Here is a 72,089-nt window from a genome sequence, read left to right on the forward strand (position 1 = left end):
GGGGTTAAGAGCTGGAGACTGGCTAGGCCACTCTAGGAGCTCAAAATGCTTCTTATGAAGCCACTCCTTCGTTGCCCGGGCGATGTGTTTGGGATCATTGTCATGCTAAAAGACCCAGCCATGTTTGATCTTCAATGCTCTTGCTGATAGAAGGAGGTTTTTCACTCAAAATCTCACGATACATGGCCCTATTCATTCTTTCCTTTGTACGGATCAGTCGTCCTGGTCTCTTTGCAGAAAAACAGCCCCAAAGCATTATCTTTCCACCCCCATGCTTCACAGTAGGTATAGTGTTCTTTGGATGCAACTCAGCATTCTTTCATTCAGTGGGAGAACTTGCACAATTGGTGGCTGACTAAATTTTTTTTTTTCCACACTGTACATCATTTAAAATTTATACAAATTAAAAAAAAGAATAGCTAAATTATAAACAAACTATATAAATCTCCAACTGGGTGTATATTACCATGTAATAAATTGCAGCCTTTTGCTATTAAATAAATTGTGTAGCACTAATTAAAGGATAGAAACTTATTGTTCCAACTCTAAACCTAATAATCATTTTTAGCATCCACCGGAACTGATGGAATAATATTTTAAAGGGGAATTTATTTAAGAATACATTTTATTTTATTTAAAGTTGGACCAGTCAGTCATACTTCTTATACAGTGAGGCAAAAAAGTATTTAGTCAGCCACCAATTGTGCAAGTTCACCCACTTTAAAAGATGAGAAAGGCCTGTAATTTTCATCATACGGTAGGTATACCTCAACTATGAGAGACAAAATAGGAAAAAAAAATAATCCAGAAGAACACATTGTAGGATTTTTAATTAATTAATTGGTAAATTCCTCTGTAAAATGAGTATTTGGTCAGTAACAAAATTTAATCTTAATACTTTTTTATAAACCCTTTGTTGGCAATGACATGGCTTAAACATTTTCTGTAAGTCTTAACAAGGTTTTCACACACTGTTGCTGGTATTTGGGCTGATTCCTCCATGCAGATCTCCTCTAGAGCAGTGATGTTTTGGGGCTGTCGCTGGGCAACACAGACTTTCAACTCCCTCCAAAGATTTTCTATGGGGTTGAGATCTGCAGACTGGCTAGGCCACTCCAGGACCTTAAAATGCTTCTTATGAAGCCACTCCATCGTTGCCCGGGCGGTGTGTTTGGGTCCATTGTCATGCTGAAAGACTCAGCCACGTTTCATCTTCAATGCCCTTGCTGATGGAATAAGTTTTTTACTCAAAATCTTACAATACATGGGCCCATTCATTATTTCCTTTACACGGATCAGTCCCAAAGCATGATCTTTCTACCCCCACTTAAAAAGATGTGAGAGGCCTGTAATTTTCAAGTATACCTCAACTATGAGAGACAAAAAAAAAAAAAAAAAATCCAGAAAATCACATTGTAGGATTTTAAATGAATTAATTGATAAATTCTTCTGTAAAATAAGTATTTGGTCACCTACAAACAAGCAAGATTTCTGGCTCATACAGACATGTAACTACTTCTTTAAGAGGCTCCTCTGTCCTCCACTCATTACCTGTATTAATGGCATCTTTTTGAACTCGTTATCAGTATAAAAGACACCTGTCCACAACCCCAAGCAGTCACACTCCAAACTCCACTATGGCCAAGACCAAGAGCTGTTAAAGGAAACCAGAAATAAAATTGTAGACCTGCACCAGGCTGGGATGACTGAATCTGCAATATGTGCAGCTTGGTGTGAAGAAATCAACTGTGGGAGCAATTATTAGAAAATGGAAGACATACAAGACCACTGAAAATCTCCCTCGATCTGGGCCTACTCGCAAAATCTCACCCGTGGAGTCAAAATGATCACAAGAACTGTGAGCAAAAATCCCAGAAACACATGGGGGGACCTAGTGAATGACCTTCAGAGAGCTGAGATCAAAGTAACAAAGGCTACCATCAGTAACACAGTGCGCCGCCAGGGACTCAAATCCTGCAGTGCCAGACGTGTCCTCCTGCTTAAGCCAGTACATGTCCAGGCCTGTCTGAAGTTTGCTAGAGAGCATTTGGATGATCCAAAAGAGGATTGGGAGAATGTCATATGGTCAGAAGAAATCAAAATAGAACATTTTGGTAAAAAACTCAACTTGCTGTGCTTGGAGGAGAAAGAATGCTGAGTTGCATCCAAAGAACATCATACCTACTGTGAAGCATGGAGTTGGAAAGATAATGCTTTGGGGCTGTTTTTCTGCAAAGGGACCAAGACGACTGATCTGTGTAAAGGAAGGAATGAATAGGCCCATGATCCGAAACACATCACCCGGGCAATGATGGAGTGGCTTCATAAGAAGCATTTCGAGGTCCTGGAGTGGCCTTGTCAGTTTTCAGATCTCAACCCCATAGAAAATCTTTGGAGGGAGTTAAAAGTCTGTGTTTCCCAGGATTTTTTTTCTCATTTTGTCTCTCATAGTTGAGGTATACCTATGATGCAAATTACAGGCATACGTTATACGTTGCATAATTGGTGGCTGACTAAATACTTTTTTTGCTCCACTGTATGTGTGCATGTGTGCATGTGTGTGTGTGTGTGTGTGTGTGTGTGTGCGTGTGAGTGAGAGAGAGAGAGAGAGAGAGAGAGAGAGCCCTCTAATGAAGCAGAAAGCGGTATAGAATCTGAATGAATCAGTGAGTGAGATCCTGCAGAGCAGCTCAGGTGCGCTTTCATGCAGTCATCTCTCGATATTCCACGTCCCAAAGGTGTTCCTCCAATCACTGGGATGGCCACTGACCCTATAGTTTTGTCCATAAAACCAAGTTGAGATTAATGCAAACTCTCATGCATTGGGTGTGAGCCTCTTGCATTCACCATTCACACATCTTAACTTGCTCTCACGCCATACCTATCAATTTCTCACAGTGTTATATATAAAAAATTATCTAAATTCTGCCTATCCTGCCTCTTTCTGACGAGTCAGCTATAAACGGGTTCCATCCCTACGTCACTCCTCACATGCACTTCCTCACAGAGGTTTGATGCTACACCACTTTCTTTTACCACAAGTCTAGTTGAAAGAAACACACATTTAGAAGATATAACAATCAGAACATTAATAAAAGTGCTGAACAGATCAACAACAATATTACACATTGAAGAGTGTGTGAGGGTAAAGAAAATGTGCATATCAAAAAATGTATCATTGTGATTTTTTTATTTAAAAAGTGAAACTCATTATATATTTATATTATTCATAATATTATCATATATATCACATATAGCAATGAATTCAGTATATAAAATTATTATAATTATATTAAACTACTTGTCATATGTACTTTCAGCACAGTGAAATTATTTTTCGTAATTCCCAATTAGGAGACTGGGGTCAGAGCGCAGGGTCAGCCAGTTTATAGCGTGACAGGGTTAAATGTGAGCTCACAGACATATGCATGTAAAGAACATTGGTTATTTAAAATATAAAAATATTCTATGTTTACCCAGTGCTACATGTGATATTTAACTGCAAGTGTGCTCCAAGGATGAAAAAAGGACACTTACATTTTTAATTAGCTACAGACCTCGCTATTTTTATAATAGTAAATAATTTTTATAAAGTAAAGACAGAAAGAGACCAAAAGAGTATGAAAAAATAAGAACATAAGGACAGCCAGAGCAATTTATACTTTTTTAAAGTGGTCCTATCTGCTTAAATATGATCTTTCATGCAGTGTGTCATGTAGCTGTATGTAAACATGAACTATCTGCGTTGCTAGCAGTTCATGATAAATGGAGTTTTTGTCTATTAAAAAAAAGAGTCGGCTACTGTGTTACAGATCCACGTCACTCCGTAACATATTTACATAATGCCTGCCCACGTTCTATGTCATGAACAACTTGCCCGCCATCTTACAATTAACGTTACCACACTTTTGTTAATGTGACCGAGAATTCATGCCGGGTTCGCTTAAACGCTTTGTAATATAAAAAACACAATAAAAACAAGAGCAGACGAAATCATTTTTTTTACTGTTTATTCTCCACCAATTACCAAAACTGAACTTATCACTCACGTAGTGTGCATGCCTGTTGCCCTTCTACGGCAAGCCCCGAGGGGAAAAATGCATCACACACACATATACAGACTCCAGCTCGAATTGATACGGTTGTAGCGCAGCCACATAAAGGTTTTTTTTATATATACACTAAGGGCATTAATACACATGCTGAATAATGAAAAACAGCGGTGCCTTTATAAAAAGGGCACTGTTCGGTTACCTGTCCCTAGGACTGTGTTTTGGTGCCTCACTTCCCCACCCCTCGTAGAACTACACTTCCTGGTCGCAGAAGGTCAGAGGTCGCAAAAGGTCACCTGACCTGCATTCAAAGGAACAGCCGGGAAAGAGCGGGGGGAGAAGTAGTAATTGTGGACCAGCGCTGCCGTTATTTGTTTGGACGAGAGAAGGAGAGATTGCTGTGGATCATTTTCTTTCGAAGATTTTTCAACCGGATTATCTTTGACTGGATACATTCCGGACTTCTCACCCTCCGTCATCGGCCTCTCTGACTTCATTAACCCCGGTGAGACCGAACCATACTCTCTAACACACATACAATAATCACGGACTTCGTACATTTTCCACTCACTTGCATTCAAATACACATACCGTTTATTATATGTAGTTTGTAAATATTGTTTATATCTTGGTTTGGTTGAAGTGCACCTTTATTTTATTTAGTTTTGTATAATACACATTTGCTTTATCTACTTGTTTGTGTTTGTTCTTTTTGCTCACCGGCCTTGTAACGCAACACTGACACAAAGATAAAAGACCTCTTGATTTTTGTAGCCACAGTTAATATTAAATTAGCTGGTCGTTACACGGTCAAACTGACGCCACATTTTCTATGTATTGATGGGTCTCCAGAACCGTCTTTCAGTTATGGTCATGGCCGTTTCGTTTTTTCGACACACGCTGTAGCGGTTGACCAATCATAAATCACTGTGCCATCTGACCAATCACAACAGTGAAGGCTCACAGAAAGGAGGGGTTTAGACAGACTGAATCTTCAAACTGCTTCACACGAGTTGTTTACGAATCGTTTAGAAATGGGATAAAATTAAATCTATTTTTGGAGATAGCTAAAGTGTTTTTTGACCTTGCATACACGTAAACCTGTTTTAACTCATTAAGCAATATTAGCAACCTTTAAAATGGCATAATAGGACCTCTTTAAATCCCTAATTTGATAAAACTAATTTGAGGACAAACGTAACTTACGAACATCAGTCCTCCTACTTGACTGTCTCCAATTTGTAGTTTGGATTATTCAGTAGACGAGAGAGCAGCATTTCTCCCTCATCTCCTGGATTATTGTAGCTCAGATCAAGATCAGCTAGGACTGATGAGGAGTTGGAAGTCAGAGCAGATGCCAGTGAAGAAAACCCATCTTGTGTCACTAAACAACCAGACAACCTGAAAACAACAAATATATGAAAGCAATGTTCTTACATTTTACATTTACAGCATTTTTCCTTATTTTGAGCAACTTATGTTTTTTTTATTTAATTATTCATCTAAACTGTGGAGGGTTAAGGGCCTTGTTTAAGCATCCAACAGGGGAACATATGGTGGTTGTAGTGTTTTAATCTGGGACCTTCCAAACTTCCAAACCATACTCCATTGGCTTAACCACTGAGCTACCCCTAGTCCTTCAGAAATTAGCTTCACTCCTGAATTCGTCAGATCATTGTTACTCACGTTCAACCCTCTTAAACTCATAAGAATGGAGGAGAGAAATAAGCAATTCAATTTAATTTTATTTGTATAGCACTTTTAACATTGCCGCAAAGCAGCTTTACACAATCAAAATAATTATTTAAGTTTGTATGAGATGTGAATTTGTATGATTCAAAATGATAAGACTGACCCTGATAAGCAAGCCAATGACGACAGCGCAAGTGGCAAGAAAAACCCCCTGAAATGGGAATGGGAAGAAACCTTGGGAGGAACTAGACTCAGGGAACCCATCTTCATCTGGGTAAAATGCAGGGATTGATCTACAGTCATACTGTGTGAGACTGAAGTTCAGTAGTCATACTGTGTGAGACAGAAGTCCAGTTCATTATTGGAGGCTCGGGTAGACTGTAGGAAACTCCAGTCCTGAACTATTGAGTGACTAAAGTCACAAGTCCTCAGAGAACAGCTGTCTGCATTAGTCGAGGACAGGACCGTCTTCATAGTAAAGTGGATACATCCCCAGTCACCACACGCATTACAGGCAGACCACACGGGGCATCCATGCGACAAGACCTTCAACCAGAAGCAGGGCACCAAGACAAGTCAGACAGGTCCAGAGGGCAGAGGGAGTCTGAATCACTGGCAGCTCAGGAGTGACATGTATAACTCGACAAAGAGACAGGTAGAGGGAAAAAGAGAAAGGGAGAGAGAGGAGAAGAGAGAGTAGAGAAGAAAGCAGAAGAGAAGGAGAGATAACAGTTAGGTATGGTCACAGTCAAACAATGTACAGTATAATGTTAATGTATATTTAGTGCAGTTGGTTGTCATAATGCAGGTCAAAAAAGAGTTCATCATTTAACATAAACTGTATGATTGCCTATTAGATGTGTATCTAACAATATATATTTTTTGCATTTATTAACACTTGCCTCAGGATTTGCAGTTTACAGTTTAAATTTTCCTGTCCAGCAAACAGTAGCTCCAGTCCAGTAGTGTCCTGCAGGTCGTTGTTGCTCAGGTCCAGTTCACTTAACGAAGACAAAACTAACGTGAGGGCTGAAGCAAGTTCAGCACAGCTGCTTTGGCCACTTATTTCTCATTAAATTATGTTCCTACAATACAGATGTGAAAGCAGCATGGCTGAATAAGGCCTTCAGGCAGAGAAAGGTGGGTGAAGCTGGCAAGTAACACATAATGCTTTCCACCTGTAACTCATAATGTAGTTGAGACTTGTGGCTGAACGTGCCAGTAGTGAAAGATAAGTCCACCAGTCTACCATCGTCATCAAAAACCTCTTCAGCATCCACCAAACTCAACAACAAAAGTTCCTACAGCTCATGAGGAATAATGCTTCCAGACGCTTCTCTGAGCCTAGGTGGAGAGGCAGCCAGGAGTGCTCCTGGGACACCCTGACTGTCAACATTGACCATATTGAAAATGACCATATTGAAAAAGGGACGTTTCTTTTTTTGCTAAGTATATATATATATACTGCCTTATGCGAGCTGCATGAGGCACTCACACAGCACCAGACACAACTCCGGGATGCTGCGCTTATTGTAGGGGGACTTTAATAGTGCCAACCTCAAACGCACAGGACCGAACTTTCATCAACATATCACCTGCCCCACCAGGGGCAAAAGGACACTGGACCACTGTTACACTACAGTCAAGGACGGCTACAAGGCACAATCTCGTCCTCCGTTTGGAAAATCCTGCATTACAGAACGCACTTGATGAAGCAGACTGGGCCATGTTCCAAAACAGCTCCGATGATGACGTCAGCGTGTTTACAGAAGAGGTTGTGGGATTCATTGGGATACCATGGAGAAAAAGACTATCAGAACATTTCCTAACCAGAAGCCGTGGGTGGATAAAACCATCCGCGACGCTCTGAGATCTCGCACCACTGCCTACAACACAGGACTTGTGTCGGGGGACATGGAAGCATACAAGGCTGCATCATATAACGTCCGGAAGGCGGTGAAAGAGGCTAAGCAGCGCTACGGGAGAAAAACTAGAGTCACAGCTCCAACAGAGTGACTCTAGGAGCCTGTGGCAGGGATTAAGGACAATTACGGACTATAAAACACCAACAACCGGTATGACGGACGTGGACGCGACTCTGGCAGACGAGCTGAACCTTCTATGCTCGCTTCAAGGCTGCAGCTAAAGACGCTAGCAATGCTAATGCTAGCGGCGCTAACGGCTACAGACAGAAAGACACTGCCAGCACCGGAAACGCGTTCATCATCACCGAGCATGACGTAAGGAGAGCCTTCAAGAGAGTGAACACCAGGAAAGCAGTAGGACCAGACGGCATCTCAGGTCGTATTCTTAAAGCCTGCACAGACCAGCTATCACCTTTGTTCACTGAGATATTCAACATCTCTTTATCTCAGTCGGTGATCCCCACATGCTTCAAAGAGTCCATTATTGTCCCTGTCCTGAAGAAACCTCATCCTGCTTCTCTCAATGACTATCGCCCTGTAGCCCTCACCTCAGTAGTGATGGAGTGCTTTGAACGCCTGTTTAGAGACTTCATAATTTCTTCACTACCGGACACACTCGACCCACTACAGTTTGCATACCTCCAGAACCGTTCCACAGACGATGCAATCTCACATCTCCTCCACACATAACTTACTCACCTGGACACTAGGTAGGGGAATTATGTTAAAATGCTCTTCATCAACTACAGCTCTGCATTTAATACCATAATTCCCTCCACACTCACCACCAAGCTGGAGCACCTGGGACTCAGCTCATTAATGTGTCAGTGGATCTCTAATTTTCTGACTGGCAGACCACAGGCAGTAAGGATGGGCGGACATGTCTCAGCCTCACTCACTCTTAGCACTGGAGCCCCCCAGGGTTGTGTTCTGAGCCCCCTGCTGTACTCTTTGTACACCCACGACTGCGTGGCCACTACCAACTCCACCACCATCATCAAGTTTGCTGATGACACTGTCGTGGTGGGCCTGATCACCAACAATGATGAGTCGGCCTACCTAGATGAGATTGTAAATCTGGAGAACTGGTGCCAGAGGAACAATCTCCTCCTAAACGTCAGCAAGACAAAGGAGCTGATAGTGGACTTTAGTACAAAGCAGGAGAGGAACTACCAGACCCTCATCATCAACAGGAGCCCAGTGGAGAGAGTGGACAGCTTCTGATACCTCGGTGTTCACATCACGCAGGACCTGTCATGGTCCTGTCACAACAACACCGTGGTGAAAAAGGCCCAGCAGCATATCTACCACCTCAGACACTTGAGAGACTTTAGACTGCCTTCTAAGTTGCTCAGGAATTTCTACTCCTGTACCATAGAGGGCATCCTGACGAGAAACATCACGACCTGGTTTGGAAACAGCACCATGCAGGACAGACGAGCTCTACAGAGGGTGGTGCGATCAGCTGAGCGCATCATCCGCACTGAGCTCCCTGATCTGCACTCGATCTACAGCAAGCGGTGCTGGACCAAGGCCAGGAAGATCGTGAAGGACCTCAGCCATCCCAACAATGGACTGTTCTCTCTGTTGAGGTCAGGAAAGCGGTTCCACTCCCTGAACGCCAACACAGAGAGACTGAGGAGGAGCTTCTTCCCGCAGGCGATAGGGTCTCTCAATCACACCACCACACAGGAGTAATATCTTTTAAACATTGACATTGACTGGACAATCGTGGACACACTCATGCAATACACATTTATATATCTGAAACCATTGCACATGACACTTTCATAAGTCACTTTTCATGCATATTTGCACAGCCATTGCCACTTAAAATTTTTTATATATACTGTACTTTTTTCCCCTTCCCTTCCCCCCCCCTATATTCCTATATTTCTATATTTTATAATATTTTTATTATGCCCTTATTTGTACAGTTATTTTACTAATTAAATTTATTTTAAACATATTTCTTTTTATTAATATTTATTCCTTATGTATAGTTTTTCTTTTCTTTTTAAGGTCACTGGCGGCCATACAAGCATTTCACTGTGTATGACACGCATATCGTACTGTGTATGACTGTGTATGTGACAAATAAAATTTGAATTTGAATATATATATATAAATATATATATATATATATATATATATATATATATATATAGAGAGAGAGAGAGAGAGAGAGAGAGCACTTTGTTAGGAATACGTTTTCCAAACAAATACATAAATATAAATGTATTTATTTACAGGATTAAATTTGCATTTAACTTGAGAAAAATGATATAATCATCTTCTACAGCAACACATTTTTACATCTTTGTCATTTTTGGTTCAATATTTGACAAGATCTTTAATAGGAATTATGAAAAAAAAAACAGCTCAGCAGAATGGCAGCACATGAACAGCACAAAACTGTACATGGTCTTTTTCTAGGCTTTATAGGTTACGATTTTCTCTCTTTCTTTTACATATGAAGGTATGACCAAAATTGTTTTTAAATGATTGAGAACACTTACATATATATAAAAATAAATGTCTGTATTATGTGCTCTATAATCATATTTTAACAGTTGAAAAAGACATGTAAGTAAAGTAAAATATGAAATAAATAGAGATTAAACCTCAAATTGAAAACCAAACTGAAAGTGGCTCCCTTTTCTTTTTGCTACCGTCCTTGATAACATTCTTGGTATCCATGGTGCTATGTCTTCACTAAATCTTGTTTAAAATGCAAAAACAGAAACATAAAAAATATATAATCTTTTTTGCTTGGCTTGACACTGATGCAAATAAGTTTTAAATGGTTTTAAAAATATATATATATATGGTTTATCCATGCTTCTATGCTTCACTCTTTAATTTGGTCCTTTAATCCAGCTGGCACAAAGTCAGAGAGCCCACTGGCGCATAGAACCCTGGGTACACCGGCTTTTTGAACACTGTGCAGAATGTGAATATGTGTGTGAGTGTGTGTGTATCTTGTGAGACGGAGTAGAAGGACAGTATTCCAGCAGGCCAGTCCAGATACACACCTATCCTGTTTGATTTTGGCATCTTTATGTCTACATCCTCTGAATTGTGCCTGACACTGTAACCGTTGTAGTAAGGGCAGAGCGACCATGAGACTTCGTTTTCCCCAAGCTTTATTTGAGCATCCAACATTGCCAGGTCTTCTTCTTTCCTCTGAATATCAGGATAGGTGATGCCAATTTCTGATGACCAGTCTTCCAACCAAACTTCCCAATAACAACGCTGGCTCAGACTCTCATTACACAGAACTTGTTGATACAGCTGAAATCTGTCCGAGTTATCTGGGTACTGCTGTTTTGGAAACGTGGCAGAGACCTTCCTGTTCGACTCGGACAGACACAGATTTGAGTGGGCCGTGTCTGGGTTAAATGTGAGCTCACAGGCATCTGCATGAAAAGAAAAGTGGTTATTGATCTCATATAAATACTGTATGTTAACATGTATGGCCCTAAATTAGCATTAATCCATCTACTGTACATAAAACCCTTAAATTACAAACAAGATTTATTTTCTTGATGAGCAATGTATAATAGTGAGAGAAAGTAATTATGATATTGATAATAGTGTTGAATATTTGCTTATAACAGGATCTCTAACAGTAGTATAATAAATGCGCTAATTCTAGATGCTGCGTTTAGTCATTGATGGAGTTTTCAGTTTTTTTCAACATTTATGGAAGGATTCTTTAGTTTCAGTGCTTTGTACAAGTCAGAGTTGAAGCTTTTTAACATTTTTAAAACAGTTGCTTGGCAGTAAAATGCTGCTCTTTTGGAAAACTCGACAGAGTACGTTATGGAAGGTGTCCTGGCACTCCGGTGGCACTCCGGAGTAGCACCTCTTTGGGCGGTTATGTCAGGGTTGACCCCTAGAGGGTGCCCTATGCCCAAAGATTTTTGTACTTGTGGACTTCATGTTCCAGGATGCACCTCGTTCAGGTGATGGGAGCACTCAACTCGACCAAGATGACTAATTAGGCTGGCTATAAATAGCCACATTTTGAGTTTTTTTTTTGTCATGCATCTCTCTGGTTAGTGTTCGGTCTATTGGAAGGCTCTTTTGTTAATCTGTTCCTGTTTTCTCCTGATTCATGTTTTTGTTTTGTCATAGTCTCTGGTTTAGTTTGTTTATGTTTTAGTTGCCTGTTTGTTTTTTTCTTTATTAAAATCTGTCACATCTTTAAAATCTGTCAAGTATTATGCCCTGTCTACAACAATGACAATACAGACGTGACATTATCTTATCAGGAGGTGATTGCTGATTTCTATTCCTAGTGATTAATATGGTTAGCAAGGTATTTCCCTAATGCACTGAGTAGATTCTTATTTTTTAGACAACCATGTCAGAGGACATATGCTGTGGTCATGGCCAATTTCATTTCAATGAAATGTTAGTTACTTTTATAGTAAAAAACAATATTTCAAATGTATCTGGCACTGCTGGTATAATCAATCATCAGCTGGTGATAAGCAGGGGGTGTGTTTAATTGTCAGAAATGCTTGGTCATATTTTTAAAATGATTAATTAATTAATTTCAACTGTCATTACAGTATAATGCACACTCTGCCAGTGATATTCATCTGCAAGTATGCTCCAAGGATGAAAACAGGATACAGTTTTTATTAGCTACAAACCTTGATAATTTTATAACAGAAAAGGAAAGTCAGAAAGAGGAGGAATAAAAGGAAAAAGACCGTCAGAGCGACTTACACTTTCTTATCCCTGCTTTGATGAATTGTTCACTTTTTGGTTCAATCCTACAGAAAGAAAGCAACATTTTCAAGTTACATCATGATTATGTCTAAGACTGTATGGACAAACGTAAGTGGCCCATAACTTACGAACATCAGTTCTCTTACTTGACTGTCTCCAACTTGTAGTTTGGATTATTCAGTAGACCAAAGAGCAGCATTTCTCCCTCATCTCCTGGATTATTGTAGCTCAAATCAAGATCAGCTAGGACTGATGAGGAGTTGGAAGTCAGAGCAGATGCCAGTGAAGAAAACCCATCTTGTCTCACTAAACAACCAGACAACCTGAAAACAACAAATATATGAAAGCAATGTTCTTACATTTTACATTTACAGCATTTTCCCTTATTTTGAGCAACTTGTGGTTTTTATTTACAGTAATTATTCATCTGAGCAGTGAAGGGTTAAGGGCCTTGCTCAAGCATCCAACAGGGGGACATATGGTGGTTGTGGTGTTTTAATCTGGGACCTTCCAAACCATACTTTAAAGCCTGAGCTATCCCTGGCCCATGTTCTAGACAACAGTTTCACTTTAAGTACTGTTTGAAACCTAACCTCAGTATCCGCAGTTTGCACTGATCATTGCTGAGTCCTTCAGAAATAAGCTTCACTCCTGAATCTTGCAGGTCATTGTTACTCACATCCAACTCTCTTAAGCTCATGAGAATGGAGGAGAGAAATGAGCAGCTCTTCTCTGTGAGATTACACCAGCTCAGCCTGGATATACAACGCCGTCAAAATTAAATCATAATTTGCATTAGGATACAAAACTCTAATTGTGGTTGTCATAATGCAGGTCAATAATCTTTAGTCAAGTTCATCATTTAACATAAACTGTATGATTTCTAATTAGATGTAACTAATAACTAAATTAGTTTTGCAGTTATTAACACTTACCTCAGAATCTGCAGGTTACAATATAAATGTTCCCCTCCAGACATCAGAAGCTCCAGTCCTGTGTCCTGCAGGTCATTGTAGCTCAGGTCCAGTTCACTCAAAGTACATGAAACTGACGTGAGAGCTGAAGCGAGTTCAGCGCAGCTGCTCTGGGAGAAATGGCATCTTGCTAACCTAAAGGCAGTGATTGAAGTTAGCGTAAATGTACAGTCAAGTACATCCAGAAGAATTCATCCATTTCACTCTATGACAAAAATTTCAAAGCACTTTTGTAAGTAGCTTTGGATAAGAGCGTCTGCCAAATACTTTAATGAAAATGTACTAGTATTATGTGTTACAGTCTAAGTTAAATATATGGTGTCATAACAGTTAAAATAGCATTACATATGATCTATAATTTCAGTTACAATTTTTTTATAACATTTTTCATGTTGACCCGACTGTAGTAATGGTGTAAATATGTTGTATTCCTAAAAACACACTACTGACCTAAGTTGCTCCAGTTTACAGTGTGAACTCTTCAGTCCATCAGAAAGCAACTTGGCTCCCTTCTCCACTCCAAAATTATCACTCAGGTCCAACTCTGTCAAAGGTGAGTTTTCAGCCTCCAGAGCTGAAGCCACTGTCTCCCAGCACGTTTCCTGGAGCCCACAACCAGCAAGCCTGAAAACACAGCATATATACAATCAAAGTCTAACATATGAATGGAATTACAATATAAAGAACTTGATAAATAACTGAATGATGGAATGTTAGTGATGCAATTTTTTTTGGCTGATACTGTGTTTTGTTTTTGTCTGACTTGCCATGATTATTTTTTATAAATGATTTATTTGACACTGACCAGCCAATTGTCAGTCATCAATCACAATCATTTACTCATCTTTACTAGAAATACCAAGGACTTAAAGAGGAATGTTCAAGAATTTGACAAAATTTCAACTCACAGAGCTTTTCTGCAGCATCTCACAGCTGGAATGAGTCTCCTGTATGCAGATTTTTTCTCATTAAATTTTTTTGGATTGAGTTCCTCCAAGACATCCCCAGACATTAGAAGCAAGTAGGCCAGTGCTGAACAATTAGATGAGGATAATTCTCTATCTGGAAATTTGTCTGTACACAGATATTTCTTGATTTGGTTGTTCAGGGAGTCATCGTTCAGTTCCATCAGACAGAAGAAGTGATTAATAGATGTTTCAGGGGACAAATTAGGAGCTTTGTTCTGCATTTGCTTAATGTATTGTATCACTTTGCCTATGCTCTTTTTGGTTACCTCTGTGTGTGGAAGTACACCTTGTAGAAGTTTCTGATTCTTCTCAAGGGAAATGCCTAACAAGAATCGAAGAAAGAGATCTAAATGTCCATTCTCACTCTCCTTGACTTTATCAACAGCATTCTTTAATAAAACATCCAGCTTAGTTTCCACAGGAAGGACATCCCTAAAGAAAAACTGTAACTCATTCATCTTTTTGTTCAGGTAAGAGTTGAAAACATGGAGTGCAGCAAGAAACTCCTGAATGCTTAAATGTATGAAACAGTAAACCTGCTTCTCGTGAAGCACAGATTCCGTCTTGAAGATCTCTGCACACATTCCAGTGTACTCTGAATCTACACTGACCTCAATACCACACTCTCTCAGGTCATCTTCATAAAACATGATGTTCCCCTTTATCAGCTGGTTAAATGCCAGCTTGGCCAGCTTCAGGATCATTTCTCTGTTCATTTCAAGCAGCTTCTTCATATCTCGCTCCTCTTTCTCATCATACTTTTGGTTTTTGATTTTCATCTGTATAAGTAGGAAGTGGATGTACATTTCAGTCAGTGTAATGGGAATTTCTTCTCCATCATTTTGCACCACCATTTCCTGAAGCACAGTAGCAGTGATCCAGCAGAAGATGGGGATGTGGCACATGATATAAAGACTTCGAGATTTCTTTACCTGTGAGATGATTTTAAAAACAGCATTCTCATCTAATATTCTCTTTCTAAAATACTCCTCCTTGTGTTTATCAGTGAATCCTCGCACTTCTGTAAACAAGCTCACATGCTCCGGAGGGATCTGATTGGCTGTTGCAGGTCGAGAGGTGATCCAGATCAGAGCAGAAGGAAGCAGGTTTCCTTCAATCAGGTTTGTGATGAGAGCATTTAGAGATGCTTTCTTTTGTGCACTCCTCACCTTACGGACACTGAAGTCCAATGGAAGACGGCTCTCATCCAGCCCATCGAAGACAAATGCAAGCTTGAGCTTTTCATACAAATCTGCTTCGGTGAGTTTTTCCAGTTCAGGGTAGAATTCCTGCAGTAACTCATGAAGACTAAATTCTTCATCTTTAATCAAATTAATCTCTCGGAATGGAAGGAGGAAAATGCAGTCTATGGCTTGGTTGGCTTCTCCTTCAGCCCAATCGAGAATAAACTTCTGCACAGATACTGTTTTTCCAATTCCTGCAATTCCCTTGGTGAGCACAACTTTATTTTCTTCATTTTCCTCTGAAACACTAAAAATCTCATTGCAGTTAATTTGTTTTTCTTGAGATTTTTTCACATTAAAAGCTTTGTCAATTTTTAGAATTTCATGCTCCTTGTTAACTTCTTTGAATTCTCCTTCAGTGATGTACAGCTGCGTGTAGACCTTTTTTAGATGTACTTTAGTTTTTGCATCCTTTTTGCCCTCAAAAATGCACTCAAATTTTTTCTTCATTTTGGTCTTGTGACTCACTAAAAACTTCTGTAGAACGTCTGTAGACAAGTCTGTGGTGGAAGAGAGAAAGTGTTTTTAGATCTTTGTGTCAGATGTTACTATGGAATACTGAAGTATACTTACAAGCATTTTATACGTGTCAAAGGCTTTTATTGACAATTACACTAAATGTACTGTATGTTGTCTCATCGCTTAAATTCAAAAGTGTGGTACTTTTTGTGTTTCTTTTTGGCAAATAAAATGTTGACTCTAGCTAGAGCTGAGCTCACCTTCTGAGCAACGTACCTTCTGAGAAACAGTTTAAATCTCACAATTAACAGCTTAATCTGAAGAGTGGGCTTGTTTAAAATAAAATGCAAATAAAACAGATAAAAATGTTTTTTGTAATGACACATACAATACAGCCAAAAAAATAATACATTTTCACAAAGTCTGCTACTTTAGTGTTTTACATTTACATTTAGGCATTTGGCAGACGCTCTTATCCAGAGCGACTTACATTTTTATCTCATTATACATCTGAGCAGTTGAGGGTTAAGGGCCGTGCTCAAGGGCCCAACAGTGGCAACTTGGTGGTTGTGGGGTTTGAACCTGTGATCTTGAACCTGATTTTTAAATCTTTTTGTCAGATGTTACTCTGGTATATTAAAGTATAATTACAAGCTTGTGAGTGTCAAAGTCGTTTATTGAAAATTAGACTAGGTTTATGTAAAGAGTCAGTATTTGCAGTGTTGACCCTTCTTTTTCAAAACCTTTGCAGTCCACCTGACATGCTGTCAAATAAATTCCGGGCCACATCCAGCTTGGAGTTTGTCAGAATTTGTGGGTTTTTGTTTGTCCACTCATCTCCTGAGGATTGCCCAAAGAGAATAAAAGTCTGGGGAGTTTCCTGGCCATAGACACAAAGTTTTAATGTTTTGTTCCCTGATCCACTTAGTTGTCACTTTTGCCTCATGGCAAGGTGATCTATTATGCTGGGAAAGGCATTGTTCATTACCAAACTCTACTTGGATGGTTGGGAAATGTTGCTCTCAGAAGATGTTTTTGTACGATTCTTTACTTATGGCTTTATTTTGAGTGAGCCCACTTGATTTTGGCAATGGCTGTATTTTATGTGTCTTAAAAAACAGTTTTATATTTTTTTATTCACATTTTTTTAAACATTCCCACTCTTCAGATTTAGCTGAGTGGGACATTTAATGTAACATTAACTCTTCCTCAGAAGGTACAGTAAGTTGCTCAGAAGGTAAGCTCAGCTCTACCTAGAGTTGCCATTTTATTTGCTCCCCCCCCAACCCCCCCCCCCCCCAAAAAAAAAAAAAAAAAAAACAAAAATGACCCCAGTTTTGTATTTGAGCAATGAGACAGTTGAAGCAATGTGTGTGTTAAACAGGGTTAAAAAGTTTTTATTTGTGCATAAAAGCACAAATACTAAAAATGGAAATACAATTTTTTTTAATACTACTTTAAAGTAATTTTGTTTTGTTTGGTAAGCTGGAAGGCTACTGTTGCTAAGCGTGAATAAAGCTTGTATTGCATGCTGAAACAGGATAAATCATTGGTAAACCATTATAATATGGTGATAATGTTCCAGAGAAAAGACGTGAAAATAATTAAGGTACTTTTATGAGCTGTTAGTAGTAACAGAGCCATACGAGTTTTTGCAATAAAATCCTCTATTTAACCTTTTTAGTTATATCAATTTTAAATCTGTTTCTTAAGAGCTAAATTTTAGTGTTTACCTAATAACAGCTAACCCTAGCCTTCTTCATCTTTAAATTACATGTTACTTTAATAATGAGAAAAACACTGAGATTGTCATTATGGCTAAAAATTTTAAACGGATCTACGGTAAGTCAGTTTTTAGTGAAAAAATCCTTTTCAGCTTGTTTTGAAAAAGAAAAAAAATCAAAATGGGTGAGGAATACTTTATAATGTTCAGAACATGAGTGGGTTAAAAAGAGGTATTTCACCAACAGTTTTTTTTTTTATTATTATTATTCCCGATTTTCTTCCTTAATTTAGTCGTGTCCAATTCCTCCCCGTCATTGGGGGCTTCCATATTTGCGTGAGCTCACAGACGCCCCTGATTGAATGTGGAGCCATCAATGTGGGTGCCCGAAGTAGCTCTCATCCCTCCCCAGTGAGAGAGCTCGGCCAATCAGCTCTCTTTAGGCCTCCGGCTGCGAGAGTTTACAGCATCACCTGCGGATCGAACTCGCGATCTCCGGATGATAGGGCGAGCACTTTCCCACTGCACCTCTCGGAGACCCCACCATCTGTTTCTGCTAGAAAAATACACTGCCACAAAGGGGCATGCACTGGAAGTTCATTTGAAGCTACACATTAAAGTATTGCGTTTAAAATAAGGGAAAGAAACCAGAATGCAGTACCTAAGTTATATTTAAGCTGGAACATTTGTAGACCTCTAAATCTTAGGTTAGTTTTTTAAAAATGAGTAAAAGGTGTGAGCCTTAAAAACATTTTACATATCTCCATCTATTATACAGTACATACAGTATCTGCAATCACTGGGTGATAAATTTCATCCCTACAGTATATCTTAATTTCAATATAATATTAAAGAATCCATGCTTTACCTACATATTAATAGTGGACAAAAGTAGCTTAAGTTGCATAATTACCCATTTTCTTCTTTTTAGTCTCTGTTTGCCAATCTTCTCTCAAACAACCGACAAACAGAAACATAAAGATAGAGGGACAAAATCACAAATCAAAGTTTTTCTTAACTTGAACATTAATTAACAAACAGCCACTATCAAAAAATTTGTTTGCTATTTATCTTACTGTATTAGACAGCTACACTATATTTTATTTATGAATGTATTAATATTCACATACGAGTGCCAGGAGTGTTGGTGCTCATGTTTAGAGTAGTATGATCTGAGATTGTGCTGTTAACGATCAGTGGAAGAATAACATTACTGCCGTTTTCAGCCTTCACAACAACGGAGAGTCCATCAGAAGGACAAGCAGGAGACTGGGCTTGTGCTGTGTCAACACATAACATTTAAAAAGTTATTATATTACAGTCACTTTATAATAACACATAAAACAGCCTTAATTGAGTCAGTAGTTATTACAGAACGGTCACAATACAACCCAGGAAGGTCAACCCGAAGGTCCATTAATATTTTTATCTCCTAAAACGCTTAAGAGACTTTCTTTCTAATTTATTATATATAATATAATAAAAAATATATAATTACCATTATTTAAATGACAATAATAAATGTAATTTTAAACTTATTTCAAAGCAGCTCAAACACAGTATTGGTGCTGATTTAATTACTTTTTTATGTTATACATATAATATAGAAAAGCAGTTTGTCAAGGAAGCTACTTCTGAAGTGACCAATCTTGCTTGCCTAAAATTTTTTAATTGCTAACTTCAGCCGTTTTGGAGGAATGATTTTTTATATGTGCCCCAAAATGGCCATTTTAAGTACAATTATTCAGTGTGAAAAAAATCCCATAGTAAGAATTTTTCTTTTAACATACTCTAAATCATGGTGGCCACAGTTACTGACACCCCTGATGTTAATACGTGTTACAACTCCAAGACAGCACAATCTTCTTCTATAACATTTCACAAGATTGGAGACTACAGATAGAGGGAGTCCTCTCTCATGCACTCGGTGCTTCAGCTCACCCCACAGCTTTTCAATTGGCCATGAAAGGAGCTTGATTTTGTGTCTGCTGAACCATTTTTGTGTAGATTTCACCAGATGTTTTGGGTCATTATCCTGCTGAAAGACCCAGTGATGACCCATCTTCAGCTTTCTGTCAGATAGCCATCAGGTTTTGATTTAAAATGTCCTGGAATTTCAGAGAGTTTATGATGCCATGCACCCTAACAAGGTTCCCAGGGCCTTTGGAAGAGAAATAGGGCCACAGCATCACAGATCCTTCACCATCCAGCATGGCGTGCTTTTCTGCATATTCATCTTTAGTTTTACTCCAGACCCAGACAGTGTTTGTTGCCAAAAGTTCCATCTTAGTCTCATTTGACCACAGCAGACAGTCCCAGTTGAAGTCCCAGCAAACTAAAGACATTTATGTTTGCGATAGTAGGTGAGAAAAGGCTTTTTCCTTGCATGCCTTCCAAACAGCTTGTTGGGATGTACAGTAGATAGCGTCTGATGGTTGTTATGGAGACTTTAGCCCAATCCCAATTCTACCCCTTACCCCTACACTTAGCCCTACCCCTCCGTTTGGCGCGTTCACGTGAAGGGGTAGGGGTGTCTCATTTCTCTTTAGGTTTGAGGGGTAGGGGGAAGGGGAAGGGCCAGATAGCCCTCCAAACGAAGATTTTTCGGGACCTCACTTCAAACGAAGGGCTAAGCGAAATTTTCAAGATGGCTGCTCACTCGAGCAAGCAGACCCATAAATCTAAGTAATTTTTGCCATTAATAAGGATTTTTATGACAAGTTTTCATTATATGTATATTACCTTTAGTCTTGTGTTTGTGTTTATGGTGTTGTTCTGTAAAGAAACATTTGCCAAAAAAAATGCTAACGTTTGCTAGCGGATAGCATAGATTGCGCGATATTACAAAAATATATTTTTATGTCATATACACTTTACTGCATGCTACAAACAAATATAAAAGTTCAGTAGCACGGCAGTTTGCCGAGCATTTGATAACGCATTGTTTGTTTTGCTTACGGCCATACTGTATGTGTACATGTGAATGAAGGGATACGTATGATGACGTATAACAGTGTTGTAGTGGTGTCCCATTTCTTAAGGGGAAATATTTTAACCCTTCCCCTTTCCACTTTGTTTCAAGGGACAAGGGGAAGGGGCGAGGGGTAGGGGAAGGGGTAGAAAATAGAAATGGGATTGGGCTTTTGTGACCCCAAGATGCCACTTTTTGATGCAGTTCTCTAACAGTGAGCTTTGGAGATTGGGACCTCGTCCAGCCTTGTCCTCACCAGTTGTTTTAAACTTATTAATGATTCCTCTGACTGTAGATATAGGTAAGTTTAGGCCAGCAGCTATTTTGTTGTGGCCATTGCCTGACTTATGAAGGTCGACAAACATCTGTCTTACTTGAATGGGGCGTTCTTTTGTCTTTTTCATGTTGAAGAGTGGATAAGAGAAATAGGCCTCATGACTCATATCATATTTATACCACAGGCATACAGGAAGTAATGAATTATTAATTAAAAGTTTCTAGATACTCTGATCAACTTTATAAACTACAGTAAAATGACAAAAATAGTCAAATTACATTTATTTACTGGAATTGTTAGGTCATCTTTTTTTCATTTAAGTTAAGGGTTAGCTTTTTCTACAATTTTCAGTGAGAGATTATGCTTCTGCAATAAAAAAAATAATAATTTGTTAGAAGCCTAAGACACATCTTAACCAGGGATGCCAATAATTATGACCAGTACTGTATGACCTGTAAACTTGTTGCTTAAATTGGTTTTTGGTAAAAGCTTAAAAAGCAAAAAATATGTAGTGTACGTAACCGTGTCAAATTCATCCAATTTTGCATTTTAGAATAAACTTTTTTAAGTTTATGTCTTTTCATGTGAAATCTAAACTGGTGTTAAAGTTTCACCTGAATTTATATTAGCCGTGGCACTACTGTACATAAAAGGCCATGACATTGTATTTGGCAAAAGTGTTTCTTTTAATCAGATAAAAATATAAACGTTTATGTAGCCTATATTTACAAAAACCGAAGCATAAATTGGGATTATTAAGTATTATGAAAAATGTTGTAATACACTTTTTCTCACCTAGCTAAGACACTTTTTAGCACCAATACCATGTTTAGGCCAAAGTTACTGTATATTACAAAAGTATATATTACTGTCTGTCTTAAAACACATTGACAATGTTGCAATAAATGAAGGTTAAGCACTTTTTGCATATTTGATATCTTTTAGAACAACCCAAAACACGTTTTGATGGTTAAGTATTTAAGATGTGAGCGTGTGTGTGATGTCAAATATGTGAATTCCTTATTACAAAAGATCCGATTTTCTGTGAGTCTAATCCCTTCCAGTGAACCACCGACTCATACGACAGGATAACGAGACGACTGGAATGTCAAATATTTTACACAAATATGTGGTGTGTGTCGCGTAGAGCGTAGACTGTTTCTGTTCCAGAGGCTACAGTTAGGGGGTTGTGTATCTGGGGTGGTGCATGTTTTACACCAGACGCAAACCGTGCTGTCATTAAAGCAATAAAGGGGGAAGTATTTATTTTTTTAATTAAAGTTAAATAAAAAAAAAAAGTTGTTTATTATACAGAAATTAAGAAGTGTGTATATGTGTATTGTTACAAATAAATGTTATTACTACTAGCAAAACATTATACTTATTAAATAAAGTTGGAAAATAATTTGTTATGGAACACATTAGGTTCAATTGAAAAAAAAGAGAAAGAATTTGTATACCGCTGTTGTCACAAACAAGTTGTATTACACAACATTCACTTGCAACTATATAAGCCATAAACATGTTACATAATGCTCTCCTGAGCTCTTACAGGTCTACAGTAACATTGTCATAAACTGTGTGTTTCTGCAGCTTTTCTCTTCTACTCACCCTGAGGAAACATCTCGCCTTTTCAGATGCACAAATATATATTCACAAAAAGACTCCTGGAGCTGTATAGAAGTATAAAAGTGCACAGCACAGCAGTTTCTGTTTCACCTCAATGCCACATTCATGAACTTCCTCTAAAAGACTACCAGTTTACCGAAAAGTTGCTTTCAAGTGGGGGATATGAAGTGGAAGGCCAATGGGGACAGGATATCTAGAAATGCTGAGATGATATGGAAAGCCATTGGGGAAAATGTTGAATCTTTTCTCTTTTTCTTTTTTCAGAGTAGATCAGGGCAACATGGTAGATAAGCTCTAGGTCCTGGAAACTGACACCAGACAGAATAAGACAATGGAAAATGGACACTTTTGGAGATAAAGATTAGTATTTTTCAACTAGTTTACTTCTTCTGCTTCTCCTTCTTGTTTTTTTTTTGTTAGTTTTTTTTCATGGTGGAAGTAACCTCATCTTCCTTTTAGTTTAAAACCTTTTTTTTTTTTAAATACTTTATACCTTGTCTTAATTTATAAGATTCACAATGTACTCAGGTTTACCTTTTAAGACCCACATTTTTCACTGGACATCAAGTCACTATCCAAAAACAGGAAATTAAACATATAACTTCCATATTGTACTGGTGTTAGGGTTGCACCTTATAACTTCATGATATGATAAAAAAATGCATATATCAGTGTTTGATAAAAATATCATATATAATAGGTTAATGTCAAGTTATGAAATGTAATGTATATGCTTGATCAGGTGCCAAATTGTTTTAAATGTAAAACATAATCATACGGAAGTGCAATTTAAGTAATCTTACAAACAAAACATAAATGTTGAATGTTTATTTATTTATTTATTTTTTTTTTAAATTAAATTAATTATTATTAATTATGTTCCTGTGGTTCTGACAGATGCAGATGCAGTAAATAATTTATTTTAAAATAAAAATAGAAAAAACTATGTAAAGGATAAAGACATAAACAAGGACAGGCAATACGATGGTCAGTCAGTCAATCAGCTAACAGCAACCTAAAAATCAACAGAAGGTAAGGCAAGTTAAGATAAAAATAGAAAGAGAAATAGAAAGTCTAAACACACCAAAGCTTAATAAGTTCACATACGGCACACTGAATGTTACTGTACTTTGGAACTGAGCCAGTGTCCAAAGTTTGTTTATAAAGGGTGTGTGAGTGTGTGTGTGTGTGTGTGTGTGTGAGAGAGAGAGAGAGAGAGAGAGGAAACAGATGCTAATGATTAGTGCTTGTATGAATGTAAGCATGTCAGAAGAATGATGTCCAGAGATTGTACTGTGTCCTATGGTGTTTCCTGGGAAATGGAGTTTGGTCAGAGGGTATTCATATTTGATCATATTTTACACAAGAAACCAGGCTTATATTTGGGGATTGACTGTTTTGTCTCTAAATACCTTGAGAATGCTGATGATCTCATGATTTCTGTGACTATTTATTCACTACAAAACATGTTTCTCCTCCATGGTCTTAGTTTTATTTACCATGCATAGTTTTTGTTTGTCCTGAGATACTCTCTAAAAAAAAATCGGATGTAATGACACAAAGGGAGTTGAGTCAGAATGCAAGTGCAGCTTGTTCTTTAATACAGTGAAGTTTTAACATTAATAAACACAATAGTGAAATACAAATGATTGGCTGGGCTTGAAACAATAGGTTAATGCTAATGCTGACAATTAAGCCAGGACTAAGGCAAGCACTCAAAAATGTAACCTGCAGAACAAACGTCAAAATAAAAGACCTACTGAATGCACAGGTGAAAAGAAACACAAAACCAGACTGTAATACTGGAAAACTCATGACATATACATAAAATATAACCTTTTATTTTTATTATTTACGTCTTTATTATCAAGTATTATAATACTTTATTTGGTCATTTATTCCAGCTGGCACAAAGTCAGAGAGCCATTGTCTACACTGAACCCTGGATACACCGACTCCCTAAATGTTGTGCGGAATGTGTGTATGTGTGTAAGTCTGTGTGTATCAGATGAAACATTGTAAAAGGACAGTATTCCAGCAGGCCAGTCCAAATACACGGCTATTCTGTTCGACTTTGGCATCTCTATAACTGTGTCCTCTGAATTGTGCCTGACAGTGTAACCTTTGTAACTGAAGCAGAGCGCCCACGAGACTGGGTTTAACCCAAGCTTTATTTGACCATCCCACACTGCCAGGTCTTCCTGTTTCCTCTGAAAATTGGGATATGTGATGCCAATTTCTGGTAACGAGTCCTCCAAGCAAACTTCCCAGTAACACCGCTGGCTCAGACTCTCGTTACACAGAACCTGGCTTAAGAGCTGAAATCTATCCGGGTGATCTGGGTACTGCATTGCTTGGGCTGTGTATGACACCTTCCTGTTCAACTCAGACAGGCACAGTTCTCTGTGGGCTGAGTTTGGGTTAAATGTAAGATTACAGGCATCTGCAGGAAGAAAAAAAAATCTAAGAAAATATGTTTCAGGTATATAGGTACAGCACAAAACCATTCCTTTAGTATTTCTTTAAACCTCTTAATTGCAACTGTGTTTTATTTATTTATTTCTTTTTAAGGTCAGTGGTAAAACGAAAGTTAAAAAACAATCAAATTGGTTATGTATCACAATTCTTTTGTTTGGAAATTCATGTAAATGAATCTAAAAAAGAAAAAGTTGTCAGCCTGAAAAGTGACCAGTTAACAGCACCTCAGATTCAAGGCGTTAAAAAGTCTTTACAGAGCAGAAGCAGCAGAAACATCTCAATATCAACTGTTCAAAGGAAATTAATGCATTTTTTAGATGCCTTCAGCATTCCTTTACAATGTAGAAAGAAATAAACATCAGGAACCATCATGGAGTTAGAAAGTGATATATATATATATATATATACTTTTGGGTAATGTTGAAGTTCCTCTATAATCCTAATATTAAATACCAAATTATTTATACATTGACAGGCAGCATAACATCCTGTTTTACGGAAGCAAATAATTTGGTAATTTGGTTTTGATTTGTAAGAAAAATCTGGGAAAAATATATCCACGATATTTACAGATTCACAATACAAATCAAATTGGCACATACACATAAAAAAATATATATTGTATAGGGTGATATCTGGGTCAAATTTACAGACCTTGCTAATGTCATACAAGTGAAGTTGTGCCAGAAAGAGACCAAAAGAGAATGAAAGAGAAAAAGAAACATAAAAAAAAACAGGCAGCAGAACTTACACTTTCTGATTCCTGCTTTGATAAACCGTTCACTTTTTGGTTCAATTCTACAGAAAGAAAGGAGAATTTTACTGACATAACAATCAAAGAAGCGCATTATTGATGTGCAGTAGTTTGAAAAAACACACCCATATGTGATTCTCCCACAAACTGTTACCATCATGTGGGAAGCTGACTGTTAGGCCTTGTTCACACGGGCGTTAAAATCCAGCATTTTTCTGGCGTTCGTAGCGTCCGGTGAGCGCGCATCAAGCGCAGAGTGTTTTCTACACATAGGAGTCAATGAGAGTGTTCACACGGGCTTTGGTGACGTGCGTTTGTCCGGCTGCGCGTTTATACGGCATTAAAAAAACGTTGCATGCAGCTTTTTCTTAGCGTTCAAAACCCAACAAACGCAAGGAAACTGCTTCTAGTACGTTTTCTTCACGTTCATTTTACGCTTCGGAGGACCGGATATATCCCATGAATCCTACATGCTATACATAGGGAAATGCGGAAAAGGGCAAAATAAAAAAAATTAACTGTTGAAAAACTTACGAGGAAATTTTCGCATTTCTTTATATACCACAAAAAAAACTTCCTTTAATCCGACTTTGTGCAGTCAGAGAGTGAACCCAGTAGCGGCGGGCTTTCATATCCAGATCCCGACACACTGCCCCCACAGGTTAACACACTAACTACAATTTGGGCTGCAGGCTGACGTTAGACAGAGAAAAACCAACGCCGGTGTAGAAGTCAATTAAGCGCCACCACAAAATGCAACATAAACGTCTAGAACGTTCAGAGCACGTTCATTTATCCAAAAACTTAACGCCCGTGTGAACAAGGCCTTATATAGTATAGCTGAATGCTATAGTATTGCAATTTCCCTTCACCGGAACTGAGAGACCATAAGGTTGAAATGAACGAATTAGTGTGCTCAAGTACTTACTGGAGTGTCTCCAATTTGCAGTTTGGATTTTTCTGTAGATCACAGAGCAGCTTTTCTCCTTCATCTCCTGGATTATTGTAACTCAGATCGAGATCTTCTAGGACTGATGAGGAGTTTGAACTCAAAGCAGATGTCAATAAAGAAACACCTTCTTGTGTCACTAAACAACCAGACAACCTAAAAACAGTGAAGAAATGAAAACAACATTCTGAACCCACAGTTTCAGTTCTGAGTATATACTATAAAACTAACCTCAGTATCTGCAGTTTGCACTGATCATTGCTAAGTCCTTCAGAAATAAGCTTCACTCCTGAATCCTGCAGGTCATTGTTACTCAGGTCCAACTCTTTTAAACTGATGAGAACGGAGGAGAGGAACGAGCAGCTACTGTCTGTGAGGTTACACCAGTTCAACCTGAATATACAACACCGCCAAACAAAAAGTTACATCAATGTACAAAACTTTCCATGTGGTTATAATAAAGCAATTCACAAAAAAAAAAAAAGTTTAACATAAGCTGTATGAGAAAAAAAGGGGTATATTTGGGGTGTGTGCCCAAATTCTTTCGCTCCTCACTCATAACGAGAAATTGAAACTAACAAGTTCCTTCATCACTACAGCCACCCCACAGAAAAAAATTGGTGCCGGTGCCCTAAAATAAACACCAAACCGGCCCCTAAACTCTGCTGGTCTAGTTGCAAGAACCTGTGACGTCACGAGCGGTGGGCGGAGTTATAGGAAGCGTTAAACAAAAATGGCGGAGACACAAAGTCCGTTAATGTGGAGCGCGGACAAAACAAAAGCGCTTTTAGCAATTTGGACATTCGCCGAGATTCAGCAGAAATTGGAAAGTGCTTTAAGAAAAAAAAGGTAAATGAGGAAATAAGAGAAGAACTAATAGTCGCAGGCTTCACACGAACAGCAGACCAAATAGTGAATAAGCTAAAAAAAAACTGAAGAAAGACTTTCAGCGGTTATAATAAGCTGCCTTTGGATACTGAAATACATTTTCATACTAGTTTGGAGAATAACCAGTAAACTGACTTCGGCCATGGTCATTTCTGTTTAGTGGGCGTGGCCTGTGACATATTATCATGCAGCTCCCGCTGAGCTCCTGTCTAGTGTAAATGCGGCACCTGGCACCAGCACCAGTGTAGTGGAAATGAGGTAATAAGGGGGTGGTTCCACTAAATACTACATGGTTGGCGACACATCTCCACTTAGGCAGTGGATTCTGTGCTCCTGGATAAGAGGCAGAAAGTGCAGCAGTTTGGGAGGAAACTTGGGTAGAGATGGTATGATATACATGGCATGATATACATGGCATGATATACATACCACAGTAAGATTGTGTGCTCTTTCGGGCTTTGATACTAAGGTGTGTTCTCTGCCACTCGGCAGCTCAACAAGGATCATCCACTCATAAATTGTGACTGTCATCAGTCATGGCCAATTCTTGAGACTGAGACTGTTAAGATGTTGCCTGCTGCCTTGACTTCTACACCTTAAGTTTCGGTCTGCCAATGCTGTTTCTAGACTGAGACAGTCACGTTTGCTTTTTCGCTCTCAATTTCCAGATTTCCATTGCCACTGCTAAACTGTGATTGGCTCCTATGTTTCAACTGCAGCATCAGTCAGAGGCTCCTCAGAGGCTGAGGATCAGTTACTGATAAACTATCACCCTTGCATCCTCATTCCTGCCCTTAGTTATGGCCAGGTCTCAGGACTCAGTTGCCATTAAGATGTTGGCCACTGCTTTGACTTCTATGCTTCCAGTTCCAGTGTGCTGGGATGACAGCCATGCTGGTTTTTTTTTTTGCTTTCAAATTCTGGATTGTCATGCCCATTACCAGATTGCGACAACTACATTAGATTCTTCACTCTCAACTCTGACCGGCCAGTGTGGTCACCACACTGTAATTGGCCATATGGCTGTGATGAATTCATCAGCTTTCCCGTCAGAGGTGCGCAAACGGGGCATGAACAATCTTAGGCATTTTATTTTAATGTTACCACTAATAATTAAATGATGTATTAATACTTGCCTCAGGATTTGAAGGTTACAGTATACATTTTCCCATCCAGCAAACAGCAGCTCCAGTCCTGTGTCCTTCAGGTCATTGTTGCTCAGGTCCAGTTCACTCAGAGAAGATGAAACTGACGTGAGGGCTGAAGTGAGTTCGGCACAGCTGCTCTGGGAGAAATGGCATCTTGCTAACCTAAAGACGGTGATTAAAGTTAGCGTAAATAACATGTCCAAAAAGTCCAAAAGTGTGATCCATTAATATTAAGTTTTACTGTGACACTATCACTTTAATTTTTTTTTTATGTTCTTTTTTGCAAGTGTATCTAACAAACATCACTCACCTCAGTTTCTCCAGTTTAGAGTGTGAGCTCCTTAGTCCATCAGAAAGCAACTTTGCTCCCTTCTCCACTCTGTAATTATCGCTTAGGTCCAGCTCCATCAAAATGGAGTTTTCCACTTCTAGAGCTGACGCCACTGTCTCCCAGCACATTTCAGTGAGCTCACAACCAGCAAGCCTGAAAACACAGCATATATACATTCAAGAGGAAATGTACTGTTTGAATAAAGTTATAGTAGAATGGAAATGACATGATAAGTAAGTTATGGGAACAAACCAAAATTACAAACAGTAGAAAAATCAAAGTAGGATTTTAGAGAATGTGACAGGAATCCAACTCACAGAGCTTTTCTACAACATCTCACAGCTGGCATGAGTCTCCTATAGGCTGAATTGGATGGGTTAAACTTTTTTGGGTCAAGTTCCTCCAAAACATCCCCAGACATTAACATTAAATAGGCCAGTGTAGAGCAATTAGACGAGGATAACTCTCTATCTGGAAACTTATCTGTACACAGGTATTTCATGATTTGGTTGTTTAGCGAGTCATCATTCAGTTCCATCAGACAGAAGAAGTGATTAATAGATGTTTCAGGGGGCAAATCAGGTGGTTTGTTCTGCATTTGCTTGATGTACTGGATCACTTTGCTAATGCTCTTTTTGGTTACCTCTGTGCGTGGAAGTACACCTTGTAGAAGTTTTTGATTCTTCTCAAGGGAAATGCCTAACAAGAATCGAAGAAAGAGATCTAAGTGTCCATTCACAGTCATCTTGGCTTTATCAACGGCCTTCTTCAATAAAACCTCCAGCTTAGTGTCTACAGGAGGATGGTCAGTGAAAAAAAAGTTTAACTCATTCATGGTTTTGTTCAGGTAGGAGTTGAAAACATGGAGTGCAGCAAGAAACTCCTGAATGCTTAAATGTATGAAACAGTAAACCTGCTTCTCGTGAAGCACAGATTCTGTCTTGAAGATCTCAGCACACATTCCAGTGTACTCTGAATCTACACTGACCTCAATACCACACTCTCTCAGGTCATCTTCATAAAACATGATGTTCCCCTTTATCAGCTGGTTAAATGCCAGCTTGGCCAGCTTCAGGATCATTTCTCTGTTTAATTCCAGCAGCTTCTTCATATCTCGCTCCTCTTTCTCATCATACTTCTGGTTTTTGATTCTCATCTGTATAAGTAAGAAGTGGATGTACATTTCAGTCAGTGTAATGGGAATTTCTTCTCCATCATTTTGCACCACCATTTCCTGAAGCACAGTAGCAGTGATCCAGCAGAAGATGGGGATGTGGCACATGATATAAAGACTCCGAGATTTCTTCACCTGTGAGATGATTTTAGAGGCATCATTCTCATCTTCTATTCTCTTTTTAAAATACTCCTCCTTGTGTTTATCAGTGAATCCTCGCACTTCTGTAAACAAGCTCACATGCTCCGGAGGGATCTGATTGGCTGCTGCAGGTCGAGAGGTGATCCAGATCAGAGCAGAAGGAAGCAGGTTTCCTTCAATCAGGTTTGTGATGAGAGCATTTAGAGATGCTTTCTTTTCTGCACTTCTCACCTTACGGACATTGAAGTCCAACCGAAGACGGCTCTCATCCAGCCCATCGAAAACAAATGCAAGCTTGAGCTTTTTATAAAAATCTGGTTCAATGAGTTTTTCCAGTTCAGGGTAGAATTCCTGCAGTAACTCATGAAGACTGAATTCTTCATCTTTAATCAAATTAATCTCTCGGAATGGAAGGAGGAAAATGCAGTCTATAGATTGGTTGGCTTCTCCTTCAGCCCAATCAAGAATAAACTTCTGCACAGATACTGTTTTTCCAATTCCTGCAATTCCCTTGGTGAGCACGACTTTATTTTCCTTAATTTCCTCCAAAACACTGAAAATCTCATTGCAGTTTATTGGTTTTCCTTGAGATTTTTTCACATTAAAAGCTTTGTCAATTTTCAGAATCTCATGCTCCTTGTTAACTTCTTTGAGTTCTCCTTCAGTGATGTACAGTTGCGTGTAGACCTTCTTCAGGAGTATTTTAGTTTTTGAGTCCTTTTTGCCCTCAAAAATGCACTCAAATTTCATCTTCATGTTGGCTTTGTGACTCGCCAAAAACTTCTGTAGAACTTCTGTAGACAAGTCTGTGGAGGAAGAGAGAAAACTTGATAATTTTGTTCACACTCTCATCGGTCTTTACAGCCATGGCCAAAAGTTTTGAAAATGACACAAAAACCAATTTTTATAAAGTCTGCAGTGTTTTTAGATCTTTTTGTCAGATGTTACTATGGTATACTGAAGTATACTTACGAGCATTTTATACATGTCAAAGGCTTTTATTGACAATTACACTAAATTAATGCTGTCTCATTGCTTAAATTCAAAACTGTGGTACTTTTTGTGTTTCTTCTTGGCAAATAAAATGGTGACTCTGGGTAAGGGTTATTTCTGATTTACCATTCCTCTATCCATGAGGTTTTATTTTAGCATAATACTGTACAATAATTATCGCTGTAGTTTTTAAAATAATACTTATTTTTTATCAAGGGGCACTGGTGGCTCAGTGGTAGGTGTTTAGCCTGCCATGAGGAACGTCCGGGTTTGATTCCCAGGCAGTGCCCAAAAAACCCCAGCCACTGGATGCAGTGCCGGTCCCAAGCCCGGATAAAAATGGGAGGGTTGCGTCAGGAAGGGCATCCAGCATAAAACCTGTGCCAAGTTGTAGTGCAGACTGGGTATCCCACTGTGGCGACCCCTTGCCGGGAGCAGCCGAAAGACCAACAACAACAACTTATTTTTCATCCCTTGGTTTTAATCAGGGTAAGAAATATACAAAAAGTGCTTTTACTTCTACTTCCTCTCTCTGTAACACTATGTCTGTGGCCACAAAGAAGTCAACAAAGGTTGTCTCATTGGAGAAGCATATTGTCCACGTTCATCAGGCAATATGGACAGAGATGTCCAGGCTACACCGTTTGTGCCCAAAATAGGGAACCCCTACATGCTTATTTGAGCAGCTACATTCTCTGCCCATACCATCTTTAGACTTTGTTATGAGTCTAGCACCAACCCTGGGAACAAGATCAGTAAGCATTTAAATTCAACTCCCTGTCTAAACCCTCCTCATGCAAAGAGAAGCTCCCGCTGCAGCATGTGGTCTGGGTACATAGCATGCCAATGGATAAAGTTTTGGACTAGGGACCACAGTTTTTAAACTTCTGCTGTCTTTTGGTAGCTACACTCATAACTTCATACTCATACATACCTTCAGGGTTTGACCATGAGTCAGTTGGAGAGGTTTAACCAGATGGGCAGCTTTCTGGCTTCTATTTGCCCTACACACTGCTAAAACACTCACTGGGGTCGACTTTGCCCTAATTTGTCTAAATAAACATTTGTTTATTTAAAATATTGAAGTTGAATACTTACCCAAATTTTCATTTTCAGTTTGTCTTTGAAAAGCTGGAAAGACAGTATGAGAAAGACAAAGCGAAGGATTAAATCATAGAAGAAACTTTTCTAGTGTCACGCAATATTTTATATTGTAAACCTCTTTGAAAATGTTGTTCTATAGGAATCAAATACTAGAGCATGAATGTACAAATCAAAAACACAACATGAGACACAGTATTGATATTATGCTTTCAATTCCAGGGCAGATTTTCTTGCTGAGAAATAAAATAAACATAAAACTAGCATTTATATACTGTATGTAGATTTCCACAATATGTTTCAGTGGTTTTGATAAGTGGTTTTCATTTTTGTTCCTTTATCATGCTTAGGTATTATAACCTTTATTTATACCTATATACAGTAATTTTAAAGTAAAGTTTCATTTACGATAAAACTGTTAAGCAAGATTTAGATTACACAATTAGGAAGATATTTAAATTAATCATTAAAATAAACTAATCTGGGTGGTTATTTTGTTATTGTATCGGTCATTTATATTATATTGTAATACATACGAGTTGAAGCAGTACTGGCACTGACATCGACATGGTCGGTGAATGTGCTGTTAATAAGTGCAGGAAGATTAACAACACTGCCATTTTCAGCCTTCACAACAATAGAGATTCCAGCAGAAGGAGAATCAGGAGACTGACTCGTTTGAGCTGTGTCAAAACAAAAAGTAAAATAGCACAAAGGAAAAAAGTAATGAACGAGATAATCAAATAAAAAAAAACATACAAGTTTGTCAGCAATTGAACATAAATAATAATGAAAATAATAATACAATTAAATAATATTTCTCAGCCCACTTTTTTGCACATTGTACTGATCATACCGCTGAATATCTCTGCACTTGATCTTAAAATTTACCCATTCTATATTTTATTTAACTTTTTTTTCTTGCTTGTGTAATAGTAAATCCTGTAAATTCTTTATTGTTACTGTCACAGCCACTTGAAGTTTTAAATAAAAATTGCAATGGCCAAAATTATTATTACATCATGCCATGTTAGAAGAATAGAGACAAAAGACAATCAAATAAACAAAAAAAACAAAAACAAAAAAAAAACAGAATGTTATAAGTTATTAATGAGTCGTTGATAATCAGTGGGTTGATAATGATGTATAAGTTCCTCTAGTAAGTTCAATTGCACAGGTGTAAGTTAGCACAAATATACAGTATATGGGAAAAAAGAAGATAAAATCTTTATATTACCATTGGTGGGATGAGAGCTGATGGTCTGAGTCAGTGATCTTTTTTTCCAGATCCAAACAGAGAAAACAATCATCAGCTGAACGACCAGCAGCTCAGGACAGTCCTCAGTAACTGAGAAAATGAGAAATTAAAAATCATTTACGTGGCCAAAGACGCAGCCACTGATAATGATTAACATGGTGTTCCCACCAGCATGCTGTTCTCAGGGTAATGCTCACGTGTTGGATGTTTGCGAAACGTAGTGCTTTGTGTCAAGTCCCAAATGTACATTTTGTTCTCATGAGACCAGCCAGTCTGAAGTCTCCGGACTGTCCTGAATAATGTCCAAATGTGTAGAAAGTCTCTGGCTGTGACTAGTTTTCCCTCACCTGTGGATCTCACCAGCTTCTTCAGTCATCTGTTCTTTTGTGGAAACTTTAGTTGGGTAATTTCTGCTGGTAACTGGTTTCACCAAAATTATTTTATGGTTTTACAGCAACTAAAGACAATTCCTTATATAATTGCCATTTTACATCTAAATTATGGGATACATTTTTTATATCTAAGAGCAGGCATGAAATGTGAAAGTGTTTAAGAGATATATGATATTTAGTTTTTAATAAATCATTTTTATGTTTGTGATTTAGTAATAGCAAATACTGGCAGCAAATTAGAATAAGAAAAAAGGGTAGCACACAAAACTAAAATTATCGAAGTGACTGAAGTCAAAAAACATTCCAGAAAATAATTCTTTTGTTTTTAGATTTTCAAATGGTTTGTCCATAAAAAAATCTGATTTTCCATGAATCTAATCCCTCTCAGTGCTTAAAAAAACATACTGATGAATTAGATCTAACATAGGTCATTGTGTTTTATACAAATCGGTGAGGCATGTACCAATGTACCAGCTTGAGGACTAACTATGGTCAATGTCATTTTTTATTTATTTTTATTTTATTCTTTTCATTAGTATCTCCCGTAGATGGGGTTTCCCTTTGGCGATTAAAATCTTCACTGAGATAGGGTCAGATGTACTAATGCACTCCTTCAGTCACATGGCCTTGAGTGAAACTTGTGTGAGTATATTAACACCCGACATGAATTTATATATATATATATATATATATATATATATATATGAACTGACTTAAAGTTGTTTTTAATAAGATTATATTGTGGCGTGGGCGGGGCGGCGGCTGACGACCAGCATGCCTTGCGGGGATGTCGGTGTGTTCACCATGATGGTGAAAGGTGTTTGGGTTAGTGACTTCGGCCCTGTTGTGTGTGTGTTGAGGTGTGTGACGTGTGAAATGTGCTCCAGTTCAGGCTGACACTGAATTGGATGTAGGCTGAGTGAAGGTGCTGCTCATGCCCTACATGCTGTGTACCTAATAAAGTACTCCCAGCTATTGCATTGGGCAGCAAATAAGCTCACTCGTCTCTCCAACATCCTTCCCGGCGGTAAAACGCTACATTGGTGTCTCCAATGGGGCTCCAAGGGCGCTACAATATTATTTACTTCGTGTTGCTGAGTAAATAATTTGCGATTTGAAAATCTTTAAACTGCAGAACAGCAGACAGTGCAATTTCATACTCTCAGGTTCTGAAATCAGTTTGTGTTTGTGTGTGTGTGTGAGAGAGAGAGAGAGACAGAGAGAGACAGAGAGAGAAAGAGAGAGACAGCGAATGCCCAGAACATGCACAGGCAAGTTAAGCACAACTTGTTGAATGCGGTTTGTGTGAGCAGTGTGCAGTATAGAAATGCACACACGCACATGTGCACGCACACGCGCATACACACACACACACACACACACACACACACACACACACACACACACATATATACAGTTACTGTATATATATATATATATATATATATATATATATATATATATATATATATATATACATACACACACACACTACTAAATCATTACCATTTAAACATCTGTACAAAAGCAGAAGAGGAAGTGCATCTGAGCGTTTACATGCATATAGTAACATTGTAATTAACATCTGTCTATACAGTAAAAACTAATCTCCTATTGCTGCATGCACTCTCCTTTTATCTGAAGTATATTTATTTATGTTTATGCAAAGTTTCTCTTTTACTCACCGTTTGTAAACATCTCATACACACAAATATCTATTTATACAAAGAACCCCAGGAGCCTGTTTATGAGTTTTATTCTTCAGGTTAAACAGTGACATCTGAACACACATCTCAGCAGTGTCGATTTGTAGAATGAACGACTGACTGACTGAATGATCACTTCCTCTGTAGTTTAACAAACCGCAACATTTTCAGGTTTTTTTTACGATGTGGAAGGCCAATGAGGTCAATATAACTGTAAGCGTGATTGGGTAATGGGTGGGTGTGCCCTGTGATGTGTTTGTGTTTTTCTTTGTCTTATCTTATTCTCATCTAGGCAGACTCCCAGCCCTCTATTATATTACTTATGAACTTACAGATGTTTTAGTCTGTGGTTTTTAATTAGTTTACCTTTTAGAGCTCAACTTTTCCACTTGACATGAATTTTCAACAGTACAATCAAGTTATTTATCATATAGAAATTAAACATGTGCATTCAAATCTTGTTAATAACAATTTATTATAATAACCAAATAATCCTAGAAAATAGATCATTTCCCGCCTATGAAAACAGGAAATAAAGCAACTTACAGATTTTGTTGCTATGTTTGTACTTTCTAAATATACAACACAATAGAAAATATCTATTTACAATTAGAATAAAGTAATAAAAGGGAAAGCATATGCTTAAGTAGATGCAAAATTGTCACACACATGACACTAATATGGAGACATGGCATATATGTACAGTAAGGCATATTATTAAGGCATCACCAGTAAGGCATCACCTTTATTAGCCTGACAAATACTAATTGATAACTAATGACTGGACTAAATATTGAATAAAAAGTGTACAGTATATAATATATGCACAATGTTTTTATTTTTGACACAGATTTTTCTGTTTATTAATTATTTAATTTAACTTTATTTAGCCATTTATTTTGCATATGACACAGAACTGGGGACACAGAGTCCACAGACTCAATCATAACTGGACTGGTGATAAGCAAATCATTCCCTTTATTATTATTCCATCCGTCCATCTAGGAACCTCATTAGTCCAACCAGGGCCTGTGAGACCAAGGGTGCCCATTGGAGACCATTGTATTTATTCCTGTTTTTGTACAACCATGGCAGGACCTCCGGTCAACACACACATTCCCGCTGAGGGCACTCTCTGTCTTCGACCAGCATAGAATATTGCTAATCTGCAGTGAGTTAAGGGAATTTTTTAACACAGAAGACCAATATTTTCCTGATTACATCGTTACCTGAGACAAAACTTGGGTGCATCATTTCACACCGGAATTAAAACATGGATAAAACTATGGAATGTAACAGTCTCACAACCACTCAATTTGCAATTTTTTTTGCAATTGTTTATTTGTTTAGAACAAACATGGCATTAAACGTGTATTTTCTTCCCTGTGTTGTCATTATGATATGGAGAATGTTCTCAGGAGTCAGAAGCTGTCACCAAAGAAGTGCTGTTTCTGCCAGACAATGCTCAGCCTTATACTGCACCACTTGCACATTACAGGAGCTCAGCTGGGAGTATAGTCCTGACCTTGCTTCAGGCCACTTTCCTTAAAAGGAAGGCTAGCATTTCAGACATAAAGCAGGTGGACCAATCATGGCATGGCATATTGAGAAATCTTTCATCCTTGATGGTATTTAATCACTTGTAAAATGTTTGGATAAGTCCATGATGTAGTAAGTGATTATATAGAGAAGGAAATGCGTTCTGTTACTCTGTACTATGAAAAGTCCCACTTTGACTTGAACGTCCTTTTTACAAGCTTCACTGCTATTATTATCTTAGGCTTTTGAAAAAAAAATGGCCAAATATTTGACCAAATTGATTTTAAGTAATTGATAAAACCCATTTCAGACTTTTATAAAAGATCTGATATCCCTCTATTATTATTTAATTCTTTATTTGCTTATTTAATCAAGCTGGCACAAAGTCAGAAAGCCACTTTCTATGTTGAACCCGGGATGCACTGGCTTTTTAAACACTGTGCGGAATGTGTGTATGTGTGTGAGTGTGTGTGTATCTGGTGAGACTCTGTAGAAGGACAGTGTTCCAGCAGGCCAGTCCAGATACACACCTATCCTGTTTGACTGTGACATCTGTATTAATTTGTCATGTGAACTGTGCCTGGCAGTGTAGTATTTGCTGGTTCTACACCAGAGCGCCCATGAGACAGTGTTTGAGCCAAGCCTCATGCGATCAGGCATCAGGACCTCTTTCCTTTCAATATCAGGATACGTGATGCCAATCATGGGTTTTAAATCTTCAAACCAAACTTCCCAGTAACAGCGCTGACTCAGACTCTCATTACACAGAACCTGGCAAAACACCTGAAATCTCTCCGGGTGATCCGGGTACTGCTGGTTTTGGGCTGTATACGAGACCTTCCTGTTTGACTCAGACAGACACAGATGTGTGTGGACTGTGTTCGGGTTGAACGTGAGCTCACAGGCATCTGCAAGAACAGAAAAATCTCATAAAATCTCATATTTTAACAAGTAAAACATTACAGTGTTGTGAAGAAGAAAAATTGCCCCTTCCTGATGTTTTACTCACTCTCACTCACTCATCATCTATACCACTTTATCCCGTATTCAGGGTCGCGGAGGTGTGGAGCCTATCCCAGGAGGCTTAGGGCACAAGGTGGGGTACACCCTGGACATGGTACCAATCAGTTCATACATGAACTGTGAATACCACATTTTTTTTTAAAAGCTGAGTTAAATTTCATTTGCCACACACAGACCTGATTATTGGCAGACCTGTTGAATCAAGAAATCACTTAAATTGGAATTGTTTGACATAGTGAAGCATGCTTAAAGACCTCGAATTACTCCAAGAGCATGATGACTCATCCAGGAGCTCATTAAAGAACCCAGAACAACATCTAAAAAACTGTCAGCCTCACTTTCCTCAGTTATGGTCGGTGTTAATGTTTCAACAATATGAAAAAGACTGGGGGCAAAATAGGCATCCATGGAAGGGTTCCAAGGTAAAACCCAAGGTAAAGGTTTGATATATATATATATCAAAGAAAATGTAATAATCAATTTATATTTCTGGATTAGCAGTACATACTAATAGGACAAAGTTAGGAAAAAAATCAGTTTTCATAACAGCATCTGTGACAGTGCAGGTTTGGATTCTAATACATTATCATTTGCATTGTAAAAGCTGATATTTAAAATGTAATGTTGTATAGAGTTATGTTTTTTTAACATTTATGAAATAAGTTTCAAAATATAGTCAGAATATAACAACACAGTTAAAAGCTGTCAGGGCTGACCCATAGAGGGCGCCTTGTGCCCAGAGACTTTTGTTTGGCTGGGACTGTATTTCCCAGAGTACACCTTGGTCAGGTGATGGGGCACTCACCTGAACCAAGGTTATTAATTAGTTTCTTTATAAATAGTCTTGTCCTATGTTTGGTCCTTTGTCTTTCATTGTTATACAGTTGTCTGTTCTGTTACACTGTTTGTCTATGGCTCATGTTTTTAATTTAGCTCTCTTGTAGACAAATCTTCATGTTTTGGGTGATTTGTGTTTGCTTTTCTTTATTAACATCAGAAGTCTGAACTTCTCCAAATATGCCTCGACCATCATCCTTCAAACATGGAAAATGCCTTTAAACTGTTTTGTGTTGCAGCTTCTTGATAAGCAGTTAAAAAAAAAAAAAAAGTTTTTCTAAAACATTTAGAAAGAAATGGGTAGTAGAGTATATTACCTGGAACACCCCGCTCCACCGCCCCATTATTTCTCTTAACATATTCAATGTAACAGGGCAACACACAGTGTTACTGCAGACCAAGTAATACAGTAACTTATTGGCCAACTACAGACTTGGCAGTGCAGGTGAAACAGAATGGAAATAAGAAAAGTGAAATAAGAAAGAGGAAAACAGAGACAGACACAGGACTTACACTTTTTGATCCCTGCTTTGATATATTGTTGATGTTTGGGCTCCATCCTATAGAAAGAATTTTATACAGAATCATTGAGTTTAGAAAAAATAAATGATTGTAGGAAAAATAATTAAATGTTATCAGCAGTGTGGTCTGTGTTTCCTGAAAATACACAAGGAATCTAAAACCTTACATGAGTGTCTCCAATTTGCAGTTTTTAATTCCCAGTAGACCAGAGACAAGTTTTTCTCCTTCATCTCCTGGATTATTGTATCTCAGATCCAGCTCTCTCAGACCTGATAAGGAGTTTGAACTCAGAGACGTTGCCAGTGAAGAAAATCCTTCTTTTGTCAATAAACAACCGGACAACCTTGAAAACAAAGAAAAAGATAACTGAAGAAGAATAAAGGAAAGAAACATTCTGAGCACAGTTGCTTTAGAGCCTCTTGAGAGAACTAACCTCAGTATCTGCAGTTTGCACTGATCATTGCTGAGTCCTTCAGCAATAAACTTCACTCCTGAATCCTGCAGGTCATTATTACTCAGGTCCAACTCTCTTAAACTGATGAGAACGGAGGAGAGGAACGAGCAGCTCTTCTCTGTGAGGTTACACCAGCTCAGCCTGGATATACAACACCACGAATAACTTTTCACAATTTACATTAATGTGCGAAATTCTGTATGCGGTTATCATAAAGCAGGTTGCTTATTACCAATAGATCTAATAATGGAATGGTTTTTTACAATTAATACTTGCCTCAGAAATTGCAGGTTACAGTATAAACTTTCCCGTCCACAAAATAGTAGCTCCAGTCCTGTGTCCTGCAGGTCATTGTTGCTCAGGTCCAGTTCACTCAGAGAAGATGAAATTGATGTGAGGGCTAAAGCAAGGTCAGCACATCTGCTCTTAGAGAAATGGCATCTTGCTAACCTAAATAATTAAACAATGACTGAAGTTAGCATCTTGACAATCCATCTCATGTGAGATAATCTCTTGACAAGTATCTCATGTGGGCCATGGCAGTGTGACTAAGGAAGATAAAAAGCGTAAAGTTCTATGAGCTTTTAGTTGTGGAACACCAGCCCCATTGAGTCTTCTCCCATCAGCAGCTGGTTCTGGAAAAGCAGCTGAGTGCGGGGACATCAACATGTAGAGGGGCTATTCAGGTGACTAACAGGTTTACCTCCCACCATTGGGAAGAAACGCCAGTTTATGTGTTGGGTGACTAGAGTGTGGGTTTCTACCTGGCACTTGCATTCTCTATCTTAGAGTTGCAGGATATCAATGTGATAACCTAAAAGCTTGACCTGCCTCACCCTCTTAATTAGCTTTAATCTTCTGTCAGGTCTACACTAGTATAAGCATCAGACTTCATTTCTAAGAACAAAGAGTTCATACAAACATGGTTGGAATAGACACTCCAATTCCCAGTTCCCATGCTCAAGTTTACCCAATTATTGATCTCATCACCTAAACCCCTTCATGTACACTCAATCACAGTACAAAAAAAAAAAAATCCTTATAAGCTTTACAAAATACAAGCTTAATTTCATAAATTAATATTATTGATGATATATCATCATTGCAGAACCCTGGATTAAACAGGACGAGTATGTAGCTCTAAATGAAGCTAGTCCTCCTGGCTACAGCTACATACACCAGCCTCGGTTAACTGGTAGAGGAGGAGGCGTCGCAGTTATTCACAATGATAATTTGACTATTGTACAAAAACACGGACACAAATTTAATTCATTTGAAATTCTTTATAGTAACATAAGTGTATTTAACTATATTAAGTCAGCTCAGTCGATCCCGCTAATTGTCATTTACAGACCTCCAGGGCCGTACTCGGAATTTCTTAGTGAATTTGCAGATTTCCTCTCAAACCTAGTCGTTTCTGTAGACAAAATGTTAATTGCTGGAGATTTTAATATTCATTTTGAAAACCCAGAAGACCCTCTGAGAACTGCATTTATGTCTATACTGGACTCGGTAGGAGTAAATCAGTGTGTAGTAGGACCCACTCATAAAGCAGGTCACACTTTAGATTTAATAATATTATTTGGATTAAGTATAAAAAAAATTATTCACAATACCACTATCTGAAGTTATCTCAGATCACTATCTTGTCTCAATTCAAGTGTGTCACAATAATAATGTACGCACAGCGCCGCGCTACCGTATAAAACGTACATTCACATCAACTACCAAACAGAGTTTTATCAGTAATCTCCCAGAGTTCCCAACTACGATTAGATCACCGTCTGACCCCACAGAACTCGATCAGGCGACTGAATATTTAGAGTCGACATTTCGCTATACCCTAGATAATGTAGCTCCAGTCAAGAGAAAAATTATTAGAGATAAAAAACTTGCTCCCTGGTATAACGATCACACGCGCACTCTAAAACAGACCGCTCGGAAATTAGAACGTGAATGACGTCAAACTAAATTACTAGTATTTCAAATAGCATGGAAGGAGAGCATCCTGAACTATAGAAAAGCTCTTAGTGTAGCTAGATCAACATATCTCTCCACTCTTATAGAAAATAACAAAAATAATCCTAGATTCTTATTTAATGCTGTAGCCAAATTAACCAGAAATAAGACCACTGCAGAAATCTCCACAATAACATCATGCAATAGTGAGGACTTCATGAACGTTTTTAATAATAAAATTGTAAATATTAGGCATAAAATTGAGGTTTTGAAACCGAACAATGTAATTGATGCAGATGTTAATCTAGCCATGTCAGACCAGAACCTAGAATACTTTACTCCCCTTGAAGAGAATGAACTAATTTCACTCATCTCTTCTTCAAATTCATCAACCTGTATATTAGATCCTGTACCGACACATTTTCTTAAACAGATAGTACCAGCAATAATAGAACCCCTGTTGAGAATAATTAATTCTTCACTCAGCATTGGATATGTTCCAAAATCTTTTAAATTAGCAGTTATCAAACCAATAATTAAGAAACCTGACCTCGACCCCTGTCAGCTGTCCAGTTACAGACCAATATCAAACCTCCCCTTTATCTCTAAGATTCTGGAAAAGATAGTAGCGGAGCAGCTATGCTCATATATACATAGAAATGGCATACATGAACTGTATCAGTCAGGATTTAGGCCTCATCACAGTACAGAGACAGCGCTCGTTAAAGTAGTAAATGACATTCTATTGGCCTCTGATCAGGGTTGTGTAACTATGCTTGTATTACTTGACCTCAGTGCAGCTTTTGACACTGTTGATCACGCTATTCTTCTTCACAGATTAGAAAATGTAGTGGGAATTAAGGGTACAGCCCTCTCCTGGCTCAGATCCTATCTGACCCATCGTTATCAGTATGTAGACTTAAATGGTGATTATTCTGCATGTTCTCTAGTGGAGTTTGGCGTTCCGCAGGGTTCAGTTTTAGGTCCACTGCTTTTTTCCCTTTACATGCTTCCTCTGGGCAACATAATCCGTAAGCATGGTATTAGTTTTCATTGTTATGCTGACGATACACAGTTATATGTCTCAGCAAAACCTGATGAGAAAAAACAGCTTACTAAAATTGAGCAATGTGTGCAGGACATAAGAAATTGGATGCTAATTAACTTCCTTCTGCTAAATCCGGATAAGACAGAAGTTCTAGTCATAGGACCGCATACAGCTAGGAGTAAAATTTTAGATCACACCGTAACTTTAGATGGCCTTTCTGTTCCATCAAATGCAACAGTGAAAGACCTTGGTGTGATTATTGATTCCAGCCTTTCATTTGAAGCACATGTAGATAATATTACCAGGATAGCATTCTTTCACCTCAGAAATATTGCCAGAATAAGAAATTTATTGTCGCTAAACGACGCAGAAAAACTAGTTCATGCTTTTATCACCTCTAGGTTGGACTATTGTAATGCCTTACTGTCTGGTTGTTCAGCTAGATGCATAAATAAGCTTCAGCTAGTCCAGAATGCAGCAGCGAGAGTCCTCACCAGAACCAGAAGATATGAGCACATCACCCCTATCTTATCTTCACTCCATTGGCTCCCTGTGAAATTTCGCATTGATTTTAAAATACTACTCTTGACATATAAAGCATTAAATGGTCTCGCGCCGCAGTACCTGAGCGAAATGCTAGTGTCTTACGATCCGCCACGCCTACTTCGATCAAAGGATGCAGGCTGCTTGTCAGTACCGCGTATTATGAAAAATACAGCTGGGGGCAGAGCTTTTTCTTATAAAGCCCCAAAGTTATGGAATAGTCTTCCAAATAGTGTTCGGGACTCAGACACAGTCTCAGTGTTTAAGTCCAGGCTAAAAACCTATTTATTTAGCCAAGCATTTTTATAAATAGATTTGCCATAGGTAAAGGAGCAGATCTGGGGGACTCATGGACGTAGAGTATTATGGTGAACTGGTATGTTTGGATGCTGTCTTCCTCACTCTCATTGATCACTCAGGTTTGCTGACGGTGAGGTGATTGTTTGCTTTACATGTCAGGAAGCCCTCATGTTTGTGTTTCCTTCTGGCTCTCCCTTTTAGTTATGCTGTCATAGTTAGTCCTGCCGGAGTCTCTGCTTGCACTCTACAGTTAATATACATTCACATTATACATTGTGTGACTGTGACCATACCTAACTGCCATCTCTCCTCTTCTTCTCTTTCCCCCCCTCTTTCTTTTTCCTCTCTCCTCCTGTCCCCCCCTTTCACTCTTTCTCTCTCTCTCTGTTGAGCTACACATGTCGTTCCTGAGCTGCCAGTGATCCAGACTCCCTCTGCCCTCCGGACCTGTCTGACCCATCCTGGTGCCCCGCTTCTGGCTGAAGATCTCGTCACATGGATGCCCCGTGTGTCTCTCTGGGATGCGTCTGGTGTCTGGGAATGATTCTCTCCACCTAGAAAATGGTTCTGGCCTTGACTGGTGTTGCCAACTGTTTCTCTGGGGACTTGACAGTTCGATAGTTCATGACTGGAACTTCTTACAAGTCTACCTGGGTCTTCAATAACTACCTGGACTCCATATTAACATCAATTAACATCAGCTATTATAGCTAAACTGCCTCCCACCCTACACACTGTATAAATGCAGATCATTTACTGCTTTCTGTTTCACCCAAATGAGGATGGGTTCCCTGTTGAGTCTGGTTCCTCTCAAGGTTTCTTCCTATTACCATCTCAGGGAGTTTTTCCTTGCCACTGTCGCCCTCGGCTTGCTCACCAGGGACAAACTGACCATTTTGATTTATACAAATTCACATTTCATACAAACTTAAATAATTCTTTTGACTATGTAAAGCTGCTTTGCGGCAATGAAAATTGCTAAAAGCGCTATACAAATAAAATTTAATTGAATTGAATTGAATTGCCTAGAATAATACAGGTCTGTTAACCTTCATTTGCAACTTCCATTTGGTTACACTCTAATATGAGAGTGTACTAATTAAATTACTCTAATGTAGTGGCATTAAGCATGGGATTCTGTTTCAGTTTAATTTTTTTTATAAAGATTTTTATTTTGTACCTGACTGCATAAAAAAGTAAGTGTTGCATTCCAGATTTAATCCAACACACATCCCTTACCTCAGTTTCTCCAGTTTACAGTGTGAATTCCTCAGGCCGGCAGAAAGCAACTTCGCTCCCTCCTCCACTCCGTAATTATCGCTCAAGTCCAGCTCTCTCAGAATTGAGTTTTCTGCCTCTAGAGCTGAAGCCACGACCTCCCAGCATGATTCCGTGAGCTCACAATCAGCAAGGCTGCAACATGGCATATATACATTTAATGCAAATACGGTATACTATAAAGGGATGAACATGAAAAGTGACTGATGCTAATATAAGATTATACCTACAGTATATAATAAGCATTAGAAATACTGCTGAATGAAAAAGGTTTGACAGGAATGCTACTCACAGAGCTTTTCTGCAGCACCTCACAGCTGGAATGAGTCTCCTGTAGGCTGAATAGGATGGGTTGAATTTCTTTGGGTCGAGTTCCTCCAAGACATCTCCAGACATTAGAAGCAAGTAGGCCAGTGCTGAGCAATTAGACGAGGATAACTTTCTATCTGGAAACTTGTCTGTACACAGATATTTCTTGATTTGGTTGTTCAGGGAGTCATCTTTCAGTTCCATCAGACAGAAAAAGTGATTGATGGACGTCTCAGGGGACAAATCAGAAGAATTATTCTGTATTTGCCGAATGTAGCTACTAATGCTCTTTTTTGGTAACTCTGTGTGTGGAAGTACACCTTGCAAGAGCTTCTGATTTGTCTCGAGTGAAATACCTAACAAGAATCGAAGAAAGAGATCTAAATGTCCATTCTCACTACTTTTGACTTCATCAACAGCCTTCTTCAATAAAACATACAGCGAAACCTCTATAGGAGAGTGATCTTTAAAGAAAAACTGTAACTCATTCATCTTTTTGTTCAGGTAGGAGTTGAAAACATGGAGTGCAGCAAGAAACTCCTGAATGCTTAAATGTATGAAACAGTAAACCTGCTTCTCATGAAGAACAGATTCCTTTTTGAAGATCTCTGCACACATTCCAGTGTACTCTGAATCTACACTGACCTCAATACCACACTCTCTCAGGTCATCTTCATAAAACATGATGTTCCCCTTTATCAGCTGGTTAAATGCCAGCTTGGCCAGCTTCAGGATAATTTCTCTGTTAATTTTCAGAAGCTTCCTTATATCTCGCTCCTCTTTCTCATCATACTTCTGATTTTTGATTCTCATCTGTATAAGTAGGAAGTGGATGTACATTTCAGTCAGTGTAATGGGAATTTCTTCTCCATCATTTTGCACCACCATTTCCTGAAGCACAGTAGCAGTGATCCAGCAGAAGATGGGGATGTGGCACATGATATAGAGACTCCGAGATTTCTTCACCTGTGAGATGATTTTAGAGGCATCATTGTCATCTAATATTCTCTTTCTAAAATACTCCTCCTTGTGTTTATCAGTAAATCCTCGCACTTCTGTAAACAAGCTCACATGCTCCGGAGGAATCTGATTGGCTGCTGCAGGTCGAGAGGTGATCCAGATCAGAGCAGAAGGAAGCAGGTTTCCTTCAATCAGGTTTGTGATGAGAGCATTTAGAGATGCTTTCTTTTGTGGACTTCTCACCTTACGGACACTGAAGTCCAATGGAAGACGGCTCTCATCCAGCCCATCGAAGACAAATGCAAGCTTAAACTTTTCATACAAATCTGTTTCATTGACTTTTGCCAGTTCAGGGTAGAATTCCTGCAGTAACTCATGAAGACTGAATTCTTCATCTTTAATTAAATTAATCTCTCGGAATGGAAGGAGGAAAATGCAGTCTATGGCTTGGTTGGCTTCTCCTTCAGCCCAATCGAGAATAAACTTCTGCACAGATACTGTTTTTCCAATTCCTGCAATTCCCTTGGTGAGCACGACTTTATTTTCTTTATTTTCCTCTGAAAGACTGAAAATCTCATTGCAGTTAATTTGTTTTCCTTCAGACTTTTTCACAGTGAAATCTTTGTCAATTTTCATAATCTCGTGCTCTTTGTTCACATCTTTGAGTTCTCCTTCAGTGATGTACAGTTGTGTGTAGATCTTCTTGAGGAGTATTTTGGTCTTTGTGTCATATTCAAAAATGCACTCAAATTTCTTCTTCATATTGGCTTTGTGACTTGCCAAAAAATTCTGTAGGGCTTCTGTAGACAAATTATGGTGCAAAACAAGAGAAGAAAAAATATTATCTTATAGCAGTACGTTATTACTAAACATTGTTATACCTAAGCCCTTTATACCATTACCAGTGCATGGACCCCTAAATACAGTTTTCTAGTATGTACTTCCTAGGCTCAGCTTTACCATGAGGCTTCAGTGGACATTACTATTGATTTGATTCATGTTCTATTTTGCGTGAATAGATATTGGATACTTAAAATATTTTTTGGTAAAAATCTCATGTTACATACTTACTCAAATATTGATTTTTTGTTTCTTGTGGCAAAGCTTCTGTGGAACAAGAAACAGAGAGACAAGGATTGAAATAAAGGACAAAATCCCATTTCCTCTAGTTCTTCTTAAAACATTAATCAACAATCTTCGAGGAAAGGTTGTGTAAACGCAGTATTTTTTAAAACTCTTAGACAAAGTTGGAGCCTTGTATGTGCCTTTCTCAACAAAGAGGCCAAGCAGCTTTCTAAATAGTATTATTCAGCTACAGTACCATTGTTTAGAGTTACGTTCCTGTCTTGATCTTTTCAATGCTCAAAGTGAAAGAGAAAGTGTTTCTGTGATGATTAACCTGTTAAGCAGTGATTTACAGGTAAAGAGCTGTGATGAAAGTTTAAAAAATAAGCATGAGATTAAATGTATATATGGGCATGATTATAGTAAATATGTTAATATTTACATACGAGGGCAAGCAGTGCTGGCTGTGATGTCGAAATTGACATGATCTGAAACATTGCTGTTTATGATCGCAGGAAGATTAACAACACTGCCGTTTTCAGCGGTCAAAACAAGAGAAATTACAGCAGGAGGAGAAGCAGGAGACTCATCTGTAGCTGTGGCTGTAATAATAATAATAATAATAATAATAATATAAAATGATAAAATAAGTATATGTAATCAGTAAAATAATGCATTTAAATAAATGACTAATAAATATGTTTCAAATAAAAAGAAATTATAAATAATATTAAAAATTATATATTCCAAATAATAATTTTCCATTTTGTTAGTAATACCATGTAAGAATATAGGTAGTTAGATTTGAAATAGATTTTTTTTAAAGGTGTACAACTTCCTCTATTGCTATATACAATAAGCAGAGGAAAACAGGAACAAAAAATTGTACAGTATATTACCAGTAACTGTGTGAGTGTTTATGGTGTAAATAAATGATCTCTTTTTCCAGATCCAAACTGAGAAAAGAATCATCAGGCGAGCCAACAGCAGCTCAGTGTAATCTTCACTCACTGAGGAATAAAAATACAATGTAAATGTAAAAACAGGCCAGGATCTGATTCTAATTATCATAAAAATCATATCATCTAAATACAATATTCTCATACAGTACAATACTACATGCATAATCATAGATACTAAAGTAAAAATATATTTAATAATATTATTTACATGTGGGATTTTTAGATTTACACAAAATTTTTAAGTAAGATCATAAAATGTTACATTCCCAAACACACTTGTCACTTTCCCCTTTGTCACACTGTTATACAATGTCATCTCTTCATTTCTACACACTTTCTCTTTCACTCACCGTTTGGAAACATTTCCCTCTTTTTCTGACATAGAAGTGTATTTTATCCTACATATGAAGTGGTTACGGTGGTTAAGGACAGCACTAGAGTGCAGCATTAATACATTACTAACTCACTTCATCAAAAAGAAAGTAAAAACAAAAAAGGAAACCAAAACACTGAATATGGAGAGCCAATGGAGTCAAGCTACCTGGAATCGTTAAGCTGCTGTGGAATGCCACCTAAGGGAGCGGCATAATTATCTATTAAAACTATTATCTAATATCTTTTAAAACTACACATTTTATATAAACTATGTAAACTGAGTACATTTGCTAAATTACTGTACTTAAGAAGATATTTTACATCTGTCCTTTAGTTGAGTAATTTTACTACATACAGTCAAAAGTAGAGCAAATAGCTGTACTTTCACTTAACTACATTTCTGCAGGCCATTGCGTAGTATTTAAAGTGTCAATGTAGTGCCACCTGCTGACTTCTATGTGTAATTGCATGACTTGCTTTGAGTTTAAAATCAGAAGCGGAGCTGCTTATATAGACAAATGTATTTGGCCAAATCTGCAGTGACATTGTATCCAGATACTGTACATACACTTTAATATGGAGTCCGTCCCCCTTTTGCATCTATAACAGATTCCACTCTAGAATTAGTTCTTCTTATCTTATCTTATCTTATCTTATCTTATCTTATCTTATCTTATCTTATCTTATCTTAATAAGTGTTTCTGTGTTAATGTTAGTGTTTCTGTGTAAGTGTGAGTGGAGTGTTTCTGTGGGATTTTTGGTGCTCCATGGGGTTGAGGTCAGGCCTCTGTGTCTAAGTCGGTCACGTTGTTCCACACTGAACTCATCAATCCATGTCTTCGTAGTCCTTGCTTTGTGCACTGGGGCGGAGTCATGTTGGAATAGAAAAAAGTCCCCACCCCCAGCAAAAAAATAAAAATTCCAACGTATTTACCTGGGATAAGTGATTGAAAAACCTGAACTCAATAATTAACAGTTTTTCTTTGTTTTCCTGTCGACTTAGTGGTTACTGGGTCCTGGGTGCCGGGTTCTGTGTGTGTGTGTGTGTGTGTGTGTGTGTGTGAATGTTGACTGAAGGTCCTACTGTACCATGATTGGAATAAATACTATGATCATTATGACCCTCCACAGTCCCTGGGTGGACTACAGAGTTTTCTAGATACAACAACAACAGTCTGTGGTTATTCAAAGACTCGAAGGTCAAATCTTCTGGAGCATTTTTTGCAACAAAAGTATTTTCAATTGCAATTGCAAACCCCCTTAAGAACCATAATGAAACTGGTGATTATAAAGAACATCCCTTAAAAGCAATATAGAGTTAATTCAAAGTTACCACCAGCCTCAGAAATCATTAATTAACCACAACCCCAGAGGTCTGGCAGAGCCACACTCCAGAATCCAGAGCTACCCTGGTGCCACAAGGGAACACATATACCTCTTTTCCACTACACTGGTGCTGGTGCCAGGTGCCGCATTTACACTAGACAGGAGCTCGGCGGGAGCTGCATGATAATACATCACAGGCCACGCCCACTAAACAGAAACGACCATGGCCAAAGTCAGTTTACTGGTTATTCTCCAAACTAGTATGAAAATGTATTTCAGTATCCAAAAGCAGTTTATTCGACGTGTTATAACCGCTCAAAGTCTTTCTTCAGTTTTTTTTTTAGCTTATACACTATTTGGTCGGTTGTTCGTGTGAAGCCTGCGACTGTTAGTTCTTCTCTTATTTCCTCATACACTTTTTTTTTTTTCTTAAAGCACTTTCCAATTTCTGCTGAATCTCGGCGAATGTCCAAAATTAACGAACTTTGGGTCTCCGCCATTTTTTGACGTCACGGGTTCTCGCAACTAGACCAGCAAAGTTTAGGGGCCGGTTCGGTGCTTATTTTTGAGCACCGGCACCAATTTTTTTCTGTGGGAAAGCGTGGCACTGGTTCCAAAATTGGGAACCGGCACCAAACCAGCACGGGAACCAGAGCAGTGGAAAAGGGGTAATACACTACTAGGCATATTGGTTTGTGTTGTAATGTCATCTCGGAATTGGGATATAATACAAACTTTAATATTATGACCACTTAAGATAGCACATCACTCTTTTCTCATAAACACCGCATTACCTTTCAGTGGAGTTTTGCATTGGTTTTAAAATATTACTACTACTTGGCAAGTAAATTGTTTGTTATAATTTAATTTAAGTGTATATATTAATAAAAAGCTAATTATATTTTTTCACTAACGAAACTCTTGGTGTAATATGAGAGTCAATTAATTGTGAAGTTGTATTTTTATAAAAAAACATGAAATTAAAAACATCTAAGATATTGACATGGCAATAGATGTACGTTAACTGCAGGTCAAAAAGTCTCACACTGTAATATCATGTTGGCCTTTTCCTATGATTATGAAATGCATTTGCGGTTGCATCATTTTAAAATGCTTATACAATGTCAAAATATTGATTTCAATCCAGAGTCACATTAAGTTCTCTCCAAGATCTCGTATTGATAATGTGAAAGGCTGAACTGCTATGTGAAGGTTGTTAGTGGGGTTAAGGCCTGGACTCTGTGGTGGCCTATTCACGTTGGAAAATGATCTTTATGCTCCCTGAACCTCATTCACTCCACACACACACTGTCAGTCCCTTCTTTATGCTTTCTAACAAACTGAAGACTTTTTCTCAGTAATCTCACTGATAAGTGGTTTGATTAAGGACACACAGCTGTTTCGTCCCATTTCTTTAAGTTCTCATCACACTGTGGATGTGGAAATGTTTTTGTTTTCACTATGACCAAGTACTGAATGCAAAAATGAAAATTATTTTCGGAATTTCTGTATTGTAATTAATTTCTGTTTGATCTTAGGAGATAATCTAATATTTTAAGATCCTGGAATTTAGATTTTTTCATAAGCTGTAAACCATAATCATGAAAATTAAAACAAACAAAGGAGAGCCCTGACATATTTCAGTTTACATGGAAAAAATATATAATATAAGATAGTTTCGCTTTTTTGTTGAAATAAATTATAATTATATAATGATGAGTAAAATAAAAGTAAATATTACACGATTTATTCAAAACAGTTATATCAAGTGCAAAAGGAAATGAAGTTGAGAAACATGACAATTCTATGAAAGCAAAACTAAAAAATCACCAGCTCTGACTTGTGTGTAACATATGAGGTAATTATCATGAGAGAAATAGGGAAATTAAAACAAGAACCAAATATCTTCCCCCACAGTGAAGAAACCACATCCATTACTACTTAAGTACAGTACTCGTGTTTTGCTCAGCGAGAGGTAAACCAAAATATGTTACCCAGAGAGGAGTGAGAAAATAAATAAAATCTTTTTAAGGTTTTAACTATTGAGCTTCGGACTAGAGGCAAACAGCAGTAGAGATGGGATCTTCTGTGGGATTCAGCTTCACCTTGAGGTATCATATGTCTGATACGCATTCTTTCTTGGAAAATGCTGCAATCTCATGATTTGTTCCGGTTACACGTCATGTACATCTACAGGGCGGGATTTTCACACAGTGACAGGAAGGTGTGTATGTATGATGTGGGGTGATGGAAATTTCATTAACACTAACCATTAACCTGAAGTGCTTGTAGGTTACTCAGCGGGAAAAAAAAACATGTTTGTACCCTGATGGATTGGTACCCCATTCAGGGTAGGTACATGCCAAGTGTCCCAAGTCCCCTAGGACTGACTCCATGCCTCCCATAACAAAAAATGGGAGATGTACAGAAAAAATGTACAGAATAATTGCTATAGGGAATAAATAACAATAAAAGGGCTCATGGTTTACATTCCATTGCATACCAGTTATGTTTCAGGAAGGTCTCTAATTTAGAAGCATTTTAAGATATCATTGCTCAATATTTTTATGCAAGCACACTGTTCATCACTTCGTAAAAGGATTGCATTTATTTTTCCTTTACACTTGCTCAAAAGTGGAAGTGGACCAGACATTTATTGCATTTAAAAGCCTCAGAGACACGGGCCAATCACCAAGGCATTACGCTGAGGTATAGTAACTTAATATTTATTTTAAAATATTGGTTTCATTTTTGAAAGTGATTTTTAAAGAATGAAGTACTTCTTGATCATCACCTTCTGCCTAATTATAGGTAAGTAAAGGGGCTTCAGAATAATCATATATAATACTAGGGAAAAAATACAAGTGTATTAAACACCTGAGGTCCCACTCAAAAGGCTGATTTCTGCTCTGCTGCATCTTTGTATATTTAGTACCTAGCTCTTGTCTTACACTTGAGACAAAGTGAACACTTAAATATTCCATGGTTCTGGATCATATTTCATTCCACTGTATATTATTCTCCAGCTGGTACTGATGCTGTAACTACAGTAACTGGATACAGAGGACGATCAGTTCAGATTAAATGTCCCTACACATCTGGATATGAAAAGAACAACAAGTATCTCTGCAGAGGACGATGTTCTGTTGTGCTCATAAAAGACATTCCTGTTCAGTCTGGACCTCCTGCTAAAGACTCCAGATTCTCTCTGTATGACGACACAACAGCCAAAGTCTTCACCGTCACCATCACTGATCTGAGACCAGAGGATGAAGGAACTTACTGGTGTGGGATAGAGGAGACATGGCATGATATTTACACAGAGATTCTACTGCTGGTTAAAATGGGTGAGTGTTACAAGGAGTGTATTAAAAAAATAAAAAAAATAAATAACTCTCTCTTTCTCTCTCTCTCTCTCTCTCTCACACACACACACACACACACACACATTCAAAAACCCTTTTAATTATTGTTATTGAGACGGATTGTTATTGTCTCATTTGATGAACTTTAATGAACATTTTTATACAGATCACAAGGTCAAGTCTAAACCATTATTAATTTTTATACCAACTACCAATAGATAAGGAATTTACCTAGGGATAAGGCAGTAATAATGTTCGTTGAATGCTGAATGTTGAATATTTTATGTAAATCAGTTGCTTTATACTGTATTAGTGAAATGTATATAATGTAAACTGTGTGAGAATAAAAACCTGGACTGTAGTTTGATCCAGTTTCTATTCTCTCAGATGATCCCGATATCACCACACACCCCACTTCCACCCAGGCCAGAAGTCCATTAGTGCATGGTAAGGGCACACATTCAATATACACTCACACACTACATATAAACTTTTTGCTGGACCTCTTCTTTTTTACATTTTTTATGTGTCATTTATCATGTTTAATTTTATTATTTAAAAAACTAAAGATTATTATTTTTCATGTTAATGACCAAACTATCACTCCACTAGTCCATTGTATGTCAACTCTCCATCCACACTGTAAAGGAGTTTAATAATAGATGATACTGACCAAGACTAGGGATGAGAATTGATAAGATTTTTACGATTCCAATTCCATTTTCGATTCTGCTTAACGATTCGATTCTTTATCGATTCCCTTATCGATTCTCATTTGGAAGAAAAGGGACAACAAATTGTTGATTAGCATCACCAATGAAAAAATTTATTAAATTATAAAGTAAATATTCTTCTGTAAAATTAACAAAATACAACAAATTCCTCCCTTTAAGGAAATATCTATGCTGCAAGTATTGCAAGTTGCCCTATTTTCATGTTTTTTGGTGAAATACAACCAGACGTTTGTTCCGCTTAGGCGCCATGCTTACTATTGACTGAGCGTAAGCTACGCAACGTGTGTAAGTTACACAATGCACATGATGATGTCATTCGTGCCCACTGGAATTGTTAAGGGAATCGTTTGCAAATTTTGCAAACGATTCTGAGGAATTGAAACACTGGGAACCGGTTCTCAACAAGAAGTTGAGTTAGTTAGTTCCCTAACCAAGACAAACACTGATTTAACCACAATAACAATAATTGCTTTATATTGGTAATCATTCATAACTTTTCATCATATGCAGGGTACCATCACTGTATCCTTTCATAATTGTGGTAATTGTGTTTACATGGAATATGGTGTGTGCTGTGTTTAAAATCTATATTATTTATGTTCACTATTTGTAGAAATATGTATAAATGTAGTGTTGTCTGGTTGTCTAGACCTACATCGCCACATTACCTGGCATTCATCTTTTTAGTGAATATTGTTCGATTACACATGTATTGTAATTGTTGTATCTATTAATATAATCAATCCATTAATTAACTAATCAATTAACAAATCAACCGGTTAACAAATTAATTAGTTACAAGCACTGTATAATTTATTAAATATTTGTATCTTTTTTACAGATGTTGTAGGTGTAGATTTTTATGCTGTGATCGGTGCAAGTGCAGTGTTGCTGTTGTTGTTTGCTGTTGCTGTGATTATAGCTATCTACTGCAAAACAAAATGTCATGGTAAAACCCACTTTAAAGTACTGTATGTTCATTATGCTGATTTAACATCATCATGTTATCTCCTTGTACCCAATGTTAGTTTTTCACAACTGGACCTTCAGTTATCGGTGTTATACATATGGCAGACAAAACTACACAAAATGCATTTAAAAACAGGGAGGGTGTCATGATGTCACCCTGCATGCTAAGAACGTCTCGGGTTACTTTGCTCTAACCCTGTTCCCTGAAAAAGCGGGAACAAAATACTGCGTGAAAACGCTATGGGAACATATATTTGTGAAGTTGTGAAGCATGTGTGTATCAAACATGCCAAATTTTGGCTTATATAACCTCGGTCAGGTGACGTCATCTGATGAAGTGCACCTGCAGGTTATAAATAGGAGTGAGCCGGAAACATTCCTCAAATCAATTTGGTCTGAAAGGACGTCCAGTCACGCAAGCAGTGCGGCATTGGAGCGCAGCATCTTGTTCCTGCTTTTTCAGGGAACAGGGTTACAGCAAAGTAACCCAAGATGTTCCCTTTCAAAAGCTACACTTAATGCTGCATGAAAACGCAATGGGAATGAGAATACCAACGCCGCCACACTGCAAGTGTCTGGACCCGCAGGGTTGTGTTGTCTGTGCGCACAATAGTCAAGGAGGTCTCAGATCTAGCTCTGGGAGGCTGACCCTTGGCCATCTAAGACCGCACCCCAGCCTGTGAGGGAAGCGTCTGTCGTTAGCGTCTCACGATGACAAAAACGCACATAGTGGGACACAAAGTCAGAAACCGGGGTCTAAACCACATAGAAAGTGTATGAGGCCCTTGGCGCATAACCCTTATTTGCCTTTGGGGATTGGCCCTGAGTAAAATCCCCTTGCTTTAAGCCACAACTGAAATGATCTCATGTGGAGAAGGCCCAAAGGTATCACCGTGGATGCAGCTGCCATGAGACCTAAAAATCTCTGAAAGTGATGAACAGTCACTTTCTGGCCTAGCTTGGTTTCCTTCAGGGTGCCCGCATTGTGAATTCTACATGACACCCAAATATGATGTGTTCTGAGCAGGAAAGAGAACACTTTTATGGCGTTGAGTCTCAATCCTAAAGAATCAAGATAAGCTAGGACGACATGCCTATGTCGGAGTGCTAGCTTCTGCGACTGAGCCAGAATTAGCCAGTTTCCTATGTCGTACAAAATACGGATGCATTTTGTATGTGTGCGGGTGACAGAGCTAGGCCAAATGTAAGGATCCGATAATGGTAAGCTTCGCCCCCCTTAGCGAAAATCTAAAATTGGACGGAAGCCTGCAAATTGGCCATGGTGTTCAGTGCAGCACCAGCTTGACCTGCTGCCTAAAAAGCTTTTCCCCCCAGGGAAGATGAAAGTCTACATGGTTGGAAGGAAGTGTGAGCTTTTTCAGGGAGGATGATGTCCCAGGAGAGAGATAGCCCGCAAGCGTCCCTTCTATCTGGGGCATCATCATATAACCCCGCGCTTCCTCATCAACGATATTTGAAGAAATATCGATGGCACGAAAAACACAGGATGAATATGGCTTGCTCCATGAAAGGGTTAACCCATCATGAAGGTTGCTAAAGAAGTGGAGAGCGCGTCATTGAACATTTGACATTCTGCCACATATGTTTGTTTTGCTTCCTGTGTATATTTGTCTGATTTTTATTAACATATATTTAAGCTCAGTTGATTTATTATCTATTTGTGAATTATTATATAAGTTACATTTCTCTACATTTACCACTCTTTTTAGTTTCTCAATTGTTGTTCTGGTCTGTTTCTTGTTTTTTTTTACCTGGTTATGAGGGTCCCCTAGCTATTTTAGAGGGTGGGGCGTTATAGCCAGTGAGTTAGGTGAAGCAGAAGGAGATTGACAGCATTGATCTCCAGGAGAAGTCAGACAGCACAGAGATCCAGCGTCAGGTCAACAGCACACGGCATACAATTGTCCAGGATGAAGCAATAATCTGATCACTCACCAGTCAAGGGCAACGCAGAGTTTAAAAATATCCAGGGTGAAGAGGCTATTTGTATTGTGCAGGGAAACAGCACAGCACTACTCAGCACTCTGTGGAGATAAACCTGGAAAACTCCACTGCCCGCTCCCAGAAGGGTTTGAAGCAAAAGGCGCCCATGCCAGGCATAAATCATGCCATTTCGCCAGACATATGCACTGTGCAGCCAAAGTTATACCTGTATGACACCCCTTAGCTTTAAATATGTTCTGGTTGCATCACTTGCTTTGATGACTACCTTTAGTAGTTGGTCTTGAGGATGCCATCCTGGATCCACTGCACTGGCTTTGAGGACATTGTGCTGGCTCCACCTACTGGCTGTTGTGCCTGCTTCACTGCCTGTCTTTGAAATCATTTATAATGATGACATCTTGTTTTCTTTGCACCTAAACTTTAATGAAATCTAGCACCCCAATTTTAATGGTACAGTATTATGTTGGCTCTGCCCTTGCTGTTGTTGATGCATTCCCAGCTTTATGATGCATGATATTTCACCCTGGTGCAGCCTTGTCTTTTTGGAGACTGATACCAGACATTTCAATAACTGAGCGAGTTATAGCAGCAGTACTTACCTCTTAGGGGTAATGCTGCTTTAACTGGTGGGCTCCCCAGATGTAATGCTGCTTTAATGGGTGGACTCTGCAGTACCTCTAAGGGGTTCTGTCATATTTTCGTTACTCTGGATGCTATTTTTAGGGTTTCCGTATTGTTTGACATTACGTTTTTGTTTGGCAATATGTGTGTGCTTGGTTTTTGTCTTGTCTTCTCTCATGCATATCTGTTTTCTTGTTTTCTCCCTCATGTTTGCTAATCTTTTACTGCTGTATCAGATTGCCATGCCTGATCTCATAATTCAAATTATAACCTTCATGCTTTATTTTCTTTTTGCAAAGTATTATGCTAGTTCAGTGTATCTATATTTACCAAGTCATTTGTTTAATTTTTATTTTTTTAATGCTCATTTGTAGATTATCTGAAGTTCTTCTTTTCAGGTTTCAGGTCTCTGGTTTAAATCGTCTCCGTTATCATACCCGTTTTTAATAATCTGCCCTTCTAATAGCATTTGTTTTACCATGAAAGCAGGGGTTTAGCTTTGCTAGTGCATCCAGGTGCTAATATACTGTATAAACTAACCAGGCAATGACACATGCGTTTTTTTTTTGTTTTTTTTTTGCATAAATTATTCAACAATTCATGTTGTTTAACTGTAATGTCTTGTAAATGCAATTTCAGATTTTTTGTTTTAATCTTAGTGCTTCATTTCTAATTAAATACTTTAAAAATACACAACTAAATGCATAAAACGCATAACTATGCCAAAACTCAGATTGTGTGCTGCATATTTACATCTCATCTTTCCGCAGGCTTTGGAGCAGTGACACACCCTTTCAGAGAGGTACATTCCAATGAATTGCTTCATGTACTACTTTTAAAACCAGTATAATATCACTAATTTTAAACGTCTATTTTTGTTTTCTTTTCAGACAGTTGAAGATTCAGAAAATGACCAAAGTGTACTACTTCCTTACCAAGCAAGAGAAATAGACAATTTATCTGAATCTGTTTATCAGAATATAAAACCAGCCACCAGACAATCAATCTCCATGTACCAGAATCTGATCTTTACTCATAACCAACCAGTCTCAGCCTACCAAAGTTTGACTTTTACTTATAACCAATCAGACTTAACCTACCATAATCTAATCTATAATAATAACCAATCAGATTCAGAATACCAAAGTCTGATCTTTGATAATAATCAATTAGATTCATTTTACCAGAGCCTGACCTCTACTAATAACTGATCTGTCTCACTTTGTCTGTGTCCAATCTTAAAACCTATAACCTGTAAACAATCAGATTCAGGACACCTCTGGATACCTGTTTACCAAGTGTGCCGCATTTAAATCTCATAGTTAATGTTTTATTATTATTATTACTATTATTATTATTATTATTATTATTATTATTAATGTATTTTATTTTTCATTTGGTTTCTCTATTTTCCCTTTTTTGGACTATATTAAAATAAAGTTACAGTCATCTTTAGTCTATTGTGTCCTTGTCATACATGTAATAATCCTCTTCATTCATTCATGTATTTTTTTCTGAACCATATATAGTTTGCCATTTGTCTGATAGCTTTATTTTTGTTCATTTCCTTATGACACCTTCTTCTTTCATATTAAGTTCACCAACCTAAAATATTTTTACCATGTATATATATATATATATATATATATATATATATATATATATATATATATATATATATATATATATATATATAGTGTTAATCACAGAAACGGTTATTTGAGCCCCTGTTTGAATGCACTGCACATACTGTGCACTTTATTGAGAAAATGTAATGGGGGTACTTTAAGAAACACGAGTGTGTAATTGCCTGAAAGTTACCTGAAAGCAGTGCGATCTCATATGGAGTGTGCTCGTGCAGTGAAGCAAAATTTACATAAAAGTTTAGTAAATAGCAAATGCATAAGTGCTGGGACATAATCCACTTAATCAGAGTATTAAGTCTGTTTTGTGTGCATCTTTATGTAAAACGCCATCATTGAAACAGAGTTATTTTGTTTATTTAAGAGGGGAGAAATCCGCTCCATAGGCCATCTGTTTGTTTCCGGTGTAAGTGTAAAGCATCAGAGTAAGTGTTGTTTAATTTTACTGTCCAAAAATAAGTTATTAATCGTGATGCACATGTGTTTTATTAAGGACCGGAAGATGGAAGTGTTTTAATGTTGTGTGTTCCCAATGTTAATGTGAACATTTAAATGTTTCTTCTATTATATGCGGATGTAACGGTTAAAGGCGATCTACGGGACACAGGAGGTACAAAAAGGGGCGATGTGCAGGTTTGTAATTGCCACAGAAAATGAATAAAAATGACTGCAAAATCTGTTCTCAAAATGATAAAATTCACAAATATAAATAAAATCTTTAAATAAATAAAAATCACAATACAATTTGTAAATATTATAATTTTAACAAAGTGCAATTCCAACTCTGTTACATGGAGAAGAAACTTAAGCTCCTCATATGCAGTGTTGATGTTTAATGCACGAGTCTGCATCACTTATTTTGTTCCTGCAGTTGTGACAGAGTATAAGTATTGATGACGTTACAGTATATGTTATAGAGAACTTCCATTGACAAGACCAAGATAAGTTTTTCTATATTCTATTTTTATCTCATTTCCTAATTTATTTTTTATTAATAATTTAGATTTTAAGGTCACGAGCAGTCATATAAGCATTTCACTGCATATCATACTGTGTATGACAGTGTATGGGACAAAAATTTTTGAATTTGATGTGCTTCATGGCTTTTGTGCTGACAATGTTACATTTACAGTCAAGAAACCACTTTCTGCACAAAATCATCAGAGAGCATTTAAGCAGGCATGGATTTAGTGAATGACACCAGAGTACTGCAGACGTATTTTTGACTCAGATTTTGACGAATAAAGGACTTCATACTAAATATTTATTATTTTATTGTATAAAATGACAAATTATTTCCATCATCTTGATTGCCGTCATTATTAATTAAAACATTACATTTCACTTTTGTCCCACATTGCAAACAGCCATGACACCTTTGCAGAACCCTAGCTGTGATGAAACAAGAAATGTTCAATTTCAATTTAATTCAATTTTATTTATATAGCGCTTTTTACAATGGTCATTGTCCCAAAGCAGCTTCACAAAAATAAAAGAAATTCATTAAAAAATAATAATAAAAAAAGAAAGAAAAAATAATATATTGTGTATGTGTGAGAAAAATGTGTCTAGATAATAATGAGATGAATGAATGAAATGTCTCTGATGAGCAAGCCAAGGGTGACGCGACAGTGGCAAGGAAAAACTCCCTGAGATGGTAATAGGAAGAAACCTTGAGAGGAACCAGACTCAACAGGGAACCCATCCTCATCTGGGTGATAACAGATAGAGATGATGTAACACCATGTGTGTTATGCAGCTGAAAGTTCAATATAACAGAAATTCTTTAAATTAACATGAAGTCCAGTTCAACATAGGGATGAGTCAGTAGGTGCAGAGGGCAGATGGGATCTGGATCACTGGAAGCACAGGAGCAAGATGTGTAGCTCCAATCATAATAAGGCAGAATTCAGCTGGAGCTGGTCCTTCTCTGGATGCCTCAGGATCCTTGCAGGGTTGGCCTTTGTCTACTAAAGCTGGTACAATCTCCAGATGCCTCGGAATGGGTAGAAAAGTACAGAACAGATGGAGAGAATTAGCGTAGTTGCCATTCAGGATAGGTGTACTGGAGTATGAGGTTATGGGATGAGTTACGCGTATGCCAGATTAAAGAGATGCGTCTTGAGTCTACTTTTAAACTGGGAAACTGTGTCTGAGCCCCGAACACTGTCTGGAAGGCTATTCCAAAGTTTTGGAGCTAAATATGAAAAAGCCCTACCCCCTTTTGTAGATTTAGAAATTCTGGGAATTACCAGAAGTCCGGAGTTTTGTGATCTTAAGGAGCGTGGTGGATTATAGCGTATCAGAAGACTGGTTAGGTATGTGGGAGCTAAACCATTTAAAGCCTTGTATGTAAGTAGTACTATTTTGTAATTAATTCTAAACTGAACAGGTAGCCAGTACAGGGATGATAATATTGGGGTTATATGATCATATGTTCTGGATCTAGTGAGAACCCTGGCGGCTGCATTTTGAACTAACTGAAGCTTGTTTATTTAGGATGCAGGACAACCACCTAGTAATGCATTACAATAGTCCAGTCTGGAGGTCATGAATGCATGATCTAGCTTTTCTGCATCAGATACGGATAGGATACTCCTAAGTTTGGCAATATTTCTAAGATGGAAAAAGGCTGTTTTTGTGATATTGAAAATATGATTTTCAAAGGACAAGTTACTGTCTAATATTATGCCCAGGTCTTTTACTGTTGAGCTAGTAGTAACAGTACATCCTTCTAAATGCAGGCTGAATTGTGAAAGCTGTTGTGTGCTGGTTTTTGGGCCGATGAGTAATATCTGTCTTGTCTGAGTTTAGTAAAAGAAAGTTATTGGTCATCCAATCTTTTATGTCCTGGACACACTCGGTTAATCTAGACAATTTAGGTAGTTCGTCTGGTTTTGTTGAGATATATAATTGTGTATCATCAGCATAACAATGGAAACTAATCCCATGTCTTCTAATGATGTTACCCAAGGGAAGCATGTATATTGAGAACTGTAACATCCTCGCCAACTCAGTCTGGGAGGGTAAGATCTGGGTCACCGGATTACTGAGCCGCTCCTTTGTCTCCCCCTAGTGTGTCTGTGTGTACATGTCTCTCTGGATTGTTATAAGCACCAAATTAAGATCACCTGTCTATCCTTACGTGTCTCTATTTATAGCCCAGCCGAACCCTCATCACGTTGTCTGTTCACTGGCGTGCACCTCTGTCTTGTCGCTGTTTTAATGATCATAATCATGTGTATGCTTTTCCAGGACTGAGTGGAGTCTGCAGGGAAGGGTAAAGTTCGAGGTTTTTATGCTGCTGCCTTCACGGTCAAGGTCAAGACTGAGTGACTCTCAGTACGCGAGGTTTTCGGCCTCGCCGCTGCTGCCTCGTTTTTATGTTGTTTTGTTCTTTTCGGTTTTCTAACCCTACCCACCTGCAGATCCCCAGTCTTCCATCTTTCTGTTTGTTTTCTTTTATTTTCTCATATAGTGCACTGAGTTAAAAATCTCAAAGAAAAAGAAGGAATAAACTTGTCACGAACTAATCCTGCATTTACGTCCGCTTCCTTCACCAGAAGTCATGACAAGAACAGCAGAGGTCCTAAAACTGACCCTTGTGGGACCCCATATTTCACTGGCATTACACCAGACAGTTCTCCATTTAGATCTACAAAATGGTATCGATCAGACAGGTATGATCTAAACCATTTTAATGCATGTCCCTAAATACCTATGTGATTTTGTAAGCGATCTATGAGAATATTATGATCTATAGTGTTGAATGCAGCACTTAGATCAAGCAAGACTAGTATTGAGATGCAGCCTTGGTCTGAAGCTAAAAACAAGTCGTTTGCAATCTTAATTAGTGCAGTTTCTGTACTATGATGGGGCCTGAAACCTGACTGAAATCCTTCAAGGATGTTGTTTTCCTGCAAGAATGTGCATATTTAAGCTGATACTACTTCTAATATTTTTGATATAAAGGGAAGGTTTGAAATCGGTCTATAATTTATTTCATTTGTGTCCAAATTAGATTTTTTAAGAAGCGGCTTAATAACTGCCAACTTGAAAGGTTTAGGGATGCGACCTAGATGTAATGAAGAATTAATAATGTTTAAAAGTGGCTCTCCAACCGTATGCATCACTTCTTTCAAAATTCTGGTTGGTATTGGGTCTAACAGGCATGTTGTTGAATTAGCTGAGGTGATAAGTTTATAAAGCTCTTCCTGTCCTACACCTGTAAAGCACTGAAAAACTAAATGTGAAACTTTAGGCTGAACTAGATCATGAGATGCTATTAGAGGTTGAACCTCCATTATTTCCTTCTTTTTGCTATCGATTTTTTCATTAAAGAAGTCCATAAAGTCTTTACTACTAAAATGTTGTGGAGTACTCTCTGCAGGCATCTTAGGTTTTGTTAGGCGGGCTACTGTACTAAATAAGAACTTGGGATTGTTTTGGTTGCAGGTGTAAGCAGAAATGTACATAGACTGGCTTTTTTTTTTTTTTTTTTTTTTTTTCAATCTGATCTACTTTGTGGTGTTCTGGTTGTCAGATTGGAGAGTCTGCGGGAAGAAGTTCCTTCTCAGTCTCTCTCTGTTGGTCCTCAGGAAGTGGAAACACTTTCCCAATCGCAACAGAGAGAGCAGTCCATTACTGTACATTCATTAATTTCATATTTATCAGGTGCTAATAGAAGGAAATAATTAAAAGGAGAAATACAACAACATTAGATCCTTGGTCTCAGGAAGTTAATACAGACTTGAAAATATCTGAACTATCACTTTAAGTCTTTGGTTATCTAGTCACTGGCTATTCTAGTAATTTGTTCCTGTTTTATGTCTTGAGTTCTAGAGGGCAGTAATGAACTTATAATGGTAGAGACCGTTTATTTCATTGACAGGAAGGAGTGTATGCAAAGTGCAATGCACATCTCATCACTAACAACTTGGTCCACTGCAGTGCATGTAATCACACAACTTTTTAATAACAAGAAGCAAGAAGTGTTTTACACTACAATGTACACACATGTCCACTCTTTATAAGTTTGTATCCAAAATAATTCCTTTAGTTGAAAAAGTTTTACATACATTTCAATTAGCTTTTCATGCCATCAGTTCCTCAGAGGCTTTCTGTCACTCGTCTAAAACTGGCAGTACTGATGCTGCAATTACACTCACTAAAAACAGAGCACAGTCAGTTAAGCTTAAATGTTCCTATGACTATATGAACACTATAAGAAATATTTCCACAGACATGAATGTTCCAGCAGGGACTTTGAAGATGTTTCTGATCAGTCTGGATCTTCCACTATAGACTCCAGATTATGTTTGGATGATGACCAAACAGGCCAAAGTCTTTACCTTCAAAATCTGATATGAGACCAGAGAAGGAAGGAACTTACTGGTGTGTGATAGAGCAGGCTGTACTCGATGAGTACACAGAGTTTAGACTGCTGGTTAAAAAGAGTGGGAGTGTTTTCTTACGGAGACGTGGCTCAGCGACAGATTTCCGCTATTCAACTAGACGGACTAGCCTTGTTTCGCGCCATCAGAAATGCAGCTCTGTGCAGTAGGACTCACAGCAGCGGCTTGTGTGTTAACATCAACACGGAATGGTGTAAGTACTAGTTACTGTGCTAGTTTCTATTTTTTGCTCATCTTTGCTAGACATTGTCACTGTGTAGTTAGATGTAGACCTTTTTATTTACCATGGGAATTCTGTTTTCAATAGCGACGTTTACATTTCACCTAGCGCTAATGTTAAGGAGGCGCTCTGTGAACTGTATCCAAGGATCAGTAATCTGCAGAACACACACTCGGATGGACTGTTTATTGTCGCTGGAGATTTCAACCATGCAAATCTCAAGTCAGTGCTTCCTAAATTCCATCAGTATGTGGACTTTGCAACAAGAGGGGAAAACATGCTGGATCTTGTTTACACAAACATCCATGGCGCATATCGGACAGAGCCCAGGCCCCACCTCGGTTACTCAGACCACATCTCTGTTATGCTAATTCCAGCATAGAGACCACTCATAAGGCGTTCAAAACCGGTTCTGAAGCAGGTGAAAACCTGGCCAGCAGGAGCCATCTCTGCTCTTCAGGACTGTTTCGAGAACACTGACTGGAACATGTGTGTCACGAATGCGTGGCAGTGTTGCGTCACCACCCTACTTGGGGTTTTTTCTTTAACCACAATCTTGGCAACAAGTCGAGTGATGGCCCAACCACAATAGCAATTTGGTGTTGAAAGGTATTTAATGTGCAAAAAGGTGCTTAAGTGATCCAAACAGTGTAAGTTGTCCCCCGCCACAATGAGCGGTGCTGTGTTTGTTGTTGTGTAAGTCCTTCATGCAGCTCGCATAAGGCAATGTCTGTGTCCGCTTGTGGTGGAATATAAACGGCGCTGATTACAGTATGACCGATGTAAACTCCCGGAAAAAGGTAAACACAAGTTACTCACAAGCCATCCATCTCCTGAATACAAAGGTACTGGACTGATAAAAAACACACACACTTACACACACACACACACAAATCAGTCATAGCTATAAATAACATACAGGACTGAACTGATAAACACACATGCACAAACACTCTCATCTACAACCATCTTACAATTTGTTCATACCTATCTACCTGCTCTTTTCTTTTTGCACTATATTGCGCAACATTTATATTTTTGCTGTTTTTTTGCACAAAATATTTTTAAATCATTGCTGATGCTCAGGAATGTTAAATGTTTACTGTTTCTCCTCCCACTACCTCAACTTATACCTCATAACTACAAAAGTACAGAAACATGTTACGTTGTTTTTTTTTTTGTATAAAAGTAGTTTTAGGTTAAAATATGTAAATTTGAAATTGAAACATTGTTTTGTTTTACAGTGTACTGAACTGTATACTGTTGGAATGACAATAAAAGCCTACTTGACTTGATTTGACTTGACTTGATTATATATATATACACAAAACAAAACAAAAGAAAATAAGAAATCACTGCAATTCACATATGACAGATTCATTATTTAGAACACAGAAACTAAGACTTGACAGCAGGAAATAAGGGCACAATCGGCCTACACAGCAAAGCAACCCTCAGTTATACCTGTGACACACACACTTGCAGTCTACACACTCACTATAAATACGCTGTTACCCCGGCGAACACACATACACTCAATACACATTCATTTACAAACTCTGAGGGTACACACATGCACACACTCATTCACCAAAAATCAGTAAATTAAAGCAAAGCAGCAGAAAAACAAACAAAACAAGTTAAGCTTCAAGGTGAAGCTTTAAAGCAAAGCAGAAAAGCAGGAAAATGAAAAAACAAAACTGAAAAGTGAACTTAAAAGCAAAACAAAGCAAAATCGAAGCAAGGCAGAGCAGCAACAAAGCAGCAGCATCTTCCGATAATGATTCCCATGTAGCACCATCACAGGGAAGTTAAACAAATGTAGCGACGCCACTAATCTGTCGGACAACTTAGTTTTACGTTCCAATCAGTGGAGCAGACAAATCATGTGCTGAGAGCTCATTCAATCTATCTGAGAGACGATAAGTTTCCCAGAGGGACATAAAGGGTCCGTAATGCCAGGTGAACACCCATACCCATTGTGTGGAATCAGTCTCGCTTGACACTCAAACTACACAGGAGCAACCTCAGCCAAGTGCCAGCCACGAGGCTTCTTTAATATGGCATCCTGGATGATGACTAAGCCTGACCCCGGAACTCGTGACCACAGATCACCCTACCAACCACTTCATATATGGCCCTCCACTGTGCAATGACAGCACAATCGATCAATGAGCAACCAGCCAACCCAATGCAAGTACAATGAGCTTTAATCATTCTGCCACATACTGTACACTGGGCCTTGTTTATTTCTTACACACCAACTAAATTATGTGCAATTCAGTGATTCCACTATAATGAATGGAACATACTGTACACTATCTCTGAATTTAGTGTTGCATCCATCCATTTCACTGTTACACTGTAATCCACCTGAGATCTTAAGTTGCTCCTGAACAGGCAAGCAGTCTGCTATTTTTGTTTACTTTGCATGTTAGGCCTCTTGTGGCCGATCCTGTACTATCAACGCAGGAATCATGAAATCCTATTTACTATCATCTACATAGTGCCTGTTTTCCTCATGACTCCAGTGATACTACAAGTTCTAGAGCCATTATATATTGTCTAGTTCATTTTCACCCACCCTGTGGAATATCTGATAGTTTTTTATTGAATTCTGAAAATCAATTATTTTTGATAATAATATAATGAAATGTTGTAAAACGTATGACATCATTTGTTCAACACACAGTTTATTTTAGGAAAGGAACCAAAATTGAGAAATCTTATAGTGAAAGACAGACATGACAATTCTAAGAAAGCAAAGCTAAAAAGAAATCCCCAACTCAGACATGTGGGCTACATATAAGGTAATGATTCTGAGAGAAATAAGGGAACTGAAATGAGAACCTATTTTTCCCATAGTGTATAGGAGCCACACACACACATCTACTGCACTTATAGTGCTCGTTAATAATAATAATAATAAGCGAGAGAATAGCCAAAATATTTTTTTCCAGGAGACAAACTTGAAAAGATCAATAAAATGCCTAAAATCTCTTTAAGGCTTTAAAAGCTGCTTAATTTGGTCTAGATGCAAACAGCAGTCAAGATGGGATCTACATCTGTATTTTCTTTAGGGGAAGCATATATCTGATACACATTTTTTCTTGGAAAGTGCTGCAATCTTCACTCATGATTTGTTCTGATTTTTTCACAGTGACAGGAAGGTGTGTATGTATGGTGTGGGGTGATGTACATTTCAGTAATCCTAATGTTTTAATCTGGAGGAATTCATGTGTTTACAAATAGTGTGTAAGTGTGTCCATTCTTGTACCGTGCAATGGGCTGGCACTCCATCCAGGGGGTACCCCGCCTAGTGAGTCCCCTGGGACAGACTCCAGTCCTCCCATTACCCTGTACAGTATATAATAATTGCTTTAAGGAATGAGTAACAGTGAGAGGGCATAATCCACCAAAAGCTGCAGTATAAAGTGACATTTATAGTTTCGGGAATGTCTTTTGACTTTAGAAGCAAGATATCATTGCTCAATATTTTTACGCAAGCTCAACATTCGTCACTTTTTTCCCTTAAACTGTCTCAAAAGTGGAAGTGGATATAATATTAATTCACTGCATTTACAACCACACAGAGACACCGCGCGCTCACAGAAACATTACGCTGATGAATGGTTAACTCAATAGGTAACCAAAACGCTGTTTAAGTATTATTTTTACTTTTTAAAATGTATTTTGAGTCTATACCTAGAATGAAGATCCTCTTTATCAGCACCTTTTCCCTGATTATAGGTAAGTAAAAGCACTGCAAAATAATCATATGTGTGTGTATGTGTGTGGGTAAAAATGTAATTAGATTGGTGTGAAGGTCTGTATTATTTAATATAACAGCACGTGATTTTCTAACATTTTTGTTACGTTAATATTAATGCACTCCTTTTTATACAGTGTAAATTGTCATTGGAACACAATTGTCCAAGACAAAATATTTAATTTGAAAAAATGTAGATATTAAACTCTTCATATGCACAACTGAAAAAAAAAAAAGTTTTACAAAAGCTAAAAAAAATGTAAAAGATGAATTTTGTATATACCAGTACCCTTAGGGTAACAATCTAAATGGATGCTTTCTCTTGTATCACTTCATTGGTGATATTGTTGATACACAGAATGTAATATACTTATAATATTACAATTCCATTTAATTACATTTTACTTATATAGCATTTTCTAACAATATACATTGTCAAAAAGCAGGTATGAATGTACACTTTATTTAAAGCCAAGTATCTAGGTTAAAATTTAAGAGTATGTTATAAATTACAAGCTGACCACATCTGTATGAATTGAACCAATCCATATTTCTATGTACAGTACATTGTGCTAGAAACACAGTCAAAATGTAAGAAGAGAAACTTTACAATTCAGCATCCCATAACTATGTTCACCTAAACAGCTTAACCGTGTTAATAATGTTTGTATGAAGTGGTTGGATGATTGCACACATACTGAGAAAATTAATATTAGAAAATGTCACTAAAGCCTGCGAGTGGCGCGGTGATTGCTAGCCCTATCATCTGGAGATCGTAAGTTCGACTCCTGGGTGATGCTGTAACCTCTCACAGCCCAAGGTCCAGAGAGAGCTGATTGGCCGGACTCTCTCAGCGGGGTGGGATGAGAGGTACTTAGTGCTCCCACATTAATCACGGCCCTACAGACAATCAGGGGGGATCTGTGAGCTCACGCACGCGGAGGAAGTAGAGAGCACTGTCATCTGAGTGTGTTACGCCGCCCCCAACGGTGCGTGAGCGAGCAGTTCAAAAAGATGCGTCGACTGGCATCTTTGGCCCTCGCGACTAAGTGGCAGTAGTAGCCTTAATGCAGGAGCCCCCTAGTGACAGGGAGGAATTGGATATGACTAAATTAGGAAGAAAATCTGGGAAAAGTCCCCCCCTGGGCACTGAAACTTAGATAAACTTAGATAATGTTAGAGTTTTTTCTATCCCTCTGCTTCTTTGTATATATTTTGTACCTGTCTCTTCTCTTACATTAAGCAAAATGTTTAGACTTCCTGATATTGGGCTTTATTTTGGTCTTATATGTTACACCATGGTCCTGGATCATATTTCATTCCACTGTATATTATTCTCCAGCTGGTACTGATGCTGTAACTACAGTAACTGGATACAGAGGACGATCAGTTCAGATTAAATGTCCCTACGCATCTGGATATGAACAATACAACAAGTATCTCTGCAGAGGTAAATGTCCCTATTGGCCTAGAAGCAAGGACATCCCTGTTCAGTCTGGATCTCCTGCTAAAGACTCCAGATTCTCTCTGTATGACGACACAACAGCCAAAGTCTTCATCGTCACCATCACTGATCTGAGACCTGAAGATGAAGGAACTTACTGGTGTGTGATAAAGCGAACAGGGTTTAATCATTACACAGATATTCTACTGATGGTTAACAAGGGTGAGTGTTACACAGATAAGACTAAAAAAACCTCCTTGTTATAAGAGTGTTGTTATTGCAACAGATTATTAATTACTAACTAATTATTATTATTAATTACTACATTTTTAAATCTTTCTGAACTTTTTAGGGTATTTTGTGGGCGTGGCTCACAATAATTACCTTCACCTTAAAATCACTTGATAAATAAATCAAATTAATCAATGTTTACATGTAAGATCAGGTCATTTTGGCTGGTGGAAGTATTTACATATAACTGGGTGAAAAGAACCTGTGCTGTAGTTTGATCCTTTTTCTATTCTGTTAGATGATCATGCCATCCCCACACACCCCACTTCCACCCAGGCCAGGAGTCTATCATTGCATACTGAGAACACACATTCAGCAATAGGTATGGATTTTTTACTCTCCCATTCCATAGCATGTACACTCTTGTATACTTTACATCCACACAGAGAAGGAATTTAATAATTATATAATACTGACCAGAACTAACATATCGGCATTTTTTAAAAATAAAAGATTCAGCCACTAAAAACAATAAATTCTTTATGTGTCACGTTTTGGGTGTCTGCGTCGGCGTGTTCGTCGCAGAGGAGCAGAGACAGTTCAAGATAATCTTTTATTGCTCTATTAACGTGTAACAAAAACGAAAGCTCTTTACTTCGAGCACTTACGAATCTTTACTATAACAACTCTCAAAAACACAACAAACCATAACTATAACAAATGCTACACACCAAACTCAACTTAAACAGGCTATTTATAATACTGAGCCTAATGAGCCACCTTGGCTCAGGTGCGTGCTCCCTTCACCTGACCGAGGTGCACCATGGGAAATGAAGTTCAAATCAAACTAAACACAAAAAAACACAATAAAGAGTCTTTGGGCGCTTTGGCACCCTCTAGGGGTTATCCCTTACATTATGTCTGTAATCATTAATGACCTTGCTTGAATATCTATACAGTATGTACTGTAAAACAAGAACTTCTCTAAACATTTGGTTCTAGTGGCTTTAATAATTAATTCCTTAAATTGTTAATAGCTGAGAAAGTGCTTACTTAATTTTTATGTTATTTACAGATGTTCCAGGTATATGTGGATATGTTATGATCAGTACGGGTGCAGTGTTGTTTGCTGTTGCTGTAATTATAGGAATCTACTGCAAAATTAACTATCAAGGTAAATCCCACTTTAATTCAATTGAATTTTATTTGTATAGCACTTTTAACAATTGAATTTGTCACAACGC

At 38.0% G+C, this 72,089-nt stretch overlaps 5 protein-coding genes across 8 annotated transcripts; all 5 read right to left on the bottom strand.

Annotated features, from left to right (window-relative positions):
- Positions 1–9,900: 9,900 nt before the first annotated feature.
- LOC128506850 (NACHT, LRR and PYD domains-containing protein 3-like) lies at positions 9,901–22,793 on the bottom strand. 3 transcript variants are annotated; one of them, XM_053477451.1, is made up of 10 exons: positions 22,640–22,793; positions 18,911–19,060; positions 18,694–18,726; positions 14,295–16,098; positions 13,837–14,010; positions 13,348–13,521; positions 13,006–13,167; positions 12,559–12,735; positions 12,410–12,456; positions 9,901–11,088 (listed from the first exon to the last, which is right to left on the bottom strand). In XM_053477451.1, exons 1-10 carry the CDS (start codon positions 22,650–22,652, stop codon positions 10,541–10,543), a joined length of 3,282 nt encoding a protein of 1,093 aa, XP_053333426.1. In that variant the 5' UTR covers positions 22,653–22,793; the 3' UTR covers positions 9,901–10,540. The 3 variants fall into 3 exon arrangements, with proteins under 3 accessions (XP_053333426.1, XP_053333425.1, XP_053333427.1); XM_053477450.1 differs by lacking the exon at positions 22,640–22,793 and having other exon boundaries at positions 18,911–19,079; XM_053477452.1 differs by lacking the exons at positions 9,901–11,088; positions 12,410–12,456; positions 12,559–12,735; ... (2 more) ...; positions 13,837–14,010; positions 22,640–22,793 and having other exon boundaries at positions 14,291–16,098; positions 18,911–19,079.
- Positions 22,794–24,241: 1,448 nt separating this feature from the next.
- On the bottom strand, positions 24,242–25,164 carry LOC128506967 (stonustoxin subunit alpha-like). Its single transcript, XM_053477583.1, has one exon. It carries the CDS (start codon positions 25,162–25,164, stop codon positions 24,553–24,555), a length of 612 nt encoding a protein of 203 aa, XP_053333558.1. The 3' UTR covers positions 24,242–24,552.
- Positions 25,165–27,056: 1,892 nt separating this feature from the next.
- LOC128506968 (ribonuclease inhibitor-like) lies at positions 27,057–45,622 on the bottom strand. Its single transcript, XM_053477584.1, has 3 exons — positions 45,435–45,622; positions 28,863–29,036; positions 27,057–27,231 (listed from the first exon to the last, which is right to left on the bottom strand). Exons 1-3 carry the CDS (start codon positions 45,620–45,622, stop codon positions 27,057–27,059), a joined length of 537 nt encoding a protein of 178 aa, XP_053333559.1.
- LOC128506852 (protein NLRC3-like) lies at positions 29,519–31,521 on the bottom strand. The gene has a single exon (XM_053477456.1). It carries the CDS (start codon positions 31,274–31,276, stop codon positions 29,519–29,521), a length of 1,758 nt encoding a protein of 585 aa, XP_053333431.1. The 5' UTR covers positions 31,277–31,521.
- Positions 45,623–45,761: 139 nt separating the features above from the next.
- LOC128506851 (protein NLRC3-like) lies at positions 45,762–49,235 on the bottom strand. Of its 2 annotated transcripts, XM_053477453.1 has the most exons (5): positions 49,120–49,235; positions 48,707–48,817; positions 48,254–48,409; positions 47,814–47,849; positions 45,762–47,542 (listed from the first exon to the last, which is right to left on the bottom strand). In XM_053477453.1, exons 1-5 carry the CDS (start codon positions 49,130–49,132, stop codon positions 45,762–45,764), a joined length of 2,097 nt encoding a protein of 698 aa, XP_053333428.1. In that variant the 5' UTR covers positions 49,133–49,235. The 2 variants fall into 2 exon arrangements, with proteins under 2 accessions (XP_053333428.1, XP_053333430.1); XM_053477455.1 differs by lacking the exons at positions 48,707–48,817; positions 49,120–49,235 and having other exon boundaries at positions 48,250–48,389.
- Between the last annotated feature and the right edge of the window lie 22,854 nt (positions 49,236–72,089).

Source organism: Clarias gariepinus, chromosome 18, assembly GCF_024256425.1.
Source record: "Clarias gariepinus isolate MV-2021 ecotype Netherlands chromosome 18, CGAR_prim_01v2, whole genome shotgun sequence".
NCBI lineage: Eukaryota > Metazoa > Chordata > Actinopteri > Siluriformes > Clariidae > Clarias > Clarias gariepinus.

Excerpts from the sequence above, each read along its gene's own strand:
- LOC128506968 (XM_053477584.1), bottom strand. The coding sequence starts at position 45,622 with ATGCCATGTTGCAGCCTTGCTGATTGTGAGCTCACGGAATCATGCTGG. Across the intron at positions 29,037-45,434 it reads TGTAAACTGGAGAAACTGAG|GTTAGCAAGATGCCATTTCT; the intron begins GTAAGGGATGTG and ends CACCGTCTTTAG. Across the intron at positions 27,232-28,862 it reads TGTAACCTTCAAATCCTGAG|GTTGAACTGGTGTAACCTCA; the intron begins GCAAGTATTAAT and ends TTGTATATTCAG.
- LOC128506851 (XM_053477453.1), bottom strand. Across the intron at positions 48,410-48,706 it reads AAACACTCACACAGTTACTG|CCACAGCTACAGATGAGTCT; the intron begins GTAATATACTGT and ends TTATTATTACAG. Across the intron at positions 47,850-48,253 it reads AGCCAGCACTGCTTGCCCTC|AAGCTTTGCCACAAGAAACA; the intron begins GTATGTAAATAT and ends CTTGTTCCACAG.
- LOC128506850 (XM_053477450.1), bottom strand. The coding sequence starts at position 19,079 with ATGTTATGTGTTGACACAGCACAAGCCCAGTCTCCTGCTTGTCCTTCT. Across the intron at positions 13,168-13,347 it reads TGTAACCTGCAGATTCTGAG|GCTGAGCTGGTGTAATCTCA; the intron begins GTAAGTGTTAAT and ends TTGTATATCCAG. Across the intron at positions 12,457-12,558 it reads TACAAGTTGGAGACAGTCAA|GATTGAACCAAAAAGTGAAC; the intron begins GTAAGAGAACTG and ends TTCTTTCTGTAG.
- LOC128506852 (XM_053477456.1), bottom strand. The coding sequence starts at position 31,276 with ATGAAGATGAAATTTGAGTGCATTTTTGAGGGCAAAAAGGACTCAAAA.
- LOC128506967 (XM_053477583.1), bottom strand. The coding sequence starts at position 25,164 with ATGGTTTTGTGCTGTACCTATATACCTGAAACATATTTTCTTAGATTT.